At 42.2% G+C, this 72,089-nt stretch overlaps 1 protein-coding gene across 1 annotated transcript; it reads left to right on the forward strand.

Moving 5' to 3' along the window:
- The first annotated feature begins 21,548 nt into the window (after window positions 1-21,548).
- Window positions 21,549-25,557, forward strand: LOC135555103 (barH-like 2 homeobox protein). The gene is made up of 3 exons (XM_064987462.1): window positions 21,549-22,431; window positions 23,521-23,746; window positions 24,917-25,557. Exons 1-3 carry the CDS (start codon window positions 21,879-21,881, stop codon window positions 25,227-25,229), a joined length of 1,092 nt encoding a protein of 363 aa, XP_064843534.1. The 5' UTR covers window positions 21,549-21,878; the 3' UTR covers window positions 25,230-25,557.
- Window positions 25,558-72,089: the final 46,532 nt, after the last annotated feature.

Consider the following 72,089-nt stretch of genomic DNA (forward strand, 5'->3'; position numbering starts at 1 on the left):
GCATCCATTCGCACGCACGCACACACACACACACACACACACACACACACACACACACACACACACACACACACACACACACACACACACACACACACACACACACTCACTCGCACGCACGCACGCACACACACACACACACACACACACACACACACACACACACACACACACACACACACACACACACACACACACACACACACACACACAGGGAAGGAGTTAACAAGTCATCTGGAACAGCAACCATGTGCTATTGACTTGGGTTCCAGCATGTGGTCCTCATGCCTCCTTTTATTGACTGACTCCTGTTTCTAAGCTTGATCAAATAGCTCCCTAACATGATATTTCAAATGTCTTGCTCTGTGTAACAAGTGGTGTGTGCTGCCCAGTTTACATCTAACTCGATATTGTTATTTATTCCTACTGATCCCACAGAGCTGTCCATTCTGAGTCAACCTAGAACCATGACCCCACTTGGCCTGTTCTACCACTGACCAGCTGCTTCTGGACCCTACTGCAACTCCCCATTAGTCAAGCTCTCGTTTCTTTCAGGCCTTTCCTGAGTTTTTTTTTATTTATCTGACTGTTGTCTCGGCCAAGGACCTATAGCAGCGTTTCCAAAACTCTGTCCTGGGGAGCCAAAGGGGTGGACATTTGGGGGTTTTGCACAAAATAAAATATAATCAAAGTTTATTGGTCGCTGATGTCGAAAGCACACACTCGGCATAGCACGCCCCAATAGTTGAATTTAACATTCCTTTGTAAGTAAAATGTTGAACATTTGAACATCATTTTGTCGCTTAAATAAACGTTATAGTCACATTTCATGAAGTTGTTCTTTATTTTTTGAGCTGGAAAGCGTTATCCCAATGAATGGAGAAAGCCGACTCTCATCTGAAGCCACATGTTTGTTTTATTTGTGAGCTATGTTGAATATATTTACAGATCATCAATTTATTTGTGGCATATGGTGAATATTTGTGAAATATGTACCGTATGTATATTTGTGAAGTACAAATTCATGGATTATGGTGTAATTTATGAAATATTGGTATATATTTACTGATTAATGTGTGAAATATTTGTTACATATCTATGGATTATGGTTTTATTTCTGAGTTATGATGAATATACGCACCGATTGTGGTAGACACATTTACAGAATAAAGAAACAAATCTCACTCCATTCAGATCTTCTCCCATGGAGCAGAACAGAACCTGGGCCTGTGAGCCCAGTGTTTCTTACCCAGATACTCCACTGGAACACACACACATACACACACACCCTCTAGGCCATGGTGGGTTCAGTGTGAGGATCCTCAGGGGTGTTTTGTTTTACAGAGGTCATCAATAGTCGTCAAATCCAGGTGGAGTCTGGGACAAATGTACCAAGGGAATGAGATCATGTAGACTTTTAAGTGTCGTCAACAAGAGCAAACCCAGGCAGGCCAGCTGGTGCTTTGTAGCAGAGACAACACTCACCTGCCAATAAAGAATAAAGATGCTCTTCTCTCACTATGCACTAGGGCAGGGATGGGAAACTTTGATGGGAGTAGGGGCCACAAAATATATGAACTCATTACGAGGGGCCACAGTGGCTTGCAGGTTTGCCTACCCACATCCAAAGGCAACCCTAGCCTTTAGCCCCCCACCCACCTTCCCTCACCTTGGGGTAGGGGAAATGTTGAGGTTTTAATGCAAGTTTGCTGCATCTCTACTCATTTTGCCACGGGGCGAAGAGGAGATTTTTCAGTTTTACTGCAAATTTCCTGCAATTCTACACATTTTGCCATAGGGTGGAGAGAAATGTTTGCGGTTTTTAATATGATATCTGGGTAAGAGTGACTAACAAAATCAATGGGGGCACCCAGTCAATAATTCGACCATGATTACTACAAGTTTAGATAGCTGACCGCTAGAATAACTTGCCCAATTAAAATAAAATAGTTGACATGGGCTATATGAGTGACTGTCAGTGACTGTATATGCACTGGCTAAGATAATTGTTTATTTTCAGACACATAGACCCACACATATGCACAAATACTTTATATAGCAGCGTATCCATTCATAATTGTCATTACATTTACATTACCAGAATTTTGCAATATTAATTTCCCTTAAAGCCACTGCAGTGTCTTGTAGGGAAAACATCTAAAAAATTGTACATTTTGCATTATGTGTGTAAACATAAGTATACTGATACTATTTGCAAAGAATTCTAAGATAAAATGCATCGAAGAGGAATAAATTATAAATGAAGAACTGAACAAATTAGGATGGTTTCAGATCCAGCCTCACCCCTCCTAAATTGTTACACAGAGTAAATATTCCAAATGAAAGCCTATTCCCTATATAGAGCCCATAGGGCCCTGGTCAAAAATACTGCACTATAAAGGGGGCAGGGTACCATTTGGGACACAGACACATGCAATGCCACAAAAGATCTTGTTATTAAGGATGAAAAATTGGGCTAGTAAGCAGTCCTGGCAGAGCGGATCAGTCTCATGGTAAACAATTTAGCTAGTGAGGGGGCGTAATTACTATCTACTGTCTCATTTAGAACGCCTGTTGGCGTCTGGCAAAGATGTCACTGGTGCCTGGTGGTCTCCCCATTGATGCTGTATGTGATTTGAAGCGTGATTGCAGTGACAGGACATTTTAGCTGCCACCCTGCCATCCCTCTGAAAGCCTTCCTTTTCGTTTCTGCTCCCTCGCTACTGTGGCAAAATGTCACACCTTTTTTTTTTTGTCTAATGGCGTATTGCTCAGCTTTAGAGTGCTGCCTTGTGGTGGTGGTGGTGGTGGGCCTTGTTATGTGTGCTGAACTGATGCAAGGGGTCACTGGGCAATCAAATGTACAAATAAATTATGAACATAAATAGGGTTAGTTTTCTTCTTCCTGCATGTGTGTGTGTGTGCGTGTGTCTCATACATGCATATGTGTGTGCATCGTGTGTGTGTGTGTGTGTGTGTGTGTGTGTGTGTGTGTGTGTGTGTGTGTGTGTGTGTGTGTGTGTGTGTGTGTGTGTGTGTGTGTGTGTGTGTGTGTGTGTGTGTGTGTGTGTGTGTGTGTGTGTGTGTGTGTGTGTGTGTGTGTGTGTGTGTGTGTGTGTGTGTGTGTGTGTGTGTGTGTGTGTGTGTGTGTGAGGCTGATGGGTAAAATAACGCATCAAGCAAATTATGTGGCCTGTAAACACAACATGCACACAGGCTTATTATTTTGGTAGGGTTGCATATGTTCCCTGTGCTGGTTAGTAGTGTGATTACCATCCCAATCAGCAGGGAGAGGCGGAGAGAGTCACATTAATTTGTAGTAATTAATAGCAGCGATGCATCTGACAGCATACACTAACGAGGATCAGCCTTTGATTGTTTGGATCTCTAAGTACGCCTCTCCTTGTTTGCATCACCTCAGAGGAATTCATTATATCAAAGCTTAGCAGCTATCTGATACTTGTCAAAATGCAATTTATAAAAGTGTAATTATTTTATTGATTTAGTTTGGGTTTGATGCCTGCAGTGTGAGCTCCCCTGGTAGGACTTAGTGGATTCAAATGCTTGTCAGCAGCTCGGCCTCCTTTTTACTCAGAACAATCGCCATAGGCCAGCCCAACAGGCATGCTTTAATTGCCTTAAATTATAAGCATAAATCTTTTTTTCTTCACTTGCTCTGCTCTTAATAAATAGGGGCTTTACGTATCTGCTTTTTTCCTTCTCTTGTCAGAATCCCTCCTGGCTAGTGAGGGTTCACCCGCTCCCCCTTCTCTTCCCATCCTCCCTCTCTCTCTTCCTCTCTCTCCCTCTCGCTCTCTCGCCCTCTTTTTCTCTCCTCACCAGACATTTCTGGAATCATCTTTTTAGCACACTCCTCTGCATGATCTGAAACGGCGTGCGGCTGTTCGAGCGGCGTGGTGATATTTAGTAAACCGGGTTCCTTTTTTATTGCAGTATAATGAGGTCAAATGAATCGCCTAATACGCATGCTTAGATGGCTCCTTGCTTCAAATCCGCGCTGACACCCAGTAAAACAGCCGGCAAACACAGTACAGGCTCCCACAGACATGGCCGTAAAAAAATCATGCAGCAAGTGCAGAAGAAAAAAAAAAAGCTTTTATACCCTGACAACTTCCCTCCTCTCTCTTTCTTTAATTAGGTATTTTATTAGCCTTGTTTTCACTCTCTCCCCCTCCGAGACTGCGATGCTGGAGATAGCTAAATACCCTCTGTATAATACAATACTGCTGCATACTGGCTGTAGAGCTGGGTTGGACATCACAGTAACTAGGCAGTTGAGTCTATATCCTCAGACAACTCCATATTTTTATACAAAATGATCTTCGGCTTGGCCATATTTATTTGTAATGGGCTCTTTTGTTGTTGTTCAGTGTTTTGTGTGGGATAAATAATACATTATTTTGATTTTGTAGCAAGCTGATCACAATCACAAATCCTTCTCTTTGGGGCAGACGAGGGATGGTAGGATAGATGGATCGGGCGATGCTCACATCTGTGTAAAGCGAGGGAGGGTTCCACTATTCCAAAAAAAGGGATCCGTGTGTGGTGACATGGGTTCATCAGTCGCTGCCAAGTCTCGCCCCCTAGCCCCTCAGCCCCAGTCATTCCCTGGGCTCTGGGTAGCCATTTCACCGTCAGCGGCTCATCCGAGCTGCACGGCCGTTTACGCATATTAGCTTTCGCCGCATCTGCCAGCATTCGCAGCCCCCCCCTCCCCTCCCCGCGCAATCGCACAACATGCCATGTTGAAGGCTGAGGCCGCCAAACACACACACACACACACACACACACAACCTCCCACCCAGGCCTTACAGACTTATTAAAAGCAGTTAGTGATTCGAGTTCAGGGTCGCCGAGAGAGTACAGAGCATAATAAATATGTGACGGCAGCAGCAGCACTATCAGCAGATCAGTTTACGGAGTGTGATCTATGATCGCCCCGGCCTGCACACTCCCTACAAGCGGATGTGGTTCTGCCTAATTGAGAGCTTTGCAGCACAGATCAGATTCAGCCTCATTTGATGCTGATCATGAAGTCCCAGGAAACAGCCTGGGCGATTTCTGTAAACTAAATGTGTTTTTATGCTCGCCGTCTTCATTTGTAGGCTGGTCACAGCTCTAACCTGCCAATTTGACCTACATATTATTATACAGTACCTGAAAGATAATTTTCTCCATCCAGGGGTTGTGAACATACACACACACTCACACATACACACACACACACTCACTCTCACCGAGGGGCTGAGCTCTTATTTTAATCCTGGCGGCTCACTGTGAAGGGAGGAGGAAGTTCCAATTAAAATTAAAATAAGCTCTTTTAACGGTCTCTTAAATTGACAACTGAACAATGATTTTCGTATTGGTATCTGTCAAAGGTCTTGGAAAATCCTCGGTTGATAAGGCCCTACGCATCCAATTAGGAGCAGAGCAGGGCCTCAGCCAGTAATGATTTCCTCCAGGTCCCTGAAGATGTGGCGCGGACACTTATTGCAAATTACTGACAAAGAGGCCTGCTGTATTGATGAGGGGGAGAACAGACCGCTCGCCATGTTCCCATCAGGTAGAGGAGGTCCTAGTCTAGAGAAGTCTCTCGCCTGTCTCACTTTCTGACTATCTCTCACTCTCCCTTTTGCTCTCTCTCTCTCACTCTCTGTCCTACTATCTCTTGGTCTCGCTCTCTCTATCTCTCACTTTCTCTCTCTCCCTTTTGCTCTCTCTCTCTCTCTCTCTCTCTCTCACTCTCTCTCTCTCTCTCTCTCTCACTCACTCTGTCCTACTATCTCTTGGTCTCGCTCTCTCTATCTCTCACTTTCTCTCTCTCTCATTGTTCTCTCTCTATAACTGTAACATAACCGTGGCCTTAATATTCTCTTTCTCTCTCCCTCTCCCTCTCTTGTTCTCTGGTTCTTTCTTGCTCTCTCTCTCTCTCTCGCTCTCTCTCTCTCACCCCATCTATCTCCAACCATAATACTGTAACTGTGGCTTTGCTCTGCAGCTCATATATGAGCCCCCTGCTGGCTCTGACCCTGCCAAACTAGACTCAGTTGATGTGTGGCTCATCCCTGGGAAATGTGCATGCTAATAGCAGGGATATGTCCTGAGTGGCTCATCAATAATGCCTGTATGTTAGCTGGGCTGCTACCTGAGTCTGGCAGGGCCATGGAAGGTAGTAGTGAAGCTACATTATTAGGGTTTGAGACCTTTATGATATGTGAAATACCATTGTTTACTGTCCTTGGAAAGGAATGAACATGAACATATTGATGCTAATGAAAATCAAACTGAATGTGTCAGCGTGTGTGAGGAATCAACCAAAGGTTTGATTGGAGTTGGTCAAATCAAGGCCAGTGTGCTCGAGCTAGCTAGAGGTCATATCATTTATTCCTGGAAACCAATACTGTTGTGTTGTACTATGCTTTGCATAACAACAAAAAACAGTCTATACTGAAGTCTTCCAGCAAGGTGTTTGCATGCTTACGTTTAGCTACAAATGCTTCTGGAAACTCACCTCAGTTCACTAAACCACCAACCACCTGCTAAAAACCTTTCTCGCTTACAGTACTTGATAGCGAGATTTTTTTAAAAGCACACTATACACAAGATCTATAGAAATAACATTGGTGTCATTGTGCATTTCCTCAATACTAATCCAGCGTCTGTAGGGAGTGCAGCTGCAGGGCCGGTACAACAGAGCTCTCTGGCCATGTCAAGTCCCTGGGTGGCTGGAGGAAAGGGTTTGCGTCCCAATTGGCACCCTATTCCCTGAATAGTGCACTACTTTTGACCAGGGTGCACTATGCAGGGAACAGGGTGCCATTTGGGATGAAGCCGAGAGCTCCCTCCCTCCCATCGCACTGTAGCATCTAGCACGCTGTAGGCTGGTTAAGGAAGGTGTTGACCCCTGGTGACCTGTAGCTTGGCTTCCGTTGGTGGAGAGAACACTGCTCCATCCTCGATGCTTCAGGGTCAAATGATTGGTAGTTTGTAGTTTCCTTCAGCTTCGATCAGATGTCTGCTGGTGTAGTGGCAGTGATGGGACTAGAATGGGGAGAATTCCATTTAAAATATATATATATATTTTGTTATGGATGTGTTTTTTGACGGTTAGCAAAATTAGTTGATTATGTTTTTGTTTTCCTAATGGTTACAATGTTGTTTTGTTGCAAGAAATCATTTCAGTTGTATGTTGCATGTAATGATATACCTAGGTTATTTTACATGTTTTGTTGTTGTTGGATATTACAATAAACCTCTAATTGATTTAGTAAATATATGACTAATCTCAGTGAAGAATCTGTTACTACAATATGCCTTACTTCTTTCCACATTTGTCATGCCTCAGTCTTCCTCTGTCTTCTGTAAGAAGAGAAATCATCCTGTGTCCTCCGTCCTTTGATTCCTACCATCTTTGTGTCACTCTGACTGACAGGCTCTCTGACAGGTGGGCTTAAAATTGTGAAAATTGTGGATGAGAATCCAGTCAATCTCAATCTCTAGCCCAAGGCAGTAGAACGCCAGAGACAGAAACACGGCGCTTTGTGTCAAATGTTTATCAAAGGGCCTGATTAAATGCTGCTTTCAAAGTATGTCTGAGTCCCAAATGGCACCCATAGGACTCTGGTCAAAAGTAGGGCACTAAATGGTGAATATGGTGTCATTTTGGATGCAGATAATATCAGCCCCAATTGAAGAAGAAAAACATAAAACCCTGATACAAAACAATGGCCGCTGATGGTGAAGACTGAGACAGGACAAATACAACATACAAAAACCTCTACCCTTTCAATACAGTGCCTTCAAAAAGTATTCACAATTCTTGACTTTTTCCACATTTAGTTGTGTTACAAATTGGGATTCAAATGTATTTAATTGTTGTTGTTTTTCCAAAATCTACACAAAATACTATTTTATGAAAAATAAAAAACAAAAATATATTGATTAGATTAGTATTCAACACCCTGAGTCAATACATGTTAGAATCACCTTTGGCAGTGATTACAGTAGTGAATCTTTCTAAGAGCTTCGTACAAAATATTTACCCATTGTTAACGTTTCAACACTTCAAGCTCTGTCAAGTTGGTTGTTGATCATTGCTAGACAGCCATTTCCAAGTATTGACATAGATCGTCATGCCGATTTAAGTTAAAACTGTAACTAGGCCACTCAGGAACATTCAATGTCATCTTGGTAAGCAAATCTTGGCCTTGAGTTTTAGGTTATTGTCCCGCTGAAAGGTGATTTTGTCTCCCAGTGATTGTTTGAAAACAGAATGAAGCAGGTTTCCCTCTAGGATTTTGCCTGTGCTTAACTCTATTCCATGTATTTTTTCCTAACAATGACAATTGCCGATGACGCATATCCATGACATGATGCAACCACCACCATGCTTGAAAAATATGAAGAGTTGTAATCAGTAATGTGTTGTGTATTTGCAGTATTACCTTAGTACCTTATTGCAAGCAGGATGCATGCTTTGGAATATATATTTTTTATTCTGTACATATTTCCTTCACTTCACTCTGTCTTTTAGGTTAGTATTGTGGAGTATCTACAATGTTGTTGATCCATCCTCAGTTTTCTCATATCTCAGCCATTAAACTCTGTAACTGTTTTAAATTCACCATTAGCCTCATGGTGAAATCCCCTGAGCGATTTCCTTCCTCTCTGGCAACTGAGGATGCCTGAATCTCTGTCGTGACTGGGTGTATTGATACACCACCCAAAGCGTACTTAATAACTTCTCCAGGCTCAAAGGGATATTCAATGTCTGCTATTTTATTTTTTACCCATCTACCAATAGGTGCCCTTCTTTGCGATGCATTGGAAAACCTTCCTGGTCTTTGTGGTTGAAATTCACTACTTGACCTTAAAGATAATTGTATGTTGAGGACAGAAATTGGGTAATCATTCAAAAATCATGTTAAAGACAATTATTGCACACAGAGTGAGTCCATCCAACTTATTGTGTGACTTGTTAAGCAGATTTTAAATCCTGAATGTATTTAGGCTTGCCATAATAAAGTGGTTGAGTACTTTATAGCTTTAAATGTTTTATTAATTTGAAAAAAATTCTACAAACAAAAATCCACTTTGACATTGTGGGGTATTGTGTTTTGATCAGTGGCACAATATCTCCATTTAATCAATTTTAAATTCAGGCTGTATTAACAAAATGTGGAAAAAGTAAATGTGTGTGAATACTTTCTGAACACACTGTATTCAAAAATAAGGTACAAAAATGAGAAAATAAGGTAAAGGCCTCTTTGTGAAAGGGGTTATAGGCCACTGCTCTAATGTGCCAGGCAGGCAGCAGTAAGAAACCTCTGACCAACCAACAAACCAGTATCTTGAGAGAGCATAGAGAGAGAGAGGGAATATCATGTGCCCTTTGTTGTCACACTAAAGAGACACAGACAGGGTTTGAGATCTGTTGTTATTCTCACTTTCCTCTGTCAACTATTCACGCTTTCGTTTTTCTTTCTCCCTCTCTTTTAGCCAGAGGTGATAAACCTGGCCTCCTTTACTGAGCTAAAGCTGACCGGCTAGCTCATTCCCATCTTCCTTTGTGTGCCTCCCAAATGGTCATCTATTCCCTATGTAGTGCATTACTATAGGGTGACGTAGTGGTCAAAAGTAGTTCACTATAAAGAGAATAGCTCGCCATTTGGAACATACACTTCCCTCTGTTGTGTTTGTAAAGGGCAAAGCGGCTGAGCAGTCTCCAAGTTGGCTGAGCAGTTTGCCCTGCAGTGCCACGCCGTGCCAGGGGCCATGACTGCTTCAGCTGCTCCATCACCAGGGGAGTGGGCTAACACTGTCTGACTGCACTTAGCTGTGTTTCTCTGAGACAGTCATATCACATCAACCTGGACACTGGGACATCCCAGATCACATCCCCCTCACTACTTTCCGCAGTTTTGGACGCAGACTAAATTGCACCCTATTCCTTACACCCTATTCCTTATTTCCCTATGGGCCCTGGTCAAAAGCACTGAACTACATAGGGAGTAGGGTGCCATATGGGACGTACCTTTGTTGCCATCTTGCAACGTTTTTTTCTTTTATCTTTTCTGTTTTTGTGTGATCTTGTGATTTGCTGCCACATGTTTGTGTCAGGCAACGGGGTCCTATTACTACTTATATCCTACCTTGATCTGGACAGTTTTTTTTTATCCTACAGGAAAGAAGAACTAGACCTGCCTCCTGTTCCCCCTACTCTCCTAGGTTTTTTCCCTCCTCTTCTTCATCCTTATCCCTGCATTTGAATCTTTCAGATAATAAGCTTTGACTTCTGGCTGCACGTTTATGGGTCTTTTCATGTTATCAGCTTAGCTCATAGCGTAGAGTGGCTGAACACAGAGTCCTAGTGACAGGCCAGCCAGTCAGCAAGGCCGGCCTGTCAGGCAGGAGCTCTCATACACTAATGATTTCCCTTTAGTCTATTTTCTGTCTCATTGGCCGTTTCCTTCAAAAACAAAATTGCTCATTTAAATTCTCATGCCTGGGGCATTTTGGTCTTCAAATATTGTTGGAAAGTGAAAGGATTAGGCAAAATATGCTTTTTTAAAATGTTAATATATTTTCTGGTTCACTTTCTCCTCTGAGGCCAATTAGGGCGTTTCTGCTGGCTGTATTAATGTCAAATTGACATCCCCCTGCTATAATTACACAGCGCTTGAAACCTAACTTTTACTGGCGGGGAGATGAGGAGCGCGCCTCACAGTGACACACACATTCTCTCTGCCAGCTTTTGATCATTTAATCATTGCTTGCTTTCTTTCCCTATTTCCTCTTTTCTTCCCCCTCTTCCTTCTGCTCATTGCATGATTTCACCTTTTATTCTCTCTCTCTCTCTCTCTCTCTCTCTCTCTCTCTCTGTTGCAAAATGCAGTGTTGTTTCATTATTCACAGTTGCGTTTTGCCCAGGTTCATTAGTAACATCGTTTCTCCACTTTGCTTCTGCCTGGTAAGAAAGATCCGTTGGTCCCTTCAGGTGCAGGTACCATATGTACATTGTTTACTCACAATTTACATTGTGTTGTTTGTGTTTTTCCCTTGTTTTCACCACGGCAGCCAGCACGGAGTGAACATGCTGTCAGTGAGTTGAGGGATGGGTAACGTGTGGCGCCATGCCGATCCTCCCTCCTTCTGACAGTGTTGTGTGTCAGGAGAAGGGAGACAGGTAATGATGGTTAACGCTTCTTCACCATGAATATTAATGCTCCCACAATGCACCCCTGAACAGCTACAGGATGGCAACCCCATTAGTGATGTAATGGTGACCTATCCTCTCCTCTCCATCCCTGCCAGTTGCCATGGAACCACAGACAAGCAAATATGCATTGAATCCAATATAAATATATCCAGATTGAGTTCATTAATTAAGGCGTTAGGTCTGTTTTAGTCAAACATGGTGTTAATGCTAACTACCACTGAGAATGATGGGAATCTGCTATTCGACACTAATTGGACAAATGGACAAAGTTAATAAAGAATAAGTCATTTTTAGTCAGTTTACCTATATTTTTATTGTGTGGATACATTTTGACAGTTTTTGAGCGGACATGTCAGATTGTCCAGTATTTTTCTTGATTTTCTCATTTATATCGCATATGTAAATACATAAAGACTAAGGCTGCAATTCATTCAAACTCACCATAGCAATGTTTATGCAGTGTTTTTAATTTCTGCATGCAATTTTCATTTGAACAGCTTAAACAGAATTTTAAAATATACAGTTCTACAGTAATTATTTAATTCATAAGTAAGTATAATTTACTGTAATTTATAAGTAAATATAAATGAATGACATAGAGAATATTTCTAAGCCTGCATTTTGTCCCCCTTATGGATAATAGCAACCTCTCCATTCTTATTTATGTTTCCCAGAGAGTGGTACTGGATGTGGCTTGAGGTGATAGAGATGGTGATCTGAAACACAACACTGAGAGCAGCTTGAAACCATGAACATCCCAACAGCAAGGCTTGTGTGGTATTACGATCAGCATACATTTTACTGTGTGAAGCCTAATGGTTCGAGCGTGGTGCCTTTAACCGATTGGTCACTGGTTTGAATACCCGAGCTGAAAAGGTGAAAAATCTGTCAATGTGCCAAGGCGCTTAACCCTAGTTCGTACTACAATGTCTGACCCTGTAAAACAACCCATTTCACAGCACCTATCTGGTATATGTGACAATAGAAATACAAAACAATACAAAATACAAAACCAACAGGTTCGCTTTCTATTAGAGTCAAGTATGGTCAGAATAGAATTGGTTTAAGTAACATGTAGCCTATCCTGTGTTGTCGTTAGAGGACATTTATACAGTACGATTGCCTATAGGCCCACTTGGTAAAAAGTACAGCCATGTGTAAGCATCTAAGTACTAGCAGCCAGGTTGAATGTCTCAACTGGTTTTGAGAAAGCAGATATTTGCTATTGGTGTCTGTCTATATTTAGTCCAGATGACAGCAGTAGAGGGCATATCTCTGGTAAACAAAACATATCCCCCATTTAGCCTCCAACAGTCTGTCTGTCAAGCTATGATGCCAATCTAGAAAATAACCCATATGGATTGACTAAACCTGTGTCAGACAAAATCAAGCTGCCATTTGTTGGCTTGGGTGAAAAAAATCACTTGCATAGTTTTGACGAAGTGCGCGTGTTCCCCTCCAGCAATTCTTAATGTCCACTTCCCAAACTTCCCCTCCTCCTCCTCCTCCTCTTCATCCAAAGCTCCTCCTCCATCTTTCCTACCTCCTTGCCTCTCTCTTCTCGTTTGGACTTTAAGTAACAGGAAATGGTACTGAGTCCTTCTGAGCCCCCGATTACCTTCGTGATGCGTCAACATGCTATGGAATCAGGAGGCGTGCTGTAATTCTTTTGTGATGCCATCAGCGAGGATCAATCACATTTGGAGGTCGGTAGTGGGAGGGTGCTGCCTTTCCCTCTCTGAATGGACATGATGGTTGTGGACATGATGTAGGACAGAATGGAAGGATGGAAGCTCACTCAAATCAATGTGCACTCCACTGCTTAAGCATCTCTGACCATTAAGCATCTTGTACCTAAAGACTAGATGAATGTGGAAAACTAACAAAGAGGAAAAGGGAAAGAACAGGCCCCACATGTCTTTTGATGACAGGGACAGTGACGGTGTCTGAACAGAAAGTGTCATTGCTAAACTGTATGGGGAGCCCGCGCACGCACACACACAATAAATCCACAAACACACACACTAAAGAGGCACACAAATGTTTATTTGCGAATCAGATTTAAAATGTGCATGACGTCTGTCTCATACATGACCCTAGGCGTCAGTACAGTACAGTATCTCTTCTCTTCCCTGTCTTATTATCTTTGTTCCATGTGTACTTTATATTAATACTTGGTCGCTCTTCAAATTAAACTTGAATGTCACATGTTTTTATTACAGAGTAGATTCAGGCACAGAAAAGACTGGTAAAGAATGAAGAAACATATAATATTGGGATCTGGAAAGAACGCATTGCAAATGTCACATTGCACGGAAAGCTCAATACCTTTAATACCACAGCTCCTAAGAGATTATTTCAAGTAGAATTTTGATGCATAACAACTTCATGTTAGTCTTTTCCAGCCTGCTCACATGGAGGATGTTCTACATATTTTATTAAAAAAATTCTATAGACAGGTTGGCTAACAACGTCACAAAAATGGCGAATCAAAGGGGCAGGAAGCCGTACATTGTTATGATTCTGAATGGCCAGATAGCTAGCAACAATGACAAGAAGCCACCATGTGAGGAATCGTGGGTGGCTAGTTTCAGCTAGTTTTATAATGTTCTTAATATCAAGTATTGTTTTGAAGTGTTTTGACTGATTTCATGCCAATGCTAATATGGCTAAAATTTGCTAGATAGCTAAATAACAACCCTAACGATATTTCAGAGACAACAAGTGCTCATTGTGCAAATGTATTTATGTTTTCAATAAACATTTAGATAGGAAATTTAGTTAACTTGTTGTCAACAATCTAAGCCAAATTTGTTGCTAAACAACAAACCGTCTACAGTGTGATTACTGTAATAATCTCACTGATAATACTTGTATAAATTAGTTATTGGTGTGTGGATGTCTGCCAAGCATCCGCTAGCTGACAGTCACACAATATCCATAGATCCACATTAGACATTGTTCCTTCCTTCAGACTTGAAAGCGGCTAAACAAGATTGTGTTTTAATGAGCATCAGCAGTTAACAACATGTTAGTGAGGAAATAGAAAGGTTGTAAAAGTCTTTAGAGATTTTTTGACCGACCCTTGACCTTTCCCCTCCGGTTGGAAAGTGGTCCATCTGAAAGTAACGTCTCTGACATCTAGTCAATGTCACAACAACCCTAACCACACAACTGTCATGTTATCCCCTGCTTCATGTCAACATGTGCTCATTGAGACAGCACTGAGAGCTTGTTTTAAAAAGTAAACACATTAAATAATCACATTGTTGCTGGAAATGTAATCTAATTGAACTGTCATGAAGTATTAGAGTACAGTGACAATTAATTTATGCCACATAACTATTACAAGCATTATTAGTCATTTGTAACACTAATTAAGCCTCCACTAATTCTAACTACTTCTAATTACTGTAAGAATACAGTAGGTCTCACTGGTGGTAGCAATTCAGGGTGATATTTTCCATAATACTATCACATCCACACCCAAACATGTATCTACTACAGTAGCTATCAGGTCTACTGTAAATCTAATCTACAAACTATTCTTTGAGGTCTGAATCTGTCCACTGTCAGTTGCTTTATGATTATATCAGTATATACGTGGTATTTTGTCCAAGGGAGAAGAGGCACGCTTGTGTTATATATTATCCTGTTAAAAAAATCTGTTGTGGCTACTCCGGTATACTATTGGCTACTTCTTCAAGTTTGTAGATCAATTTGAAGATCATGATAGTAGCTTTTTTCTGTATTTTTTCTGTATCTTCTAAAACACACACATATATATATATATATATATATATATATATATATATATATATATATATAGTATACAGTTGAAGTCGGAGGTTTACATACACCTTAGCCAAATACATTTAATATCAGTTTTTAACAATTCCTGACATTTAATCCTAGTAAAAATTCCCTGTTAAATGACAGTTAGGATCACCACTTTCTTTTAAGAATGTGAAATGTCGAATAATAGTAGAGAGAATGATTTATTTACGCATTTATTTATTTTCTTCACATTTCCAGTGGGTCAGAAGTTTACATACACTCAATTAGTATTAGGAATCAAAGCCTTTAAATTGTTAAACTTTCGTCAAACGTTTCAGGGAGCCTTCCACAAGCTTCCCACAATAAGTTGGGGCAATTTTGGCCCATTCCTCCTGACCGAGCTGGTGTAAGTGAGTCAGGTTTGTAGACCTCCTCGCTCGCACATGTTTTTTCAGTTCTGCCCACAAATTTTCTATAGGCTTGAGGTCAGGGCTTTGTGATGGCCACTCCAATACCTTGACTTTGTTGTCCTTAATCCATTTTGCCACAACTTTGGAAGTATGATTGGGGTCATTGTCCATTTGGACCTTTTGCGACCAAGCTTTAACTTCCTGACTGATGTATTGAGATGTTGCTTCAATATATCCACATAATTTTGCTTCCTGATGATGCCATCTATTTTTTGAAGTGCACCAGTCCCTCCTGCAGCAAAGCACCCCCACAACATGATGCTGCCACCCCCGGGCTTCATTGTTTGGATGGTGTTCTTCGGCTTGCAAGCCTCCCCCTTTTTCCTCCAAACATAACGATGATCATTATGGCCAAACAGTTCTATTTTTGTTTCATCAAACCAGAGGACATCTCTCCAAAAAGTACGATCTTTGTCCCCATGTGCAGCTGCAACCGTAGTCTGGCTTTTTAATGGCAGTTTTGAAGCAGAGGTTTCTTCCTTGCTGAGCAGTCTTTCAGGTTATGTCGATATAGGACTTGTTTTACCTTGGATATAGATACTTTTGTACCTGTTTCCTCCAGCATCTTCACACGGTCCTTTGCTGTTGTTCTGGAATTGATTTGCACTTTTCCCACCAAAGTACATTTATCTCTAGGAGACAGAATGCGTCTCCTTCCTGAGCGGTATGACGGCTGCGTGGTCCCATGGTGTTTATACTTGCGTACTATTGTTTGTACAGATGACCGTGGTACCTTCAGGTATTTGAAAATTGCTCCCAATTATGAACCAGACTTGTGGAGGTCTAAAACAAAATTCTGAGGTCTTGGCTGATTTCTTTTGATTTTCCCAGGATGTCAAGCAAAGATGCACTGAGTTTGAAGGTAGGCCTTGAAATACATCCACAGGTACACCTCCAATTGACTCAAATTATGTCAATTAGCCTATCAGAAGCTTCTAAGGCTATGACATCATTTTCTGGAATTTTCCAAGCTGTTTAAAGGCACAGTCAACTTAGTGTATGTAAACTTTTGACCCACTGGAATTGTGATACAGTGAATTATAAGTGAAACAATCTGTCTGTAAACAATTGTTGGACAAATTACTTGTGTCGTACACAAAGTAGTTGTCTTACTTGCCAAAACTATAGTTTGTTAACAAGAAATTTGTGGAGTGGTTGAAAAACGAGTTTAAATGACTCCAACCTAAGTGTATGTAAACTTCCGAACTTCAACTCTATATATGTTTATTTCAAAACCTTATTTTCAGTGTCTTTACACCCCACATAAAATGGTAAGACTATTTGTAAGTTAACGTACCATATGTGTGTGCTGCTGAGAGAAAAATCCAAATATTATATAAGTAACTTAACCTGCCAACTTTTTTTTTTAAATAACATAAATTTTACCAAAATAAATGTACAACTTTTGTCAGTATAGGCCTATAAAATGTCACCCTGGTCATAGACTCTTTGAGTGATTGTAAAAAATAAAAAAAGAGGCTGATCCATTTCACTCATTTTGGGAGACGACAATTTAATTTATATTAATTTGCCTAATTAATTGATAATGTCCCATACATATACATGTTATAATTAGCTAGTGGAGTTTCTTTTTAAATAAAATGTGTGGGAAAAATGTGAGTCTTTTGATGAGTAGGCCTATTTGTCATCTGAAGCTGAGCCAATTTATACCGGATTGAAGCAGAAATATTTTTTTTTGAATGGAGTGCTGATTTATGAAAAATGATCTTACTTTTCTACCTCAGTAGAACAATACTCTACTGTAATGCAAATGATTAAATGCATAATTTGTCATTTGTCCCTGCTGAACAGATGTTGATCAACTGGAAGTGAGTCAATTGAATAGATACATAATATATACATCATTTTCTATTCTTCGTCGGCCTACACTCTTCTGTCAAATAAATGGTTAAAGGCAACATTTGTCATTTCAACCGTCTGACCCTGCCACTTTGCTTGGTATAGGCTACTGAGGGGGCTGGGGATGTAAACCTTCTCAACAATAATAACGAAACACTGTGGATTATGATATGGTGAAACAGTTAAAAGGTTGTACTCAAACGATACATATTAAGGCTAGTGTGTCTATCGACCATTGAACAGGATATTTGACAGATTGTGCAGTCAAAACGTCAACCAACATTTGAAGCAATATTCACAACATACTGTTATAAACAAATAAAAAATATATGATAATCTTTAGACTTATATCATGCATTTAAACGGTTTGTTTTAGATAGTTGGCCTGGCTTTGGTAGGCCTTGCTGGCCTGGAGTGATTGACCCCTAATGTGGCTTGCCTCCATATAAATGCTGCAACTGGCCCATGCAAAAGACTTCAGATCGGCAGTGGACTGGAGTGACAGCTTCGATGCAGAGCAGCGAGATAATCAATGCGGTGCAAGCTATTATTTCACTGTCCCATCATCGACAATCCGCTGAGGCTAATAAGATGATACCCTAACTGGTAGCATTCAATGTATTTGTTCCTGCAGCGCCCTTAACCCTAATAATGCGATTGATTGTTGCCGTTTCAATTAGTTGGCTGTTAATGATGCAATGTTCCCTTCAACGGATTGACTGACATGTTTTACCATCGCTTTGGTCGTCTGTAGTGATTTGTACTTTAGAGAAAGAAAGGTAAATAGAATAACACATTGCTTATGGATTGTTCTTCTCCCACATGGTGGTTGATTTAAATAGGCTACGCGAAAAACCCGTGAACTAGACCTATGTGTTCTAGATCGTTCGTATTCTAATAATGTTGCCTAAATCAATACACACCACAACACAACCTTGTGTTTGACATACAGTTATCCATTTTGGACTTACTTATATACTCAAATCAAGTTCAACTTGAACAAGTAAAAATGTATTTTGGCTAATGATAATGTTCTTGTTTGTTTTTTCACTTGTATCCTGTATACACCGAGTTTACAAAACATTAAGAACATCTTCTTTTTCCATGACACAGACAGACCAGGGGAATACAGGTGAAAGATATGATCCCTTATTGATGTCACTTGTTAAATCCACTTTAATCAGTGTAGATGAGGGTGATGAGACAGGTTAGAGAAGGATTGTTAAGCCTTGAGACAACTGAGTCATGGATTGTGAATGTGTGACATTCAGAGGGTGAATGGGCAAAACACAACAGTTAAGTGCCTTTGAATGGGGCATGGTAGTAGGTGCAGGCACACCGTGTCAAGAGCTGCAACGCTGCTGGGTTTTTCAGGCTGAACAGTTTCCCGTGTGTATCAAGAATGGTCCATCACCCAAAGGAGATCCAGCCAATTTGACACAACTGTTGGAAGCATTGGAGTCAACATGGGCCAGCATTTCTGTGGACATCAACAAATCCTAGCATAAAAGTTTCGTTAATGATCACATTTGATTTATTATTTTAGAAATTAGAAATCCTCCTGACATATAGCAAATCTTTATTCGGCAAGAAACGGTGCATTATTAGCCTATTGTGCATAATATGGTATATTTGTCGCCGCCTTGTGACGAAATTCGTTTAATCAAGCCTGAGCTGTCTGCGGCGCATGAGAGGAGCACATTCCAAAAGAGCCCCTCTCAAGGAATCACTTTTGATATTCTATCTAATCAAAATCGGTGTACATATGACATTTTACTTTCTACATCTTGCCATTTTATTTGATAAATATCGTAGTCCTGCCATGGTAAATAATTGTGAATTCCACCATTGCTAAATGTAAATAGTTCCAAAATATATGCTGTGGCCAGCAACAAAATAGCATATAGGCCTACTGAGAAACTGAATACAACAATACAGAATACGTAGCCTGTATGGCGCTTGGATTGTATATAAATGGCTACAAATATTGAACATGTTAACGAGAGCTTATTTTCCAACGATGTCCATTTTGTCGATATCTTGTTTGTGTCAGTGAACAACATTAGCTGAGTTCCATCGAGCCCCGTCTTTGCCGTTGTCGATAATATTCATAAACCGAGCAATTCATCAACCCCCCCAAAGTTTAAGCCGTTTCAGGGATGAAATGAATAAATGTATTATATTAATAATTCATTAATAAATACATTAATATATATTTTTGCTTTTCATTAATATTTGTAACAGTGTAATTTATATGTGTTAAAAAGTTTTTAAATTAGGCCTATGAACTCTCCATATCGTCGTTAACCCAAACACACAACATATCACATTTTAGCTTCGAATTATATTCAATGTTCTCGTTATCAATGCATTTAATTTGAAGTCGGACAACAAATATAAAAGTACTACAAACCTAAGGATGAGTCCCACGCTGGTCTGTCAGTGGAACCCTGCCCGAGCACCAAATCACAGCGTGATCAGTTGCAGAATAGTGTTTAACCGGTCTGGTACTGCCGCGGCCAGCTCGGGAAAACACAACCACCATCACCACACTACAAACATGCTGCAAAGTGAGAGAGAGAGAGAGAGAGAGAGAGAGAGAGAGAGAGAGAGAGAGAGAGAGAGAGAGAGAGAGAGAGAGAGAGAGAGAGAGAGAGAGAGAGAGAGAGAGAGAGAGAGAGAGAGAGAGAGAGAGAGAATCTGCAGGCGAAAAAACGCCAGTGTTGACGTCTCGTCGTCAGACCCAGGTGTAACATGTGTCGCTCTAGCTAGCAGGATAACTACCAGAATAAGAATTTCAGGAATCTTTTAGAGCACAAACAGAGCACAACAGAACCGACTAGAAAGTATATAGAGCATGTACGCACAGCATGCAGTTCCGCTCCGTCCTTCAATTCCACATCAGAAAGTAGTGTAATTATAATACCTTTGATCGTTCATTAGCATTTCATAATTACTGTACTAATTAGAGTGGAGAACTGTGTGCTGTCATGACAGTTACCACTCCTCCCATTTACAAGCACATGTATCGCGCTAGGTCTTATCACTATTTCTCTGTCTCTATTCACATCCCTGCAATATATTGCCACTGGTATAATACACATACTTTGCTTAGGTGTAAGGTTTGGGATTATAGAAAACCTAGCAATACAATACTCAATTGATGAAATAAGATTAAACTTAATCTGGAAAATAGTCTACACCAAAATATTCACCCCACAATTTCCCTCAAGTTATGAGCGATACTGTTAGAAAAGCCTGACACAAAAATACAACCATGCGTTCGTTCTACACTCTTAGAAAAGTGTTCGAGTTATATGAGTTATATGAAAAATAGTTAAATGCTTGCTTCATATATGGCACCCCTTAAGGTTCAATATATAACCGAAATTGCTTCCATATAGAACCCTATATGGAACCCAATGGTTCGAAATGGAACCAATGCTGGTTCAGTGAACAAGAACCCCTGGGGTTCTGATTAAAGAACCCTAAAAATGGGTTCTACAGTATACTGAGCCTCTATCAGGATCCTGTTTTTCTTAGAGTGTGAGATTGTATGAGCCTGTCTAGATTCTATGAGCCTGTCTCATGCATTCCATGTCACGGAAATAAACCATTGACATATTAGACAGGTCATGAATGTTATTTCGCAGACAGATGTAGCAATAGCTATTTCGATAGGGTTGTAGACATGGATGCATTTTGCAATTGTGTAGCTGGAAAAAAATATAGTGAATCGCTTTTAGTTAGATTTTTTTGGGTTGTTGTAAATAAAAACAAATCAACTCGTGCAAATACTGTGTAAAAACACATACTAACGCAAATTAATTTCCAGTGCTGCGTTTATTTCCTTTCTATTCAACACTCCATTTTAAACACAGCAATTTCGGTTTTTATTTTTCTGCTTACATGAAGAAGGCTTATGCCAAGGCATAGTCGAATAAGCATGGCTCAAAAGATCATCCAGAATTCAATGGCTGGCTCGAGATTGTCAAGATAAAGAAACAACTCCCTGATTGGTGAGGTGCGGGGGCCGTCAACGCTGTAACCAATGACAGGAGAGGAAGAGGAAAACGCGGAGAGTGTTATGATAAAGTAGAAAATATTAGTTCCCTCACCGTGGCCGTGACGTCTGTATAGGAAGTAATTGCAGAGCAACACTAGAACGATTACAAGCAAAAGGGGAGCGTGATGTTGAGGAGTTAGCCGTACGAATCGCCACACCACAACTTTGAGAGAAAGTTCATTACCCATAACAAAGGACGTGGACTACACAGACAGACCCACTGGTCTCCAGATTTACTATTGAATGTAGCAACATATTCTTGGACCGTATTTTTATATAAAACGTGGATTTCGCTTTTGTTTATTTTCCTGACCATTTCAACTCTTAAATTCGTTTGACTTTTAGGAGTACATGTGCCTCTGTTAATGTTATCTTATAGTTTTCGTTTAGTTTTTAATTGTATGGAGGATACAATTTAATGTTGTTATGAAGACTTAAATCCCCGTATTTATTTCATTTTCTTACTATGGAATCCTCCAGCGGATCGAACTTTGGAATAGACACTATTTTATCCAACGCTACTAATTCTGTTAACACTGCGCTAATGAACGGAGATTTCCGCCTCGGCGACAGCAGGACAGCGGATTTCAGCCGGAGCCAGGCCACCCCGTCCCCGTCATGTTCGGACATAGACACAGTGGGAACGGCCCCCTCTTCCCCCATATCGGTCACCATGGAGCACGCCGAGCCGCATCTGCTCCAAGACAGCCTACCACATCACCACCACCACCACAACCAACCAGGGAGTTTGCAACTATCGCCCCAGCCGCAGCAGCTAGGGGCCGGGGCCGCCTGTGCCCCCAGGACTGCCACCTCTTCGTTTTTAATCAAAGACATTTTAGGCGACAGCAAACCCCTGGCAGCGTGCGCACCTTACAGCACCAGCGTACAGTCACCCCATCACACCCCCAAACCTGAGAATGCCAGGGACAGTGGGGACGGCTTCAGGCCGAAGTTGGAACAAGATGAAAATAGGAGCAAGTTGGACAAAAGAGACGATATGGAAATGAAATGCAACGGTAAGTGAATATTTAGGTTACACTTAGACCTATATGGAAATGTTTTGTATGCTTTTTTATGGTTTAGTTATTGGCTGGCGTAAGTACCTTTATTTATTTTAAGTGAGCTTTTCAGTGTACTTATAAACGTGTATTTTATTGGGTAGGCTGTCATAGTCGGCTAATGGTGTGCAGAATACATACAAAGCTCACATACAAAGCCTATTTGTGTTGAATTTTCTGTGCCTGAAAAAAGTTGAAAGTATCCTAGCCTATAGAATTTTTTTATTGGAAAATAACCACCAAATTGAATAGGTCAATTGCGTCAATAGGCATAATAATTCAACAATAATAGTAACAAGAAGAACACCTTTGTTTGTCATATATTTTACGCACATGGAAATTCAAATTCACATGATAATGCTATTTAGTAGGCTTCTTTGGTCAGTATAGTTTTTTTAAAGCTCAAACACAGTGTACAGTACAGGCTAACAGCCTTGAATGTAGACCACCTTGTGTATATGTTTCAAAGGCTGTCTTATTAGACAATGATATTAAAGGGTTGATTTTCAGTTGCCCTTTTTTATTAGCATAACAGAATCGAAAACAGATGTAAGGCTGGCGCGAGATGTTCCCGGTGCGCGAGCCTCCCTTGTGTGTCAATTAGAGAGATTATTGTTCTTCCTAGAGGGCGGATCACGAGCGCTGCAGAAACTGCTACAAATAGAGATGGATTGACATATCGATTTCCCAGTTTTACTGCTAAAAACTTAAGTTGACAAATACAGTCCGGATTTCTTATTGGCCGTAGATTTTTTTTTTTTTTTTGCTGGCTGGCTGGCTGGCTGTCTGACAAATGCAGTACTTCAGTTTCAACTCGGTTGCTCAGCTTTATAAAATACTATTGTAACAGGTTCAAAGTTTAAAAGCAACTGTTTATATCAATTTATTTTTATTTTTCATTTTTAAAATACATATTTTGACCTTGTTTTAGCTCAGAACTGATAGGACACGTATTTGTTGCTAATTTATTTTCATTGGACCATAGGCTTGAATGAGGCCTAAATAAAAACTAAAATTATTATCCACTTATATTTTTTTCCCATTCAGGAACAAAAGAAGAGAATGAACGGGAAATTTCAAGTAGCAGAGATAGTCCTCAATCACGGTCAAAAAAACCTCGTAAAGCACGGACGGCCTTTTCAGACCATCAACTCAACCAACTCGAGCGAAGCTTCGAGCGCCAAAAATACCTCAGCGTGCAGGATCGCATGGACCTCGCGGCAGCACTCAACCTGACCGACACACAGGTGAAAACCTGGTACCAAAACCGACGGTATGTCACACCTATTATAAAACATCATTCATTATCTTCACAATGTTTTTGTTTTAAAATAATCTCTGTTATTATTAGGCTATTATTATGACCTTATTTTTGTTTATTATTAGGCTAGTTTTTATTGGTGGTGATGTTATTTACATGAATATAGCCTACTAATAATAATGTTATATCATTTTAATAACTGTAGTAATGTAAGCCGATAATAACACGATGTAAGTGCTGTGCAGCATGTGCTGTTTTTTAGTTAACTTCGTTAGACTGGAATATAATTAAGAGGAGTTGGCCTGTGGATGAAGTGCAGTTAAGTGTATTTTTTTTTGTATTAGGCTTTTGTTGCCTTTAAATGCAGGCCCATAACCTGCATGGATTTTAGACAATTAGAACTACTGAACAGATAGAATCGAATAGAATGCAATACAGTACAACAGAATAACTTTAGAACAGATCAAGAGGAATAGTTAAACAGGTCTAATCAAAATGGTTGCCATGGACCTAGACACATAAGGATATTTATTTGCAAGATTAACCCACACAGTTTTATTACGTGGTATTGGTTATTGAAATACACATCCCCCTGGGGTTATAAAAGTATGTCTGAACAGTCGCTACATGATGTTGACAATGTACAATTTGCCTCTCCGGCATCAGTGTTAAGATTTCCCCAAATGTCAGCCAAGATTAGTGTTAACAGCGCCGGCGCCCATATAGTAGCCAAAATAAATACAGACACAGCACAATATAATGACGAAATATGGTATGACTGCAATAATTTTATAATCCTGCGGTTTTCTTTCTCGTTCAATATAGTAACACAACGCCTACGTTTTTATACATTATTGTATAGGCCTAATTAGGCTATAGCCTACCATCTTAAAGTTAGCCTGCCAATGTTTACAGTGCACTTGGTGAGGCCTAGCGAGAAGGATCAAGTGAGGGAATAATGATCTGAAATTAATCTATGATTTTATAGACTAAATATAGGCACTGCGCACTTGAAAAAGCCTAACTTTTTTTGGATGTGTCGTTTGCCTAGGCTAATTAAAGGCATAATCACCGATTCATGCTGCAAATAATTAGATCTTACCAATTAAGGGTCCGTTTGGGGAATTCTCAGAGTCTGAACCAGTTAAATAATTGATTTGTTGTATTTTGATCTGATTTCAGGACGAAGTGGAAAAGACAGACAGCGGTCGGATTAGAGCTACTGGCTGAAGCCGGAAATTATTCCGCTTTACAAAGAATGTTCCCGTCGCCCTATTTCTACCACCCGAGCTTGTTGGGCACCATGGACAGCACAACAGCAGCCGCAGCAGCCGCAGCAATGTACAGCAGTATGTACCGGACTCCGCAGCAACCACATCCCGGTCTCCAGAGGCCTCTTGTCCCGAGAGTACTCATCCATGGCCTTGGGCCTGGGGGCCAACCGGCATTGAACCCGCTGGGTAACGGCATGCCCGGCACGCAGCATCAGCGGTAGATACAACAACAAGACGATTCCATAAAAACTGTTTTAACCTGGTCTACATGTGATGTGACTAACTGCGCTGAACAAACGATGAAAAATACATTTGAAAAAAACAACAATATATAAAATACAACTTTACAGAAGAAGTAAAAGGATGTAATATTGAATATGACTGAGAGCCAGCATCGAGTCGAGGCCATGACAGAAAAAGGACTGTTCATATGTCTGATTGATTGTTTGTTTAGTTTTTTTTGTACAAATACACTTATACTAGCAAATAAACTTATAAAGTTTATTAGATGGAGAGAAAGGGTTGAATAAAGACGGAATGATACTAAAATGATTCTTCTCGGATACTTCTATGTGAAAGACGTCGGGGCAGTCAGTCTGACCTTCATTGTCATCCAAACATTCAAAACGCCATGTGACATTAATATTTCTGCAGGCTGAAAGCGTAGGCCTATGGGGTTAATACGAGATACCGAGACAAACATTTGTTTACATTCTGATAATGTGCAGTCAATTAGTTTAAAAGAGGCCTAGCATACCCATGCAACACGATAGCTCTTAAAATAACCTATGTAGCGCGATTTATAAAGATAATAGGTCTATATGTATTGTTTAAGTAGCCTACATAACCAAATATCAGACGTCACATTTTTTGGGGGGTTTAATCTGAAATCTCGAATGCCCGGATTTCAAGTTTTACAATGTATATATTTCCAAAATAAATGTATTTCCTATAAATTTAAAATCTCCTATAGATTCAACGTTAGGACTAGGCCTACATGTTTATTTATTCGGACATGATTTAATCGGTAATGCAAATAGGAATTTCTTTAGATTACTTTTCACTTATCATGTGACCGCATTCATTTGGCGAGAACTGTAGTCTCCCCTCGGTCGCCTATATGCATATGCAGCAGGCAGCTCTCTCTATGTGATGGTGAGAATGAATGGTTTGATTAGATGCTGGGTTGGTACCCTGGGAATCGGGAAGGTGGTCTTCGCGCAGCAGCTGTTCTATGCGAGCACAACGCTCGAGACTAGCACACCCGACAGACAGCAAGCGCGAGGCATCTCAGCGTGAGAGATTAAAAAGTGCACTGACATTAAAACGAAAGAAAAAATTGTAAACAAACAACACATCACTGGAAATGTTATATTGTTCGTTGTCCATATTTTGGCATCCGTTGATTTATAAGTGAAAACGGAACATTTATTAAAATTTATTGAAGAAAAAAAGGACAATATTAGGCTAGGCCTAGTTAAATCAGACTCAGATAGGCCTTTATGCTTATGGTAGCCTAATAAGCGAAACCTTTTGACAGGGATTTACAACAATATATAAACAGGTAGGCCTATCAGGGCTATTGCCCAAAACATAAAAGCCATTTAAACAAAAAAAAAAACATTTATCAGCTGGCCTACAGGACATTTGCGCCTATTTCGGGTCTTGTGTACTCTTATTATTTTATATTTGGGACAACGTGTATGTTTGCTATCGGTGACAGAGATTTTTAAATATAGCACGTGGGACAATAATTAAATGAACATTAGAATAGTATTTAAAAAAAAAAGTATAATCACATCCCCCAGAGAATAGTGGCGAGGGGCCGCTTTCAAGTGAATTGACTCTCGGATGGAAGCGCCTTGGGGCACGTTTGTTTGGGCTTCCCTAATTGGTGAATCGTTTGCTGATTACCGTGTTATTAAATTCCTGTTCTAGCCAAGTTGACCTTTGCTGGTCTCGACAGTGACAATGGAACGCTAGGCTGCTTTATGTAGGCTATAGCCCAATTGTAGTTTCCTCACAGTTTAGCAACTTAATAAGAAAATAATCTGGACTATTTTCTTTATTAAACTATACGTGACTGTCCCAATGAAATTTAAACTGTAAAACAAAAGGTAGATCTTGAGAACGAAAATAAATATAAAACGACGATGGCTCAAATATAGGGATTATGTGTCCCTTAAACAAATAATTTGTTCTCATATTTCCTGCAGCGTTATTTGCATATGCATTAATTGGTATTCACAACAGAGACTGCAGAGCCGGTCATTGGTGAATTTCAACACAAGAAGCGTCAGACATTCTTCCCATTTGAAGGATAGAAAAGCGGATAGTTCAGTGGTCCACCATTATATTGCCTAATTAAAAGCTAGCAAACAGATAAAACAATGTATGCTCACACAGGCGAGGGACCAAGGAGGTATTCACACGAACACTGTATGGCAAATCAGATTGTATTGATGCACACGATCATTATTTATATTGCAACATTTTGATGAGTAAGGCTAGTATTAGGGTATACATTTTCTTTTTCGTATAATTAAAAAATAAAATAAAATAAGAAAACTTAGGCTATTAGGAAGAAATAGCCTAAATGCCATCGAATTGCTCGATGCACAAAATATATATATATATTTTTTGCCTTTAGGACTGATTGGTAATTAGAAAACAAATGAACTTGACTAAATGTGATCTGCTTTTACATTAGCTGTCTGCTCATCAGCAGTATTGCACACATGTCCAATTTAGCAACAATAAGGAGGCATTTTATCGTATGCATGGCTTCTAAACATAATTTATTTATTGCTCTGGGCAAAGGATGGGTGCGCCATTCCAATTCATTAATAATAAGCCATTCAACCGCTATGTGAATTACTAGGCAGTGGCCCCTCATGTTCAAACGACTATAGCCGTGGCCCCCTTTCTTATGCCGGATCGTTTCAGATGACCCCAACAATGGCAAAAATATTCACAATTTACAACAAATAGAAAGAAATCATAAAGTCAACCACTTATGCTGGCCCAACTAAAATATAAATCAAGATGATTAAAATTCACATTTTTGAATTTTTTTTTTAAATAGAGAAAACAGGCCTACCAATTTGCACCACGATTGAGATTAAAATCACTGTCCGTGAGTGTGTCATGCAGACAAAATATTTAAAGCTAGAATCCTTAATTGAAAGAATAACGCAGCGGATACCCCATCTGTGTTTTGATAAAAAGCTGAGGCATGGGCCTGGAGAAATGTAACCACTCTCAAATTCAAACAGAAAGCAATGGATGCAAGGACTGACCATCCATGATATCTCAGTTTCAACCATGTTTTGAGGCTATACAGTGTTTGTCTTCATTTACATTGTTTACAAACATTGAAGTAAAAAAAAACTTGTATTTTGGGTTCTGATGGGGTACGACAGTTAAACTAAGCATTTACAAGTTCTATTTTTTCAAGAATCAATGGCTAGTTCTATATATCATCCATGTATATGTAGTAACTAGGATTCTAGCTTTAAAGCTTGCAGAATAAAATTATCCAGCCGAAGTTCCCTGTGTTGTAAAAAAAAAAAGCTTCAAAGATCAAACTGTAAATTCAACTTTTGCATGGCTCAAGCAGATATGCGTTTGGCGGTTTTGTGTTATTATTTAGCTAAATACATTGCACTCTATAGTCAGAACACGCATGTGAAATAAGGCTGCACGGGTCATTGTAGGACAAACAGCACGTCCTTGCATAATGATACCAATTATGATATCCCCAGAAATATTCTGAGTATTACCTGATTTATAACCTTGGCAATTCTGTCCATGCAGCTTTTGATAAAGGTATGGTAGCCTATACTATTTTCTTGAGCACTTATTATTGACAATACCAAGCGGTTGGTTGGTTGGTAGGAGAAGGCGACGGGAAAGGGTATTAACAATAAAACGAAGATGTTCAGGCCTTTCATTGCCATGACACACATTAGCCAGAACAGAACAGAAGGGCTTCAGAGGGCTGGTTTGTTCTCGTTGCCTCGAGGAACCAACTGTGTTGGCCCTCTTTAATCGCTGCTGCATTTTCCAACTGATGTAATGGCTGCGATATCTTAGTCATTATCTTAATGAGGTAACACTTACACTCTCCTCGGCCCTCTCATTACTACGCCACTTGCGTCTCTCTCTTAACACGAATATCACCAGATCGTTTTTATCCCAAACAATAAAAACACTCCTACAGTAATTATGCGCCCGAGACGTGCGAGGGGACTTGGTTGGCTCTTGGATGGTGGCTTGGTTGGCTTTGGCTATGACGCGCACGCTTTTACGAGCACAGTTGCACAAACAGAGAGGAGGGATGGGTGATGCATTTTACGCATTTGGGTATCCTCCCTTAATTATCATTGGTTGGATCCTTAAACTTGTACGGTGATGATGGCTGGGTGTCAAAGTGATAATTTGCAAGATGGTGGGTTGTCAAGATGTGCGTTTTCAAAGCTTGTGAATTTGAGAAAACAGTAATAAGGTTAAAATCATGCAAAATGCGAATTGGGATTGTGCAGAAGCTGTGATTGTGGGCAGGCGTTGTGGTGTAGGACCTGTCGCATACACTCAAACCATACAATTACTGCTAGAGGCGTGAAATGAACCAATATTATCCCTATTAATAATTCAAAAAATGCACTATTGTGTATACGTAGCATAGCCTATATAACCACGTGAGCCAATAATCTGCACTTTGTAGGATATATCATTTTAAATAGTATTTAGGCCGGGGAGGGCATTTTAAAACTTGTTCAACAAGTGCAGTTGACATTGGCCAACACCAGACTTACCATAGTTTAGCCTTGTGTTTGCTTTTCCATTGCTCATCTATGATATTAACAATATGTATATTTTCATAAACTCCGACATTGTCAAATTGTGCCAGACCGAAACGCGCTTTTTTTGTAAAAGAAATAGTCAAAAACAATTATTTGAACAACTTTACAATTCAACCCAAGAGTCAGATATGAATATAGGATTCACTAGGAACAGCGGAATATCTACTGTATACCTGTGCCTCGTTTCCCATGGCCTTCGTAACGTGAAGGTCATCTTGGAATTATTACTCAAATGTAAACCATCGCACATCTACGAGTGATCCAGACCATTCATAAAGCAGCCAAAGTGCATCATTAAATTATTATTTTTCCATTCCACGGCACTTTATTCACAGAATATCTACGCAAAAATCAAGACGTTTAGGCTATCTGTCTGACTCTGACTGCCGATAACTCCAGAACACGTTGACTACAAATACAAAGTTGCCAAAGTAGGCTAACATCAATTGTTACAAACAGATGAACGATAAAATTATGCTTAAAATTAAAACCGAGATGACTGCGTTGAAAGGTATCCTACATAGGCTACATGGGCCTACAGTGCCTTCAGAAAGTATTCATACCCCTTGACCTATTCCACATTTTGTTGTGTTACCTAAATTCAAAATAAATTAAATAGATTTTCTTTCTCAACCATCTACACACAATAACACATAATGAGAATGTGATAACATGGTTGAAGAACATGCAGCAAATGTATTGAAAAGTAAATATATAAATATCTAATTTACATAAGTATGTACACCTCTGAGTCAAAACTTTGTAGAAGCACCTTTGGCAGTGATTATAGCTGTGAGTCTTTTTGCATAAGTCTTTATGAGCTTTCCACACCTGGATTGTGCAATATTTCCCCACTATTCTTTTCAACATTCTTCAAGCTCTGTCAAATTTGTTTGTTGATCATTGCTAGACAACCATTTTCAGGTCTTGCCATAGGTTTTCAAGTAGAACATTCAGTCTTCTTGGTAAGCAACTCCAGTGTAGATATGGCCTTGTGTTTTAGGTGTATTGTCCTGCTGAAAGGGGAATTCATTTCCCAGTGTCTGGTGGAAAGCAGACTGAACCAGGTTTTACTATAGGATTTTGCCTGTGCTTAGCTCCATTTAGTTTTTTTTTTTTTATCCTGAAAAACTCCCCAGTTCTCAGTGATTACAAGCATACCCATAACATGATGCAGCCACCACCATGCTTGAAAATATGGAGTGTGGTAGTCAGTAATGTGTTGTATTGGATTTGCCCCAAACATAACACTTTGTGTAAATACTTTCCGAAGGCTGTTTCAATCATATCAAAGTCAATTTCATGTTCAATCAATTGAGTTCTATTTTGTGACAATGGCGAATGTCTGTAATTTTTGGCTCAATGTGTTTCATGATGTGTGGCAACATGCAAGGATGTGCCCAATCTGTGATTAAGTGCATTATTATTGGATAAGCATAATAAGCTGCCATCAGCTTTGTTCAATTAGGCCGATGTGAGATAAACGACCTGACTTTGATTAAGCTGCAGCTAATACGAATTGACAAGCAAGTATGGTAAGTGTATAACTTAAAGTGTTTCAGTCTATTAATGTGCGCTTAGATTTACACCTCCATCAAGCAGACCTTCCATCAGAAACTGATTGGTTGGAAATAAAATCAGCCCAGACGGAGTTGAAGCCCGCTTGTATGACCTTCTGCTGAGAATCTACATTTTGTCACCTTGAGTCAAGGAGACGTCTAAGTAGTCTACAATATAGGCCCAGGACTCTATTCAAACCATATCGCTGTAAATCCAGCATTACAGAATGATGAAAATGTAAAGACAATCCGAATTGGCGGAGACTGCATTCACAATTAACGCTGCATATGTCAGCTCAATCGGAAATTATTTTACATTTCAATCAGCAACCTATAACGATTCAGCGATACGAATTGAATAGAGCCCCTGGATTCAATCAGCTCAAGCGTTAACTGGTGATAGCAGACACCTGCATAGCGGATGTTTTGGCTGTGTCAGACGTGGAACTGCATTGGAGCCATCAAAACCGTGAGCAGCTGCTCTTGCGATCATTGGGGTGGCAGGTAGCCTAGTCGTTAGATCGTTGGACTTGTATCCGAAAGGTTGCAAGATCGAATCCCCAAGGTTAAAAGCTGTCCTTTGGCCCCTGAACAACGCACATAAACCACTGTTCCTAAACCGTCATCAAAAGTACAATTGTTTTTCTTAAGTGACTTGCCTGGTTAAATAAAGGTAAAATAAATTGCCACACCTGCCCAACTTGCATTAGAAGTTCAAAACAAGAAAGTGTAGGCTATATAGTAATAATTACGATCTAATAGAAAAATCATTACATGAAGTAGTGAGGATTTCTATCATCCTCTTCCAGATGTAGATTTACATCTCACATTCCATTTCAAATCTGAGGCTAATACGTTGTGACGTATGGATGTTTTAGACGAGACTGACTATATGACCAAAAATAATCCTATTTACACGTTGTAGTCAATTTTGACACTAGAATAACTGTTTCTGACTCATATCGATTCCACAAAGGCTGTTTTCCGTTGCTTTTTATTAGAGGCAGTCACAGTCACATGGGTCAACTGTTAATTAATTATTTAAATGAAACTGGAAACAATAAGATATCACCGTACATCCCTGTCACTTGGAGGAGGTGTTATGTTTAGGAGGAGTTCTCCCAATTTTGGTTAATCATAATAGTTAGATCTTTGTGCTTTGGTTGATCATGTCATGACCAGTATTTGAACATTTATTTCATGCATTTTCATCACAATTTCCTATTTTTCATTCATGTCAAATGGTCCAGCACCATCCTCAGACAATTGCTTACATTTTTGGTGTAATTCTAAATTCGTGAAAAGGCTTTAAATAAAGGTTAAAATCCAGGTCATGTGACATGATCAACCAAAACACAGGGTATTAGCGAATAACCCTCGAATAGACAACAGTCTCATTTCTGGTCCAAACATTAGCCATACAGTGCATTTGGAAAGCATTCAGACCCCTTGACCTGTTCCACATTTTGTTACGTTACAGCCTTAATCTGAAATAAAAAAACCCAATCCTCATCAATCTACACACAATAGCCCCATAATGACAAAGCAAAAACAGGTTTCTAGAAATGTTTGCAAATTTCATTGCAAAAATGGAAATATCACATTCACATAAGTATTCAGACACTTTACTAAGTACTTACTTGAAGCACATTTGGCAGTGATTACAGCCTTGATTCTTCTTGGGTATGATGCTACAAGCTTGCCACACCTGTATTTGGAGAGTTTCTCCCATTCTTCTATGTAGATCCTCTCAAGCTCTGTCAGGTTGGATGGGAAGCGTCGCTGCACAGCTATTTTCAGGTCTCTCCAGAGATGTTAGATTGGTTACAAGTCTAGGTTCTGGCTGGACCACTCAGAGGCATTTCCCGAAGCCACTCCTGCGTTGTCTTGGCTGTGTGTTTAGGGTCGTTCTCCTGTTGGAAGGTGAACCTTCACCCCGGTCTGAGGTCCTGAGATCTCTGGAGCAGGTTTTCATCAAGGATCTCTGTACTTTGTTCCATTAATCTTTCCCTAAATCCTGACTGCTCTCCCAGTCCCTCCTGCTGAAAAACATACCTATAGCATGATGCTGTTACCACCATGCTTCACCGTAGGGATGGTGCTAGGTTTCCTCCAGACGTGATGCTTGGCATTCAGGCCAAAGAGTTCAATCTTGGTTTCATGAGAAAAGAGAATCTTGTTTCTCATTGTCTGAGAGTCTTTAGTTTCCTTTTGGCAAACTCCAAGTGGACTGTCATGTTCCTTTTTACTGAGGAGTGGCTTCCGTCGGGCTACTCTACCATAAAGGCCTTATTGGTGGAGTGCTGCAGAGACGGTTGTCCTTCTGGAAGGTTCTCCCATCTCCACAGAGGAACTCTGAAGCTCTGTCAGAGTGACCATTGGGTTCTTGGTCACCTCCTCTCTTCACCTCTTTGGTCACCTCTTCTCTCCCTATTGCGCAGATTGGCTGATCAGCCAGCTCTAGGAAGAGTCTTGGTGGTTCCAAACTTCTTCCATTTAAGAAGGATGGAGACCACTGTGTTCTTGGGGACATTCAATGCTACAGAATTATTTCGGTCTGTGCCTCGACACAATCATGTCTCGGAGCTCCACGGACAATTCCTTCGACCTCATGGCTTGATTTTTTGCCTTGACATGCACTGCCAACTGTGGGACCTTATATAGACAGGTGTGTGCCTATCCAAATCATATCCAATCAATTGAATTTACTACAGGTGGACTCCAATCAGGTTGTAGAAACATCTGAAGGATGATCAATGGAAACAACATGCACCTGAGCTCAATTTCGAGTCTCATAGCAAAGGGTCTGAATACTTATCCAAATAAAGTATTTAAACATTTTTTTATATACATTTGCAAAAAAACACCCCAAAAACAGTTTTTGCTTTGTTATTAACGGGTATTGTGTAAATTCACGAGGAAGACTTTTTATTAAATCAATTTTATAATAAGGCGGTAACATCAAATGTGGAAAAAGTCAAGGGGTCTGAATACTTTCCGAATGCGCTGTATAGTATTCTTCCCTGAGCCTAGGACTGCATCACAAATTGCACCTTATTCCCTATATAGGGCTCTGGTCAAAAGTAGTGCTATATAGTAGTACTATATAGTGAATAGGGTGCCATTTGGGATGCATACAGCCATTCATCCCCCATCTTAAAACCACACCATAGTCTCCTTGTATCGTGTGCGCTGGGAGTCAGAAGCAAGTTCAGGGAGTGAATCATTTAATCAATAAACAAAACATAATACAAAACAAGAAGCACAAACAATGCACAGACATGAAACAGAAACGATAACGCCTGGGGAAGGAACCAAAGGGAGTGACATAAATAGGGCAGGTAATCAAGGAGGTGATGGAGTCCAGGTGAGTGTCATTAGGCGCTGGTGCTTGTAACGAAGGTGACATGTGTGAGCAATAATCAGCAGCCTGGTGACCTAGAGGCTGGAGAGGGAGCACACATGACAGTACCCCCTCCCCGACATGCGGCTCCAGCCGCAAGACGCCGACCAAAATGACGATCCCGGGGATCAGGAGCGGACCAGTCACCTCTGCAGAGGCGCAGGAACCTGTCGATCTAGCTGAGGCGTGGGAGCATTACAACCTAGAGCGCCGGAGAGAGCATACGTGACAGTACCCCCTCCCTGGCGCGCGGCTCCAGTCAAAGGACGCCAACCAATGGGACGATCCCGGGGGACAGGAGCAGACTGGTCACCAACGCTGAGGCGCAGAAACCTGACGAACTGGCTAAGGCGTGAGAGCCTGACGAGCCGGCTGAAAACTCCTGGAAGCTTCGGTCAAGTCATGGGAACCAGCTGAGGCCTAGGAACCTATCGAGCCCACTGAGGCACGGGAGCCTATTGATTCTGCTGAGGCATGGGAGCCTATTGATTCTGCTGAGGCATGGGAGCCTATCGAGCCAGCTGAGGCATGGGAGCCTATCGAGCCTGCTGAGGCATGGGGGCCTATTGAGCCTGCTGAGGCATGGGAGCCTGTCGAGCCCGCTGAGGCATGGAGCCTATCGATCCCACTGAGGCATGGGAGCCTATTGAGCCTGCTGAGGCATGGGAGCCTATCGAGCCAGCTGAGGCATGGGAGCCTATCGAGCCTGCTGAGGCATGGGAGCCTATTGAGCCTGCTGAGGCATGGGAGCCTGTCGAGCCCGCTGAGGCATGGGAGCCTATCGATCCCACTGAGGCATGGGAGCCTATTGAGCCTGCTGAGGCATGGGAGCCTATCGAGCCAGCTGAGGCATGGGAGCCTATTGAGCCTGCTGAGGCATGGGAGCCTGTCGAGCCCGCTGAGGCATGGGAGCCTATCGATCCCACTGAGGCATGGGAGCCTATTGAGCCTGCTGAGGCATGGGAGCCTATCGAGCCAGCTGAGGCATGGTAGCCTATTGAGCCTGCTGAGGCATGGGAGCCTATTGAGCCAGCTGAGGCATGGGAGCCTATCGAGCCCGCTGAGGCATGGGAGCCTATTGAGCCTGCTGAGGCATGGGAGCCTGTCGAGCCCGCTGAGGCATGGGAGCCTATCGAGCCCGCTGAGGCATGGGAGCCTATTGAGCCTGCTGAGGCATGGGAGCCTATCGAGCCCGCTGAGGCATGGGAGCCTATTGAGCCTGCTGAGGCATGGGAGCCTGTCGAGCCCGCTGAGGCATGGGAGCCTATCGATCCCACTGAGGCATGGGAGCCTATTGAGCCTGCTGAGGCATGGGAGCCTATCGAGCCAGCTGAAGCATGGGAGCCTGTCGAGCCAGCTGAGTCATGGGAGCCTATCGATTCCGCTAAGGTATGGAAACCTGTCGAGTCAGCTGAGGCAGGGAAACCCGTCGAACATGTCGAGGCATGTGAACCTGTCAAGCCAGCTGAGGTATGAGAGTCCAACGAACTGGCTGAGGCCTCCCTGGTAGATCCGGTACTGACATCCGGACCCGACATCACCTCCAACACCTCCTCCCTTTGGTGAGGCGTTATTCTGTAACGTGTGCCCTGGGAGTTGGAAGTAAGTTCAGGGAGTGAATCATTTAATCAATAAACAAAACATAATACAAAACAAGAACCACGAACAATGCACAGACATGAAACAGAAACAATAACGCCTGGGGAAGGAACCAAAGGGAGTGACATATATAGGGCAGGGAATCCAGGTGTGTCATTAGGCGCTGATGCGCGCAACGAAGGTGACGCGTGTGCGCAATAATCAGCAGCCTGGTGACCTAGAGGACGGAGAGGGAGAACACGTGACACTTCTGATCTATACACTTTAGCTCAATGTTTATCAGCATCCATCGTTGTTCCTCAAACCAGCGTGGATGTCACTAACATCCCTGCTGAATGACGCTCTAGCCAGGGCCTATCATGAGGCTTAAATGGCCTCATAATTTCAGAACATCCAGCCATCTCTCTCTCTCTCTCTCTCTCTCTCTCTCTCTCTCTCTCTCTCTCTCTCTCTCTCTCTCTCTCTCTCTCTCCTGACGGGACAGCTGATGGCGGTGAAGCTCCTCTACCTTTCAAGTCACATGCGACCGCACGAAGGGAGAGATGGGGGGGGAAGAGGCAAAAAGAAAAAAGTCTGTCAGCAGTGATGTCAAAAGCTTCAATTTTCTCCCGAGCAATTAAGGGTTTCATCACAACGGAGTGATGTCAGGACTCATTACAGCTCAACAACAGCTAATTGGTTCAAGGTTAAAGAAACAGATCTGACAGCATTATATTTTAAGTGACAGACTTGGTTTCTGGTACTTGCGTTTTCACTGAGCGATGCACTGACATTAAGGGTGGGAGGGTGGGATGGCGGGAGGAGGATGAGAAGGATGTGGGCTGAGAAGCAATTTAAATTACTGCACATTAGGAGTGTGATCAGTCAGAACTAACATCTGCATAGATCTCAAAGGGAAACTGCATGGGGACTGGCGGCTGGGTATGTAAGTGGAGAAATAAGACCGTGGCAAGGAAGTATGCACCTTGTCAAGGCTTAGTAGCCTAGCACAGCTACAAGGTAGATTTACATTGGATGGGACACAGGACGACTAAGTACTGTCGGTTATATGGGAATTAGAGTTGGGAGCAGTCTCATCGCGCAAACCGCTATCACTTTACATTTGTCTGCGAATGACCATTCATCGCACTGGTATAAATTGCTTGTTGACCATGTGGAGAAAATCTCTGGGAGCTGGTTGGCCTAACATAGTTCAGACTTGGGTTTATTCAAATTCAGATGAACTGTGTTCATTTCTATGCTGCTGCATAGTCTCAGGGTACCAATGGTGTTAAACAGCCAAGTCCTATAGTCCCACTGTGATGCCAGACTTCTAACCTGCTGGGTTGTTGCATTGGATTTGTCCATTTCTTCTGCATCCGCAGATACCAACCATTCCTCTGTGTGATTAACGGGGGCTGAGCTAGAGTTGTGTTTGTGAAACAAGAGTGGATCCTGGAGACGGTTTTTCTTACAAAAACTTCTGTAAAGTCCTAACTCTCAGGAACATACACATGATGCCTGTTTTGTTCTATGATGCTCACAAGCCGCGAATCGTTAGAAGTTGCTGTCACAAACTCTAAAGTCCATACAGTTGTCCCTGACTAGTTGGATATTAACCTCTGACTGAGCAAACCATTTCTGTACTTACAGCGTTCTTATAAATTATTTTTTATTAGGTTTTTGCTTGGCATACCTCATTTTATTTATTGACATTTGTCAGTGAGATTTCCTGGCACTGATCTATTGTGAATTAGTAGACTCAGAATTGTGAATTAATTACTGGGAGCCTTAGCTAATTGTGGAAAAGACTTTGGCCCCAAAGGGCACCGAAAACAGAGCCTGGCAGTAGCTGGACAGCACCTTGGCCTGTTGGCCATATCACTACTGCCAGACTCTACGCTATGGGAGATACATTGTATGCATTGCAAATGGGACCCTTATCCCTGTATAGTGAGCCACCTTTGACCAAAGCCCTATGGGCTTTTGGGATGCGTACATCATTACAATGGTCAGTACCCTCTTTCCCTCTTTAATCAGTTTTATTATTAGCTCAGAGCTCAGCCAGACAACATAATTTAGAATTTTCTTGAAATTACGAGGCACCAATTTGAGAAGATAAGAGAATTTTTGGACTGAAATGAATAATGGATCGGAGCGTCCGTGCTGTGAAGCTGCAGGAACTGTTTCTTTCAAGTGAACAGTTGTTTACCCTTTGCTTTTATATTTTTCCAGTTTGTCTCTCTCTCCTCTTAAAGTGGAATACCTGATCCTTTGAACTGTTGGTTTGTTTAACCGCTATAGGGAGCACAGGATCCCTGAGGTCTGACTAAGTGTTAATCTAAGATTGGATTTGAAATCGCCTAATGACAAACTCTTTGGATAATTAGTGATAGCTGGAATGGTTGTGGATCATTTGTGGACTAATTTGAGTACTAATTTGAGTACGGCGGTATGAAGAGGAGGGAGGGAGGGAGAGAGAGGGGTGATGATGTAATAAGAGAGAGATCAGGGTTAATGAACATTATCACGTCGACTTCGTCTCTACCTTTCTGTTTTTATCCTTTGTTCTTCCCAGGGCTGTGTCATTATTGGTGTAACGAAACAATTAGTTGTGTAGTTCACATCGGGGAGGGAGAGTGCTGTTGGGGAGGGAGAAGGGGAGAAGGGGAGGAGGGGAGGGGGGAGGTGGGGGAGAAGGGAGGGCTGCTGTTGGGACTGTGGTAATTAGACTATATGAAGGTGTCTGCTGGGGAGGTCCAGCAGGGATTGAGGAGACAACAGTGGCCTGTGGGGAGATGATGGCTCTCCCTCCACTCCCCCTCCCGCTCTCCCTCTGCCATCTATCTCCCTTTCTCCTCCATCTCCTATCTCCCCTTCTCTCTCTCCTCTCTCCCTCTCTCCCCCTATCTCCCTCTCTCGCCTCCTTCTCCTCTCTCCCCCTGTTCCCCCCCCTCTCTTCCCCATCTTCCCCCTCTGTGCCCACTGAACAGTCGGCAAGAGACCATAAACAAGAGCTGTGCCCGGTTTAGACAATCATACAAGTCCTGACTAGTCCCTTCACGCCCCTGTAAACCGCTGGTAATAAACTGAAAACAGTTGCTATTTTCCTGCTATTTTCCTTCCATGATTGATCCATCAGGACTGTGTGAAGATGGGTGAAGACTACTACCCTTGACTAGTGTGACTAAATGGGATTTTTTAAATTAAGTTTATAACACAAGGGATCTGCATTGAGAGTTTCGTTTGTTTCTCCATGTTATGATACGACATTATTAGCCATCAGAGGGCAACGGCATCGCTTGACAAGTGATTGCTATCTGTTTTATAAAATGTTTGATTGTAAAATCCACGTTGCATGAGTGTGTGATGCCACAAGATTGTATTGCTGCATTGTTCAATGTGAAAAATGAAAACCCCATGTCGTTTATCTAATTTTCATCCCTCCATTGCTTGTTTTCAGGCTGGAACAAGAGTAGTGAGAAAGTTATTTTACTGGAGCTAGCCTGTGTTGTGTTAGAGTTCATTACGGTTAAAAATTGCAGTTGACTCCAGTCTCCAATCCAGATCGACTTCTGGCGAGGAGAGAGTGACACATCCAGGCTACTAAATGCAATGATGGTGTGAAGAGATGGGCAATAAGACGTTAGCAGATACCTGTGAGGTGTACAAGCCTGGACCTGCCTCCTGGTGAAGTGTTATTAGTAGCTAGCCGGGGCTAAAGCAATATTGTCACGGCCCTCTTCCCACTCCTACCGCTGTTGTGGGCATCAGGCCAGAAAACAAGTTGTTGATTACTGCTGTGTCACAAGCTAACAGCTATTTCATGACATGCAACAATCAAGGCTTGTAAAGACTAGCAGGGAGACTTGTTCTTTTAATAAACTCACTCACTCACTCACTCACTCACTCACTCACTCACTCACTCACTCACTCACTCACTCACTCACTCACTCACTCACTCACTCACTCACTCACTCACTCACTCACTCACTCACTCACACAAGCATTGTATGTTGAAGACAAAGGCACGGGTGGATGTCGCATGTAGGCATGCACACACTCACCTACTAAGATATGGACAGAAAGAATGGTACATCCAATGGAGGACCAGGGTTTGCAGACTGCAGAGTTTTGGAGCCTTAGCTCTGCCCCTTGAGAGGCTCCTGCCTGCTAATACAAGGCACGGTAGTCAACTTAATCCTCATTATGGTTCAATGTACTAGTAAACACCACAGCATTTGTTCCCATTTCTTCCAGGCAGTGGGAAAGAGGACTTACCTCCAATGGACTAGCCTGGAAACAAAACTGGTCCGTCTCTCTTTAAACTATGGGGATGCTCTTTTTATTACAAGGTTTATTATCTTCTGCGTAGCCACACACACAAAGCAACCCCCTCAGTTGAAGCGATTTGCTGTTCACAATGCATCAGCTTAACCAGCCAGGTCAGGTCAAGTTGACTCAGACAATAGAGACTTTAGTGTCCCACCCACCCAAGACTGCGCAACTAGGTGGTGTCCCAAATGCAACCCTATTCCCTATATAGTGCACCACTTTACTCTAGTCAAAAGTAATGCACTATATAGGGAATAGGGTCACATTTGGGATGCACTCCTACAGCTCTACAGCTCTCTGTGGTGGCTACCAAGCCAAGGCACAAAGTGGCGTAGAGACAAAGCGCCTCTCGCTCAGTGTGGAGTAGACATCTTATCAAGTGGCTGGTTGCTCATTATGTGCTACAGCTTACGTTCCTCCTCTTTGTGTTGAATGTAAATGTTACTTTTCAATAGTCTAAATCATTTTTAAAAGACTTTTCCCTATTATTTACCGTCCTAGTGTTGCTGTTGTTTTTGCACCGTCCAAACGGGGACCCAACTCTGTCACTGACTATACAACATTGGGGAAGCACTTACCAACACAAGGAAACTCCGCCAGAGATATTGTAAGTCAGAACACGCATATACCATCATTTGTACCCAGACACATACTTTATGGATGTGCACACATGCTCGCGCAAACCTACTCACACGGATCCTAGGGGAGCCAACCACAATGGTGTCGGTTGAGCGGGATGCAGAGAAGGAAGATGAACATCTGATTTGTCACATTTGAAACTCTAATGTTTAAACCAAAAGGAAGAGCACACAGTAATGTGTTCATTCATCTGCATAAACACCACCTGTCCCGGCGCAGACAGATCCTCAAGCACTAGAAAGTTTACTGGCAGCATGTGCAGAGAGCCAATCAGTGTGGGCCCAGCTGTGGTTTCACGAAACCACATCGTTTTCAAGTGTCAGAAAGCGGTGTGAGTACTTCTGGTGGTGCTGGAGAGAGAATACTTTCATTTTATGTTATCCGCCAATGTGCAGCGAGACGAAGAGGCGACACGATTACAAAAAGAAAACAGGATGCGCTATGTTTCACGATTGACATCCACCAGGTAATTTATGCTGCCCCTTTATTTTATATACTCACTCCAGCGGCTTCAGTAAAGACGCTGAGGAGTTATTTTTGAAGGGTAATTTGGTGCATATTTGGCATATTGCAGCCCCTCTTTGCTTAAGAAAATCTATCATTTGTCTCAGACACAAGCATGCAATGACTTAGTTATCAAAATCCACAACAGCATTGATCTGCGTGCCTTTCTTTTATAATGTTATCATCTCTGGAACAGCTCTTTAATGCCAAAGACATTTTTTAAAATTTGTTGTTGTTGTTTTTTTTCTTACACTGAGGCTCGAATAACACATTGTCAGTTTTCTTTCTTAACTTCATTTCCAGGAGTTAAATATGTAAATATGCTGTGTTTGGAATGAAAAGGAGAGCTTGCCGCGTAGGACAAACACACGCCAAGACAGGATGAGGAGCCGATGCATTTGCACAGGGAACGTTCAGGATGGGTGAACTCTAAATTTTTGTAAATCTGATAAAGAGCTGGGTCGCAGCTTGAATGCAAGACCCAAGGTGGTTAGGAGATCTCCTTTACATGAACAAAATAAGAACACATATGCTGAAATGATATCTCTTAACACTCATCCTCTTTTCTAAGGGCAGTTGTATATTGTCCACAGTTTCCTGTTTTGTTCTCAAGTGATCATATATTTCAAAAATAAACATCCAAACATCCTTTTGTCGACCCCAAATCAGGCGTTTTGGGGGCACTGTATCCATTACCTTGGGGCTATGCTTCCACAATACACTTTGTTTCTCTGTCCTTCAAAGACATCACATCAATTACCCACTGCCTTTGATAATAATACAAGTGTTGTTAAGGTAATAGGGCTCTTCATTCAAGCTGCCTTCTTTCAAGGGTAGTGGCTTTTAAAGGTAGAAATTGCGGCGGGCTAAGTAAGTCATCCTCCTGTCGCTGCAGAAATCATACTAGTGATCCAACAAGGAAGAAAGAGAAAAATTAGAGATCATTTGGCAAAGAAGCTTTCCATTGCTTTCACTCTAGTGCCTTTTGTCTTTTGTGGACCCTCCTTTAAAAGCAAAGGGAGAGGAGGGGGAATCTCTGAGAACCAGGATAGGGGCCTCATTGCCTAGTCTTTCATCTAGCATCACAGTGAGAGCAACACAAGTGCCAGTGTCCGCCAGGCCAGCCACTTTAATCAACTTAATGCAACCGATGCTGGCGGTGGTGAAGTCTTGCCAGGCCCCAGGTCAGATTAAAAAAGGACCACAGATGGATGGCGATGATGAACACTGAGTGGTGCTTTTACTTATAACTGGATGGGTTTTCTCTATTGCCAGAAAGGAGTATGAGTTAGGGAATGGAGGGATAGAGGGATGAAGGGATGGTGGGATGGGGAAAACAAGGGTTGGGTCGTTGGACATGGAGTCAGACAACACTCAGACAACCTGTCAGCCAGGCCATGCTGGTCCCCCATCCCCTCTACCCCTATCCTCATCCGTACAAGGGGCTACACAGTTCTTCTGATATGAAGTGTGGGTGATGGACCTTTGTTTAGTTCAAAGGTTTTTACCTCTATTCCACAGTCCCTTTGTGGAGCCTTGGGCCTGAAATATGTATCACTGTCCCTTTCATTCCAGCCTTCTGAGGGAAAAATCAAAGCTTGACGTTTCTCCCAGAGAGTCGGTTTGAAACGGAGATTCCATCCACACAGTGTCATCTTCCTGCTAACCTGATTCCCAGTGCTAGGAGGAGGTGGGAAGGCCAGTAATGATGTCTGACCTTCGGACATGGAGACAGACCAGACCTTAACACTAACAGGTTTTGTCCCACTATGGCTACTACCCTTATCGGACATAAAGTACCAGTCAAAAGTTTGGACACACTTCATTCAAGGGTATTTCTTTATTTTCACTATTTTCTACATTGTAGAATAATAGGGAAGACATCAACACTATGAAATAACACATGGAATCATGTAGTAAAAAACTATTAAACAAATCAAAATATATTTTATATTTGAGATTCTTCAAAGTAGCCACCCTTTGCCATAATGACAGCTTTGCACACTCTTGGCTTTCTCTCAACCAGCTTCACCTGGAATGCTTTTACAATGGTCTTGAAGGAGTTCCCACATATGCTGAGCACTTGTTGGCTGCTTTTCCGTCACTCTGCTGTCCAACTCATCCCAAACCATCTCAATTGGGTTGAGGTCGGGTGATTATGGAGGTCAGGTCATCTGATGCAGCACTCCATCACTCTCAATCTTGGTCAAATAGCCCTTACACAGCCTGGAGGTGTGTTGGGTCATTATCCTGTTGAAAAACAAATGATAGTCCCACGAAGGGCAAACCAGTTGGGATGGCGTATCGCTGCAGAAGGATGTGGTAGTCATGTTGGTTAAGTGTGCCTTGAATTCTAAATTCCACAACCACATAAAGCCCTGGCCTGGTTACACATCCACCGTACCTTCTCCAATAACATAGTTTAGTCATCGAGAGAGGGACAAATACCATGATTTTGGTTCTCCTTCATTGTATATCAGTACTGTCCTCTAATAATATAAACTAATACATAAATGTGTTTATTTTCAACACCAAATATTCAGCTTTTGCTTAGTTAAGAGAGAGAGAGAGAGAGAGAGAGAGAGAGAGAGAGAGAAAGAGAGTGAGAGAGAGAGAAAGAGGGAGAAAGAGAGAGAGAGATTTTTTTCTATTCACTTGAACTGGCGTTTTGTTTTGTTGTTCCTGGAACAACACAATTGTTTTCATCTTTAGGTAGGTCTTCTTTGGGGAGTTTATCTCACAGGGGTCAAACCACAGATTAATAGGGCTGGGTAATGAGTTCCCCGGAGTGTCCGTTCTCCACCTCCACCCCCCTTTTCCCCATCCTCCTCTTCATCTCCTCCTATTCTCCTGTGATGGATGGGTGGTGGCAAGTATCATTCACACTCACACATCTCAAAGAAAATTGACTAGGATGCCAGTTCTGTGAAGGAGACACATCAGTTATACAACTGCTGTATTTGCTCAGATGCTGTGTTATTCTTCTTTCCGTCTGTGTTTCTTGTCATCCATGTTGAACTGTCACAGCGGTCTCTCTCTTGTTGTGCGGTGTTTCAAATCCCTGCGTCGCAAATGGTACCCTATTCCGTATATAGTGCACTACCTTTGATGGGCCCTAGTCAAAAGTAGCGCACTGAATAGGTTGCCATTTATGACGTAACCTATGAAGTAAGGGCAACAAAGAAGGAACGTTAAGTTGCTCCTTTGTTTTTTTTAGGTACTTAAAACAGCAGCTTAGCGTAGTTCCATATCTGGTGGATTCCTTGCCTTTGATGTAATCAAAGCCCTTGATGCTCAGACCAGAACGTTGAGATGAAGATGAAACCAGTCAAGAGCAATATGAATGGCAAAGTATGACGCTTGCAGATTGATAAGGCCTAATGGAAGTACAGCATTACGCAATAATACAAGTCAGTATTCCTGGAAGTGCAAAAGTCTTCCAGGAATCTTTTATGTTGGAACACTGACTATTGTGTGTTGAAACATGTTAGGCCATGCTGCAGACTGTACTGAGGTTGTACTGTGAAATCTTCAACAGAGTATTAACAATGATGGAGTATTTAGTCCTATATTCCTTGCCCTCAATGACGACATGAAGATTGGGACTCTACCGACTCGTTTGATGCATGTGCAGTTTCTTTTGGTTGTGTTTCGAGATTAGATTTAGCTCAATAGGAACTGAATGCCAGCCTCCCCTGTTATTGGTAATGGTGAGAGGTTAGCATGTTTTGTTGTAGCCTCTGTAAACTTATCACTAACCATTATTAATGATTCATTTAAGATTTGTCTAAATCATGGCATTAGCAGAATCTACTCACTTAGAAAGAACATTTCTCCAGTCATCATTCACCACTCAGTTCCTATTGTGCAAAACATTACCCCCAAAAAACTACCAAAACAAGATGCAAATGCATCCAATGAGTTTGTGGAGTCACAAGCTGGAACATATACCAAACGAACACTTACTAAACTTTTCAATACCTTAATACTTTTGAAACCAAATACATATGACTTGTTCATATGGGGGAACAAGATACATAAAGTGCATTCATTCAATATGTATGAAAATACCGACAAATAAAAGATGACACTTTAGGAACATGAAATGGGACTGCGGTTGAAAATTAGCCGGCTGGCTAAAACCGGCACTTTTACCGAAACGTTGATTAATGTGCACTGTCCCTGTAAAAATAAAATAAACTCAAACTCAAACTAACATGAAATACTTTGAAAGGCTGGTCATGGCTCACATTAACACCACTATCCCAGAAACACGAGACCCACTCCAATTTGCATACCACACCAACAGATCCACAGATGAAGCAATCTCTATTGCACTCCACACTGTCCTTTCCCACCTGGACAGAAGGAACACCTATGTGATAATGCTATTCATTGACTACAGATCAGCGTTCAACACCATAGTGCCCTCAAAGCTCATCACTAAGCTAAGGACGCTGGGACTAAATGCCTCCCTCTGCAACTGGATCCTGGACTTCCTGACCGGCCGCCCCCAGGTGGTAAGAGTAGGTAACAACACATCCGCCACTCTGATCCTCAACACAGGGGCCCCTCAGGGGTGTGTTCTCAGTCGCACCCTGTACTCCCTGTTCACTCATTACTGCACGGCCAGGCATGACTCCGACACAATCATTAAGTTTGCTGATGACACAACAGTTGTATGCTTGATAACCGACAACAATGAGACAGCCTATAGGGAGGAGATCCGAGACCTGACCGCGTGGTGCGAGGACAACAACCTCTCACTCACCGAGATCAAGACAAAGAAGACAATTGTGGACTACAGGAAAAGGAGGACCGAGCACGGTCCCATTCACATCGACAGGGCTGTGGTGGAGCAGGTTGAGCGCTTCAAGTTCCTTGGTGTCCACATCTCCAACAAACTAAAATGGTCCAAACATACCAAGACAGTTGCGAAGAGGGCTCGACAAAACCTATTCCCCATCAGGAACTGAAAAGATTTGACATGGGTCCTCAGATCGTCAAAAGGTTCTACAGCTGCACATCCGCTCGGTCTCCGTCAGCAAGGCACTACATAGGGTAGTGCGTACGGCCCAATACATCACACCAGCCATAGACTTTGCTCTCTGCTACCACGCGGCAAGCGGTACCAGAGCGCCAGGTCAAGGTCCAAGAGGCTTCTAAACAGCTTCTATCCCCAAGCCATAAACTAATGAACAACTCATCAAATGGCTAACCAGACTATTTGCCCCCCCCCCCCTACGCTGCTGCTACTCTCTGTTATTTTCTATGCATAGCCACTTTAATAACTCTACCTACATGTACATAATTACCTCAATTCCCTCGACTCCAGTGCCCCTGCACATTGACACATTGACTCTGGACCAGTACCCCCTGTATATAGCCACACTATTGTTATTTTCTGCTGCTCTTTAATTATTTATTATTCTTATCTCTTACTTTTTTTGTAGGTGTTTTCTTAAAAGTTCATTGTTTTTTAAGGGCTTGTAAGTAAGCTTTTCGCTGTAAGGTCTACACCTGTTGTATTTGGAGCATGCGACAAATATATTTTTATTTGATTTTGAAATCCGTCTTGAAACATTTAAGCTTCGCCGTCTAAATGAATATGGAGGTGAGTGCTGTGGTGTAGTGGAGGGTTAAATTAAGTAAATGCAGTTTACCCACTTTTTTTTGCTCTACAGTTTACCCACCTTTTGCGGAAATGTTTTTTTTCTCTCCCAGTGACAGGCAATCAGAGTTTACTACATCACTGGGTGGGTGTAAGTGATAATTAAAACGTAAAAAGCACGCACACAGTAATGGTAACTTACAATGTAGAAATGTCTCTGATGAGCAGTGCCGACCCCAGAGATATGTCTAAAATCCATAACAGTGTATTGTCTCTGATTAAGAGGTGTGGGGAGCGAGGTTATAATCAGGGAGTTGGAGTAGACTCCCGTGGTCAGACGTCTTTGTCCGGCGTCATTAGCTGACCTCCACGTGCAGGGAATAACCACAGGGAGCAGGACAGATAGGCCAGCCATCACAGGAGACACAGGATACAGATCCTTGCAGGTGATTGGTTTATGCTACACCATGGAGAGATGCTAATGACCTCTGTGCTTTTGCATTAATGGACACTGGGCAGATAGGCCTCAGACTACGCCACCTGTCCGTCATAATGTCAGGTTCCCAAATGGAACCCTATTCCCTATGTATTGCACCACTTTTGACCAGAGCCCTATGGGCCGTAGTAAAAAAATTGTGCACTGTAAAGGGAATGAGGTGCCATTGGGGACACAGCCATTATTGTGCAGTAGAGCTGGATCATCGGTTCATCATCATATTAGAACTGAAATAACTCTTTATCATGTCATTGTGGCTGCCTTTTCCTTCGGCCCCTCCCTATATGAAACATTTATGTGAACCGTGTTACTTTTTCTAGTAGCAATGGCTACTAGAACCTTCAGTAGATAGATCTGTAAAGAAAACACCACCGCTCACCCAAAACACTATTCTTAATTCTGCCAAGTCCACCTCATTTAAAGAGCCAATATACTGTGTCTCCTGCAGAGATGCAAAGCCATCTGTATAATAGCTTTTGACCATTTGTTTTCTGTGTTTGAAGTGAGCTTAATGTCTTTGGATCATTGGTGCCCATCCCCTTTCTCTCCAGGTGAACCCCTGCTAGAGAGAATGCAAATCAACGTAGATATATTAATGGACATCTCCCTCGCACTATGAATCTGGGACTTATCGTCCCACTAAATTGTTTGTCTTGTGCTCTGAGCTGATCTCTTTATTATGCGGCTCTTGGAGGATTACAATAGGATTGGTGAAGATAGATCTCTCTGACTCATAATTTAAATGATGAAGTCTAATCTTGGCGCACTACTTTCAAGTGTCATACGTGCAACGAGAATGGCAGAATGGGCTTGAAGGCATTCTGGTTCCAATAACTCCACTTGTCCAATTTATGGTCCACTTTTTCTCATGGTCATCTAGTCCAAATTTTTCTGAGATATTCATCTGCAAAATCTGCTAAATATTACTTGTAGATTTGTGAAAATAAAATAAAATAAAATTAAGTGTCACACCCTGACCATAGTTTGCTTTGTATGTTTCTATGTTTTGTTTGGTCAGGGTGTGATCTGAGTGGGCATTCTATGTTGGATGTCTTGTTTGTCTATTTCTATGTCTGGCCTGATATGGTTCTCAATCAGAGGCAGGTGTTAGTCATTGTCTCTGATTGGGAACCATATTTAGGTAGCCTGTTTGGTGTTGGGTTTTGTGGGTGATTGTTCCTGTCTCTGTGTTAGTTTGCACCAGAATAGGCTGTTTCGGTTTTCCACGTTTGTTGTTTTGTATTATGTTCATGTTTAGTTGTCTTATTAAAAACATGAATAGTAACCACGCTGCATTTTGGTCCTCCTCTCCATCAACTCCAAAAAAACGTTACAGAATCACCCACCACAACAGGACAAAGCGGTGTGGTGACAGGCAGCGGCAGCAGGAGCAGCGCAAGATGGACTATACTACTTGGGAGGAAATAGACAGGTGGGCAGTCGACCTAGGGAGAGTTCCAGAGCCTGCCTGGGATTTGCTGGAGCAGTGCGAAGAGGGGTATAGGAGAATGGAGTTGGAGAGATAAGCACGGCGGCGCGGTAGGAAGCCCGAGAGTCAGCCCCAAAAATGTATTGGGGGAGGCACACAGGAAGTGTGGCGAAGCCAGGTAGGAGACCTGCGCCAACTTCCTGCGCTTACCGGGGGTGAGAGAGACCGGGCAGGCACCGTGTGGTGGAGTGGAGCGGTGGAACACATGGTGTCCCCAGTGCGGGTGCATAGCCCGGTGCGGTACATACCAGCTCCGCGTATCGGCAGGGCTAGAGTGGGCATCGAGCCAAGTGCCATGAAGCCGGCTCTACGCATCTGGTCTCCAGTGCGTCTCCTTGGGCCGGCTTACATGGCACCAGCCTTGCGCACGGTGTCCCCGGTTCGCCTGCATTGCCAAGTGCGGGCTATTCCACCTCGCCGCACTGGCAGGGCGACCGGGAGCATTCAACCGGGTAAGGTTGGGCAGGCTCGGTGCTCAAGAGCTCCAGTGCGCCTGCACGGTCCGGTCTACCCAGTACCACCTCCACACACCAGCCCTCCGGTGGCAGCTCCCCGCACCAGGCTTCCTGTGCGTGTCCTCGGCCCAGTACCACCAGTGCCAGCACCACGCATCAGGCCGACAGTGCGCCTCGCCTGTCCGGCGCTGCCGGAGTCTCCCGCCTGTCCGGCGCTGCCGGAGTCAGAGGCGCCAGAGCCCCTCAGCAGACAATGGGGCGGACTGAGACTATGGTGAAGTGGTGGCCACGTCCAGCACCAGAGCCACCACCGCGGCCAGATGCCCACAGATGCCCACCCAGACCCTCCCCAATAGGTTCAGGTTTTGCAGGGGTGGGGGTGGGGGTGGGGGGGGGTACTGTCACACCCTGACCATAGTTTGCTTTGTATGTTTCTATGTTTTGTTTGGTCAGGGTGTGATCTGAGTGGGCATTCTATGTTGGATGTCTTGTTTGTCTATTTCTATGTCTGGCCTGATATGGTTCTCAATCAGAGGCAGGTGTTAGTCATTGTCTCTGATTGGGAACCATATTTAGGTAGCCTGTTTGGTGTTGGGTTTTGTGGGTGATTGTTCCTGTCTCTGTGTTAGTTTGCACCAGAATAGACTGTTTCGGTTTTCCACATTTGTTGTTTTGTATTATGTTCATTTTTAGTTGTCTTATTAAAAAACATGAATAGTAACCACACTACATTTTGGTCCTCCTCTCCTTCAACTCAAGAAAACCGTTACATGAAGGTCTATTTGTCACGTGCTCCAAATACAGTGAAATGCTTACTTAAATGTATTAGGTGAACAATAGATAAAATAACAGTAGCGAGGCTATATACAGGCACCGGTTAGTCGGGCTGATTGAGGTAGTATGTACCTGTAGGTATGGTTAAAGTGGCTGCATATGTAATAAACAGAGAGTAGCAGCAGCGCAAAAGCAGGGTTGGGAGGAGGCACACAATGCAAATAGTCCGGGTAGCCATTTTGATTACCTGTTCAGGAATCTTATGGCTTGGGGGTAAAAACGGTTGAGAAGCCTTTTTGTCCTAGACTTGGAACTCCGGTACCGCTTGCCATGCGGTAGTAAAGAGAACAGTGTATGACTGGTGTGGCTGGAGTCTTTGACACCGCCTGGTGTAGAGATCCTGGATGGCAAGCAGCTTAGCCCCAGTGATGTACTGGGCCGTGCGCACTAGCCTCTTTAGTGCCTTGCGGTCGGAGGCCAAGCAGTTGCCATACCAGGCAGTGATGCAGCCAGGCAGTGATGCAGCCAAGCAGTGATGCAGCCAGGCAGTGATGCTCTCGATGGTGCAGCTGTAGAACCTTTTGAGGATCTGAGAACCCATGCCAAATCTTTATAGTTTCCTGAGGGGGAATAGGCTTTGTCGTGCACTCTTCACAACTGTCTTGGTGTGTTTGTTAGTGATGTGGACACCAAGGAACTTGAAGAAAATATACATTTTTGCATGCATTTAATTCAATTTTAATTATGCTGGTTCCAATAACATTAACTATCATATATTTGGGTATTTCTAAACTTTTAAAGTTAGCTCTGTTTAACTTGTATTTACATTGTATTTACATTTGTAACCATCAAGGCAGATAAGCAATATTTTCTCTGCATCATTTGGTTTCACACTTTCCAGTCAAGTGGGGCCACAACTTGTGTATGGGTTGACCAAGGACCAGCCCTACCAATGTTGATGCCAACACGGCTCTGTCCCTGTGCTTTCTTTGTGTGTGTGTTCCACAGTGGAACCACCATGCCCGAGGGCAGCTGTGCCCAATGTGCCCTCACATTCAGGGGGTTCAACGGCCAAGGCTCTCTGGGTGCATGGATCTGATGTACACACAATTCAAAGAAAAGTGGCAGTGGAGAAGGCATTTTAAGCACACTTCTTCAGCTAGGTTTTCCTCAGATGTGTTCAGTGTAGATCCCTTGTATTGCAATGGTGTGAAGTGTTTCAAACACACTACATGTGTGCTCGTTACTTCTTTTCAATAGATTTGTCTTATTGCAAGGATACCCACAAAGGATTTGTTTTGTCATAGATGGACCTCTCTCCATCCTTCCATCTTCCCTCCATCTTCCCTTCTGTCCATGTCTCAGTGGCAGACAGCAGCAGCAGTTAAAATGACCACTGTGTGATTCCTGCATCGTTAGCAGACCAGACCCCGGCCTGAAGGAAAGTGTCGCCTTTGAATTCCACTGCCGAGACTCTGAGACTCTGAGAGACTCAGGCCCCCTTTCTCCTCCTTCTCAACTCTCCTTCTCTCCTTCTCAACTCTCAACTTACCCCTTGAAGTTTTTTTCCCTCTTCTCCTACGATGAAAAGAGAGAGCAGGATCGTGTAAAAAAAAAAAGAAGAAAAAAAAGTGGTGTTTTTTTAATCTGGCGAATGAGTGCTTCACCATGGAGCGGGGCTCAACAGAGTGCCAAGCATGGCCGCGGAGTGTATTAATATTTAAATTCCCATCCAGATAATCAATGGAAAGGGGAACTTCTGTGCTCTGTTACCCTCGGACGGGAGGCGATAATAGGGAGAAAAGCTGCTGATTAGCCTCCTTAGAACCTCTACTCTATATAGTGCTCAATACTTTGGCAGTGATTATAACCTACTGAGGCAGAAAACTTGATCGAATATGACCTCTTTTGAATTCCTTGTTCCCTCAATGGTGTGTCAAAAAGAGCATTCAGTGGTTTGTGTAACAAAATCGCCGCCTGTCTAAATTATTCTCATTTCTTCCTTGCATATGGTGCGCAAGAAGAAAATGCAGTGCCCTTTATGTAGTAACATAATGCTTTGATATGGGTCTCATTGCCATAACAGGCGCCAATAGGGAACTTATATTTTATTCTTCTTTTCAGTGTACATAAAAAATATCCCAGCTTACTCCTTTTTGTCTTTTGAATGCTTTGAACTCTTTTCAGCCTTTAGGGGGACTTTTTGTGCTTTGGACTGTGGTGTGCATTCACTGTAAAAGCACTCAATGACGCAATAAGACCACAAGCAAAACTGTGAGTGTCTTAAGCGGGACCACACATCTAAAGCATTTGCATAATTTAAGGAGAAAAAAGAAAAAGCAAAAAAAAAACAACCCTCTTCATTTAAGATTTGAAGAATTGAAGCAACGCTGCATACCTCTCTCGACCTATAGCGTTAACCTCTTCTTCGACGGTCAAACTCAGTCAACGACTGGTCCAAAACTGCTTGGAGTTTTAAGATTTTTTAGAACTAGCTTTTCACTGAGTGAAAGATTTTTATTCAAAAGAAGCCATATGATTATATAAATGATCCAATATATAAAATATATTAAGATGAATGAACGTCTTAAGAAATCCTAAATGTTTGAGAGAGAAAGGGGTCAGGATTTTGGGGTTTTCGGTCTTTATCTTGGCTTAGTTAAGGCATCATAAAGAAAGAAAGAGGGAGGGGTCTGTGCGTGAGCCTGGAGATAATATCTTGTTTGAAGGGCCAGTGGAAAGAAAAGCAGAAGGAGCTGAAGTAGTGATGGTGAGGATCTTGAAAGAGAAGCAAGGCCGAAGCTGAACTGCTCAGTTCATTCTCCACCTGACTGGCTTGCGTAATCCATCGCAGCCAGCTGCTAACAAGATTGGGTCTGAAGTTTACCTCCACAATGACATAATCAGATTAAGAGCCACAAAGATCAAATAATGACCCGGCTTCAGGGCAAGTTCACCAGGCCCATGATTGCAATGTGTGGTCCTTGAGATTTATTAAAGAATGAAGTGTGGGTTCTCGCAGAAATTATATGGTGAAATCACCATAGTGGTGATATGCTATCTAAATTTGTTAAGGTTAGATCACTTTTCTGGACAATTGGATGGGGCATCCAAAATATCTAACTATGCTAACTCCTTGTTTCCAAATCAGTTATTGCTCTTGAGCTGGGCTTAGAACCAAGACGCCTTCTGAGAGAAAAAGTTATTTTAGATGGGAGAAGGGCTTTAAATAATTGCTGCACAACAATTTTGAGAGATTAAGCAGTTCAATTTGGAGAATTTTCTGGGGAAGGAGAAAAAAAACAACAGGCGATTTTCCTACAGATTATAGGTTTGCGAGCTTTCTCAGAATTGGATATGATGATTTGGAAGTCTCTCTCTCTCTTTTTCCCCTCCCTCTCTCTCTCGCTCTCTCTCTCTCTCTCTCTCTCTCTCTCTCTCTCTCTCTCCCTTCCTGCCTGCCTGCACAGCCCTGTGCTTAAATAGAGTAAGGGGATTATAGGGAGAGGCATAGTAATGTGATTGTCTCCCAGCAGATGGTGCGCACTGCTTCACCTTTGAGAGAAGTTAATTAAGCCCACCATATTGTGTCTATCCAGGGGAAAAATGTAGATGAATATTGAGCAATCGGACTCCGTGTCTCCTCTTCAAGCCTCCGTGCAAGGACAGAGAAGGCCATTGAGGCAGAATTACGTACAGAGTTAAATTAATTCACGTCCTGCCTTCCAACTCCCTTCCCACGTTTCAACGTTGCAGCGCAACAGGACACAGGAAGGTTCAGCCCCCACTAAATGGACCACACCACAGAGTCTGTCATATTAAACTCATCTAGACACTAAAATATCTTGTGGGATAGTAAATGGGTTGGTAGAAGGGGTATTTGCTTCAATCGGATGTTCTCTTACTCTCCCGCCACCGTCCACAAAGTACTTTGGAAGTACCCAACATTTAACTGAATGTTTAAGCTCATAGATATTTTTAGGGGGGGGGGTCATAAAAATTGGCTGATATGGAGGGGAACAGATTGTATGTAAAGAATGAAAATCTAAAATACAAATAAGCCTTTAAGGATAGACTTCTGTCGACTATAACAACCAAAACTACAACAACGAGCAACGAGAAAAGTAGCTATTTCATGTATTCTACAAAATATCGAAGAAAAGATGTGCTGTTGAGTTCTAGAAGGAAACCGGTTCAGGAGAGCTCCGGACGGATTATGAAGTTAGAATAACAAAATAGTGTTCAAAGTGCACAACATGGTGGGGAAAGCCTGCTGGGCGCAATATAAAAGTAGCAGTTAAGCTTATTGTAAACTCCCTCTGCTACGTTCCAAAGGTAGATGTTACATATGATTAGAGAGGCCTACTCTGTGGCGGTCTCAACGAGGTACTTCCGTTCCAGTTGAGCATGGCTAATTTCTTAAACCCCTGACCACAGCTACGGCTATGTGTGGCTCTACTTTTTCACTCTACCCTCTTTTTCTTCTTCTTAAAAAGAAAATCTGTTTGGGACTGGAGGATGGTGATTTATGGCCGAACTCCTACCTGAGTTGTTTCCTTTAATATTTAATCCTGCTTAGCCAAACACAAAACGTGTAATACAAATTCTGATTGGTTACGAATTCTCACGTTTAAGTGCTGCAGTACTTGAAAAGGAGTAAACGTTCTTTCTTTTTTTGCAGAAGTTGCTGTTTTTCATACTTGCAGACGTTTTCATCGATTCTCCATAGCTGAAGCGCCTAAGATTTTTTGTATTTTTTTTTTTACACCTGCACTTCGCTGCAAAGTCGTAGTTTTGGTGAGTTTAAGAAGATGTCTACTCTGTATGTTTTCATGGTTTTTGTCAATAACCTCAACAAAACAAAGGTCAATCCAAATGTGTTAGAGTGTGTGTGTGTGTGTGTGTGCGTCTAGGGGCTTGATGTTAACCAAGTCACTTGTTCTCTTCATTGAATGCTACTCATCCCTTTGAGTGTGTTTAGGGAAAGCTGCTTGGCTCTCTGTCCGTACGTCTGTTTGTGTGCATAGTCAGTACTCCACTCTATAAAAATGGCCTCCTCACAGAGATCTTGGAGAGTGTACCACTGCTTAATATAACTACTCCGGACTTGAACTTATCTTTGGAATCTTTTTTCCGACCGTGTCATTTTATTTGGATAGTCCCAAATGTATCATTTACAGATGTTCAGTAATGTTCAACTAACTGTCAACAACATTTCAACTAACCATCCACTAATCTCTCATGGACAGACTATGTAAACATAAATGGTACCATAGATCTGTCATGAAACAACACGATGCGTGAGATCGATCAGCATTCGTTCAAGTGCTTGAGTTTTTTGTCACTGGTTATATGGGCAAATCACGATTTCACAGGTGTTAGCATCTTTCAAATTCTGGAAGGGGAGGGGTCATTTTTGGCCCATAGACCTGCCCGTGACGTGCAAAGAGAAAGGGTGAAGCTCTTCTCGTAAAACGCATGGAGCCATAACTTTAATCGAGCATCTGACCAATTACGCAAGACTTTAGTTCAGGTTTAACTGAGATTGACTATCCACTCACCCTAACCCGAGATCTGTTCGGTTTGTTTTCTAACTTCTCTGAATCTTTTTTTATTTGAATACGTATTTATACATTAAAGCTGCCTGTTTCCAGTGTATTTACAGCTCGCTAAGTTCCTCCAGAAACATAAATCACAGATAAGGTGAATGTGACCTTTCCATGTGTGGAAATTACAACACGCTCTGTCTTACCTAAAACACATCATGCAGTTCAATTACAACATAGTATCACACAAGACGTGTTGTATTTTATTAACAGTACATAGTTTATACCTGAGCGCTTGACTAATTTTAAGGAAGACCAAAAAAGTAGAACAGACAGTAACAATTAAGGAGCTATCTAGCCAATTTGAGGTATTTGTGTGTAAATGCCTTCACATCTCATCTATGGGCATAAAATACACATGAAATGAAGGCCAAAGACTGGGGGAGCAAAGAGGATTAGGCTAGATTGTGAGATAGATAGGCGAGATCTCAGCAATGACCGTCCTATTTGAATCATTGAGTCACTCTCTCCTCAGTCGCAGCCCTCATTAAAACACGAAAGGTGAAGAGTTCTACAAGGTGGCCATCTGAGGTTAGACACTGTGCTGCTCTGTCAGAGGTACATTGACAACATGGCGTTATCCAAATGTCTAATTGAGTTTCTGTTATCTGCTGTTACGCTGTCTAATGATGGAGGAGAAACTTGAAGGCTTGCCTCTTGGTTATATTGTTTTAATGAGACCCCCTCTTCTTTTAAAGACCACAAAATGCCAACAAGTGAAGTTGAGCCAATTTCCTCCATTTCAACTTGAGAAGCACCCAGGGAGAGGATGACATCACTGCGGTGGCCGGTAGAATGCAGACTAAGGCGGCTGTGGACTCGGGCGGCTGCAGATACAGAGGACCACAGCATGGGGGATCTTCCTCCCACGGTGAAGGAAGAGAACGTTAGATTAAAATCATCCAGGAATAATGACTGTCTGTCATCAAGATGTTGCTCAAACTTTTAATTAAAAGCAGAAATAGTAACTCTTTATATGGCCAGTATAACACTTAGTTTGAGAGGAAAGAGAAAGGAAAGGGGAAGGGGGATACCTAGTCAGTTGTATAACTGAATGCATTCATTAGAAATGTCTTCCACATTTAACCAGACAGAGAATGCTTCCCAAATGTCACCCTTTTGCCTTTATAGTGCACTAGGGTATAGGGTGCCCTTTTGAATGCAATAGACTGTAGAGAAGACAGGAGAAGATAGGAGGACTGCCTTTAATGATCTTCAACAAATTTGTCACCATTTGCTAACTCTTCCAAACAAAATGCGTCTGCATTTCCTAAATATAATATATACCACTTAGCCAGCTCTTTTATCCTAACGTCACTTTTTTTGAGTGGAAACAGCGCTGTTGTAAACAAGGCCATATTTTATGTTGCACTACAATCTCCTTCTGGATCCTGTGTGGATCCTGTGTGTTCTCTCTCTCTCTCTCTCTCTCTCTCTCTCTCTCTCTCTCCCTCTCTGAGTTTAACAGCATGTGTTATGAGAATAAAAGTTTTCACATGTTCTGAAAATGAACATTTTGCCCGAAAAAGTAAGCAGCAATTTATTTACGAAAAGCATGACATTGAACAGCTGGACTGATTTTATTTGTTTGATTCAAAAGACCAATTAAAATGAATTCTGCACACATCACCAAGGTGGGGTTCACTTCATAAAAATGTGCATTTATAGTAAATGTACATAATGAACACATCTTCAACTCCCCTCCTCATATTTTGTGCGGTGGCCTAAAAATCGCTCATGTTCGGATATACTTGTAAATGAGGCGTTGCATTGTGGGAATTATCCTCGCCCCGTTAGCGTATTAAGGCTGCTTCGTTATTCAGCCATGACAGCTGTTCTTCCACCCAAGACTCTACTCTCTCTCTTCTGCTGAAACAATAGGACCAACAAGATATTTAGCTCCCCTGAACACTGACCAATTGGCTAGCCACATCGCCATGAGGGAGTGAGGTGAGGTGAGGGATGCATCCCAAATGGCACCCTGTTGCCTACTTGGGTCGCTACTTTTGATCAAAGGGATGGATACACTTAGTTCGTTCCCCTCACTTGATTCCTCCCAGGCAGACCCACCCATACAGCCCTGATGATTGGGTTGATCCATCCTCAGCCCAATTGGTTCTGTGCGGGGATGATCAGTGTATAAAAAAACTAGTGAGCAAAGTGTGTGTTGTTAACTATTTTATATTTGTATGCAACTTGCAGTATTCATATTGTAGAATTTATATTTGGACAACACACCTTATTTAGATGATATAGTGTGAGGTTAGCCCTAATGGCCTGAAACCAGCCACTAGGGGTAGCAGTGAGCACTGTTAACTTCAAGTAAGTTTCGTAAGAATCTGCCTCTGATTCGAAAGGTTGCAAGTTCGAATCCAGCAATAGAAAATTGTTTAAGATTTTTCATTTTAAGCCTATCCCAAACTTCAATAATTACCTTAACCATTCTGAGTTCATGACTCACCTTAAGATTTCAGCGTTAATGACTAAACTTAACCCTAACCTTAAAAAATCAGAGTTAATGCCTAAACTTAACCTTAAACACTTAGATATTAGACTTTAGGAAGAACTTTGAAATTTGATGTTTGCGAAACATGGAAGAACGTCTAATTCCTACTTGAGTATCAGGTTTGAAGGTATGACAATGTGAAGAAACAAAAGTTTATTAAAATCGAACACGGGCGGGCAAAGGTACTGGATGGCAGGCAGGCTCAGGGTCAGGTCAGGCAGAGGTCGGTAATTCAGAGTAGTGTGGCAAAGGTACAGGATGGTAGACAGGCTCAGGGTCAGGGCAGGCAGAGGTTGGTAATCCAGAGTACTGGGGCAAAGGTACAGGACGGTAGGCTGGCTCAGGGCCAGGGCAGACAGAAAGGTGAAAACTAGGAAACAGGCACTATAGACAGGACAGGAGCAAGGGGGAAACCGCTGGTAGGTCTGAATTAACAAAATTAACTGGCAACAGACAAACAGAGAACACAGGTATAAATACACAGGGGATAATGGGGAGGATGGGCGACACATGGAGGTGGGTGGAGACAATCACAACAACAGGTGAAACAGATCAGGGTGTGACAGTGAGACTGAGAAATATTTGGATATTACATCTGTTCTGTTGTTCAAAGTGCTCCTGGGTATTCAGAGGAGGAAATATGTTAATATGATGTTTTTAAATTCCAGAATGTAGTAATTTATTATACTTGTGTATTTTTCTAAGGTTGGGAAGTGGTAGATCAATAGACTAAATGCAGAGATATTTGGCTTGTACTTTTTACAACCTTCCTTCCCCTGTCTCCGCTTTTTGCAGAAATGGCAAGAGAAGTGCACATTTGTAGCTTGCAGGTAGTAGTGGACTGGGGCTACATGTTGAAGCTATGATATATGACATGTGTTGCAAGCAGTCTGTGTATGTTTCTCAGGGACCTGTCACAGCTACAACCTAGGATTCTAAAGGCTATGTTATGCTTTAATCCTCTATTTAGGACAGGGTGTATGGGCACACATGCAGTGCCAATATTATACTTGCAATAATTACAACGTTTCAATTCATGTTGAATCTCAGTATTTTATAAATGATCAGTTAAATGCCCAATGCAGCCGTTTGTATCTCAATATCAAATCATTTCTGGGTTACAATTAAGTACCTTACTATAATAGTTGTCCATTAAAATTGTCAAAAAGAAACAAAAACACTTGTAGCTATTTAAGTAAGAATTTTGGTGAGTGTGGTGGGGAGAGGAAAGGCACCAAATCGGTGGAGGGGCCTAATGGGAGGGATATGTAATCTGAAAATGAACTGTTATTGGCAGAGAGGTTTGTTATTGGTTTACTAACGCATACCAGGCAAGCCAAAATTTCACCCATACAAAACCTGCTGATTAGAAAATCCCGTGTGGATTTTATTTTCAACCAGCAACTATCAGGAAATAATAATCATAAAACAATGTCACACTATTATAGTGTTATTTTTATTAGCTGCTGTACAATAATAAAACAACTGGAAAGCAGGGCCTTGAAGCCGTTGTCGGTGTAATGTTAAAAAGGGATGTATATATTTTTTGTTATAGACTTCTATGCTTATGAACATGTACTGCTTATTTGTGTGCTTTTTAAGTTTTTCATGTGTATACATTTTCTGCTTTTAAATAATTCAGTTAACTGCAGGAAAACACAAGGGATATCTCCATATAACATTACTATACTCTCCAGTGCATTAGCCATGCACAATTATGTTGCCTAATTCATCTGTGTTACATTTTAAGCAGGTTGTGATTCTCCCCCAGGTTGCTAGCCCTTTAGTCCTGTCTGATGGCTGATGATTGGGGTTGTATTAGTCATCCAAGGTCGTGTTATTGCTAGGAGCCTCTCTGAGCTCAGACCTTGTCCAATACACTTTTACTCAACAGTTAAATGCACATGCACACACACTAAATAGCACATAGCACATAGAGAACACACACACACATGCACACGCACGCGCGCACACACACACACACACACACACACACACACACACACACACACACACACACACACACACACACACACACACACACACACACACACACACACACACACACACACACACACACACACACACACACACACACAAACACGCACACGCACAATCAAAATCAGATCTACACAACCCTATGTACTCTCAGAGGCTCAGATGAATCTTTGTACAAAGACATTACAGCACACTGTCCCTTCCTTTGGTGCTGCCAGCTTAGCCTAGCTTATATTTCCCAGCAACATCCAGGTCCCGGCTATTTATAAATGATGTGGAAAGCAAGTCTGGGGTCTTTCCCTCTTATGGCACGACAGGTCGAGAGGAGGGGAGAGGAGGGCACATCCTCTTGAATGCAGTCTGAAGGTGTCTAACGTTTCTCTGAGGGCACAATGGCCTGCGATCCAAATGATACCCTTTTGACCAGGGCCATGTGGGGCACTAAATAGGGAATAGGGTGACTTTTGGGATGCACAAAGCCTGTGTACATGACATTCCACCAGGCTATCCCTCCATGTTGGTGTGGCAACCTCTGGGCTGGGAGGGTTGGGCATTAGTGGTATGAGGGTATAAGGCTCTAGATCTCCTCCACACCACCATAGACTCAAGGCCATCTTGGAGAAGTAGCTACAGTAAGCAGAGCGTCTTCCTCTTTTCTCCTGAGCCCCGGGCCTGCTGATGCTGAGTAAGACCAAGCAGCAGTAGGATGCCCTGCCTCTAATACTCTCCGACAGTAAATGTCATCAGAATTTAAATTACACTAGGCCTGCTCTCTCTCATAACCATGAGAGGCTTTTTCCCTTAACCTATATCAGGACGCCAACATGGTCAGAGGAGCCTGTGGGGGGAAATGTTTTTGCACTTTAAGATGTCTCAGCCAGCCAGTGAGGGAAGGCTCTGGAGGAGTCCAAACTGGCACCCTATTCGCTACATAGTGCAGTACTTTTGACCAGTGCCCTATTAGCCCTGGTCAAAAGTAGTGCACTATATATGGAATAGGGTGCCATTTAGAATGCAGCCTCTGAAAGCGAACAGCTCCGTGTTTCTGGTGGCAGATCTGGAACCAGTGGAGGATCCATCAGGCAGATATACGTGGTGGCTAATTAGTGGGATTCAATTAGGCTGATCGTTAGTGTTGTGGACAGATTTGCTGTGCTCTCAAACAGCTAAAACACACACACACACACACACACACACACACACACACGCACACACGCACACACGCACACACGCACACACGCACACACGCACACACATATTCACCCCTCCCCTCCAATCCTCTCTCCTGGCAAGTGGAGCATCTCAGTATTCATTAGAGTAGGGCAGAGATGACAGAACAGACTCGCTGTGCTGTTATGCTTCATACCCACAGCAGCACAGCAGCAGTGTTAACATCACAATTAACTCTAATTTAGAAGAACATCAGTTACACTCATAACTACATGGGCTGGCTGCATGGGAGAAATTATGATTTTGTGTTCACATAGTTGGAGTTATGTAGACAACAAATTAAATAAAAAGGTATGTTATACATTTAGCTAGATGACAAGTAAAAAGGTATGTTACACAAATTTAATACATCTCATTAACACATTTATAGAAGAGCACCGGCCGTAGTAAAAAAATCTATATTTATGCATGCATGACGGTAAGTCGCTTTGGATACAAGTGTCTGCTGCTAAATGGCAAATATTATTATTATTATTATTATTATTATTACTACTACTGTTATTATTATTATTATTATTATATGTACAACAATACTACACGTATATTACAAATGTAATACATCTGATTCAGACATGCTGTAAAAGAGCACAGTCTAACGTCTAACAGTTTCAATGTGTTGACCTTTATTTCCCATATCCTGAGGTGTTTCTCCTTCTCTAGTGTTTTTACCCTCTCCTCCAATCTCCTCCATTCTTCACCTTGCCATGATTTATCCTTGGTATGTCACACAATGTTGAAGTAACACAGATAACATGGATTCCATGAACACCTAGAAAGCCAACAAGCCCACAACCCACTTCCCATTGTCTGCAAAATATAGGTAACTTTTGAGGCCTTACATCCATTTGGAAATCTCATACAATATGTTATGATTCATTGACAATATCAGCCCCTGTTATAAGGTAAGGCAATGGTTGTTATGTTTCAGTATCATAGAGCTGATTGGCTATCGTGTGCCGGCGTGTTTTATTGATCGTCACATATGTCATATGCACAAAGAACCAAATCAGCTACTTGATTTTTTGTGTTAAGGCACATGTGCAGCATGTAGACTTCAAAGAAAACGAGAGCAAAGTTTCAACGTGCAAATTGTTCTGGAGCAGTCAAAGATGGGAGAGGAAAGTATATTAGATGTCAGCGGCGTGAAATCACCTTTAGCCGAACGAGCAGTAATAAGCTGAATGACCTTTTCTCACTGACTGCTGACTAGTCCAAGGCTTTTACAGAGACTCAGAAGGAGTCTGGACTCGAAGTACAGTAGATGCATTTCTCAATGTTCAACTGGGTCATAGACAAATAATAGCTGACGTGGAGTGAAGGGCGGATGTTTCGTCAAGTGATTTAGACATCGGTGTTTTAAAGCTAAACGAGCACTCTTGTCTTACGGTTTAATCAGTTTTTAGGGACATTTTTCAAGTCTGAATTTCTTTTATCACAAGCCCTCCATATCAAATGCCATTCTGACATGACTAAACTCTCCTCCCTCCCTCTGTGCTCCTAGGAGACAGAGGGTAAATGACTCTTCTCGTAATGCTTCCGAGTAATAACATTTTAGAGTCGGGGAGAGTGGGATATTTATTAAACTATTTACAAACGGAGCTGGAATATCGATGTGTCAGATGGGATTCCATTCCAAATCCCGATCCCATGTGTTCCGGCAGTGTTTCACAATGTTCAAACAAGAAGGCTGCATTATAGCCTCTAAACATCAAAAGACGTTTAAAGAAGGCTTCCCGCCACGGCAGTGTTCAGGAAAATGCATACGTGACACCCTTTGGTTTTGTGTTCCAAAATGTATTTGTTTAATGCTCTTTAAAGCTTGTGTCCGGAGGTATTCACATCTGTCTCCGAGTTCCCCGTCCTACGACAATTGCGGCGCTAGAAATGTCAAGACGGATCTGAACTCCTCCTGCATCCCGACCCCCTCTAAAACCGCACAGTGCACTAAAGCATGGCTATGTCTGTAGCTAGATGTAAAGGCCCTTGTTTTTCCGCTGCTGTTTGGAAGAATAGAAGCCGCGATGTCCGAAGCATTGAGTGTAAAGCTCACTTCTCCTCGCATTTGTAATTTTCCGTGCAAATATTGTTTTGTTTACAGATGGAGAAAAGGTTCATTAGGAATCCAAGCATGAAGTGGAAAAAATATGATTCTGATGGAGCATGAGTGGTCAATTAGAGATGTGTATGTTTTCCTCTCCCCATTTAGACTTCTGTGTCCTCAGGTCATTTATTTTATTCTCTTAACTTCCCTTCCTCGCCTTCCTTCCCCCACCCCATTATTTCTGATCGCGTTAAGGTCTTCTTTGTGAGCATACACATAAGGTAACCTACATGAATGCAGTATTGGTTATCAACACAATAGTTGGCTCACTTCACCTTTGACATGGGGTCCTTATGCCTTCTTTTGTGACTGGAGAGCACAGGACAGATCCATACTTTAAAAATTACTTGCAAATTGACTGCCCAGGGGGGAAAGGACGATGCCAGCCCTTAATGGAGGCCTATAGTGTTGTCATCATACAGATGTAAGTAGTATGTGATTGGATGACTCCAATGTCACTGGATATGTTCCTATGTGTATGGTGTACATACAGTATGTAGAGACGTCTTCACTGCCAGGGTAGATGCAATGCAAACTCCCCCTCTCCATCCCTGAGGTGGTTAGGCGACAAGCTCCCTCCAAAAGGAAAACGAGCCAACACTCATAGTCTAGTGCATTTATCCAAGTTGTTCATTAGCAGTAGTAGTAGTAGCCTAACACCATTACAGCAGAGGCACATTAGGGTAGTCAAATATGTGTGGCTTGTAAAAAGAGTAGCCAAACTCCTAATGCAGAGATTCACGTAATGCTGTGGTTGCAACAGTGTAAATGTCAGGGTATTACAGCAGTAAACTATGTATCAGAGAGAGTAAAGTCGGAAAAGTACGGTAACAATAGCTTTTATCCTCTGTCCTCCTGATGCCACAGCCAGGCTACGTCCCAAATGGCACCCTGTTCTCTATATAGTGCACTACTTTTGACCCAAATTCAAGTCAAAATCTGGTCAAAAGTTGAACACTATACAGGGAACAGGGTGCCATTTGGAAGGCATTCCTGGTGTTGTCTCGTGGTCATCTCTGATTACCTGAGAGCCTGGTGGTAGGTGGATGGTACCAGGACTAAACAGCTCCTCTCCGGGCAGACCCCGGCCGCTGAGACAGAAGATGAAGAGAGAACAAACAAGCTGTGACAATCGCATCCTTCTTTTTTCCCCCCTTCTGGAACTCCCAGAGTTGGCGTAACATTGGTTCAGCAGGTTAATGCCCTCGTACAGCATGTTACACGCACGCACACACACACACACGCGCACACACACACACACACACACACACACACACACACACACACACACACACACACACACACACACACACACACACACACACACACACACACACACACACACACACACACACACACACACACACACACACACACACAGGTTAATGCCTATGTACAGCATGTCAGCAGCAGCATCTTCTCTTGTTGAAGGGCGCTCCGCTGTGACTGGCCGCTACGCGACGCCTGGCCTGTTTAGGCGGGAAAACGTTCTACTGGATCTGTGCCAGAGGAAGAGAATATGCCCTCCTTTCTAATTGTGTCACCATGCTCACAGAGATATGTTATATTGCTCAAAGGCGCAAAATGTCACTAAGGTTTTTTGTGTCCATAAGAAAAGCTGTAGGTCTGCATTACACTGGAACAGTTAGGAGCCATATCCTTTCTTATTCGCTTGTCTTTCCCCTGAATGAGCTGATGTCAAACAAGGCCATTGACATGGTGTAAGACCACATACGATAAGCATCACATGGTTGAGGAACTGCACTCCTTCACAGGTACTTAGTTAAATTCAGAGCAAACAGTGGAACGTTTAGAGAAATGTATTTCCAGTTTGATAAAGACTATCACACCATTCTGTCCATTCTCCAGAGTGCTATCTCTGTCTGGCAGAATATCAAACCCAAGTCTGCTTATTTGGAGTAATGACTGGCTTTTAGACTCAACACATTTAGGCCATTTTGGACGAATGGCTTTGTGAAGGTCAGTTGTTCTCAGGATTTGCCGCACAAATGCACCAATTTATGGATTTGTTCGTTCGGCAGACTGTAAGCTCGGCTCTTTTGAGGGGAAGCAAGCACAAATTTTGTCCTAAGTAGATTTGGCATGGTTGTGTGGCAAGGAGGCGAAGGCCATTTTGCCTCGACTACTCAACGCCATCGTCTGACTATGCGCCTGCCGTGAATGGAAACTTAGTCCACATATGGAACTGAATTGATGCAGAGAGAATCGTTGTGTATATGCTTTGCTGAATGTGAAATTGCATGTCATTTGTTAATGGTTGCTCTGTTGTTATGGCGAGAGTAGGAAACAGTGTAAAATGGAGAGGAAATGAAGCCTGTCATTGCGTGTTATCGATTACCCAGGGGCAGTATCTCTGCAGTGTTATAATCGTGTTCTGTTATCTGTTATCTGTTCTGTTAATAGTCTTGTGTGTTCTGCTATCAGTTTCTGATAGCTGCCTGCTTAGCTTCGGACAGTGAAGTGACTGCCTGTGTCAGACTCCCCCCAGCCCTTGGGCCTGAGTGTGTACGTACAGTATGCTAAATCACGCACGCACACACGCACCTACGCACACACACAACATAGGAGGTGGTTTGAGGTCATGATGGCTAAAGCATCCAACAAGCAGAAAAAAATGTTCAGACTTGCCGCTGCACACATTACCTCATACTTTCTGGACATTTATGCCACACTCAGTGGCTATGACGGTGCCACGTTGAAAGTCACTGAGCTCTTCAATAAAGGCTATTCTTCTCCATTTTAGACACCTGTCAGCAACCTGTGTGGCTGGTAAAGCCAAATACACAAATTTGAAGGGTTGTCCACATACTTTCATAAAAACAGCACATTCAGAGTATTTGTCAATTTACACACAATACCACATATTTCCAAAGTGAAAACTGTTTTTTGTAATGTTTTCAAATGTATTAAAAATGAAAACAAAAATACCTTATTTACATAAGTATTCAGACCCTTTGCTATGAGATTCGGAATTGCGCTCAGTTGCATCATGTTTCCGTTGATCATCCTTGAGATGTTTCTAGATCTTGATTGGAGTCCACCTGTGGTAAATTCAATTGATTGGACATGATTTGGAAAGGCACACACCAGTCTATATAAGGTCCCACACTTGACAGTGCATGTCAGAGCAAAAACCAAGCCATGATTGAAAGAATTGTCCTTAGAGCTCCGAGACAGGATTGTGTAGAGGTACAGATCTGGGGAAGAGTACCAACAAATGTCTGCAGCATTGAAGGTCCCCAAGAACACAATGGCCTACATCATTCTTAAATGGAAGGAATTTGGAACCACCAAGAGTCTTCCTAGAGATGGCCGCCAGTCAGCGCTCTAGAGTTCATCTGTGGAGATGGGAGAAGCTTCCAGAAGGACAACCATCTCTGCAGCACTCCACCAAACAGGCCTTAATGTTAGAGTGGCCAGACAGAAGCCACTCCTCAGTAAAAGGCACATGACAGCCTGCTTGGAGTTTGCCAAAAGGCACCTGAAGGACTCTCAGACCATGGGAAACAAGATTCTCTGGTCTGATGAAGCCAAGATTGAACTCTTTTGCCTGAATGCCAAGCGTCACGTGTGGGGGAAGCTAGGCACCGCTCATCACCTGGCCAATACCATCTCTACGGTGAAGAATCGTGGTGCCAGAATCAGGCTGCGGGGATGTTTTTCAGCGGCAGGGACAGGGAGATTAGTCAGGATTGAGGGAAAGATGAATGAAGCAAAGTATAGAGAGATCCTTGATGAAAATCGGAGCGCTCAGGACCTCAGACTGGGGCAAAGGTTCACCTTCCAACAGGACAATGACCCTAAGCACACAGCCAAGACAATGCAAGAGTGACTTTGGGACAAGTGTCTGTATAGTGCATCAATTTCCAGATATGTTGAAATATTCAACTTCTAAAATATATCAGACCCCTTGAATTTCTGAAGAAGTCATTGTGTTACAAAGTGGGACTAAAATGGATTTAATTGTACTTTTTTTGTCAACAATCTGCACAAAATACTCTGTAATGTCAAAGTGACATGTCAAAAATTGTTGATAATAATGTCAAACATTGTTGACAGAAAAATTACAATTAAATCAATTTTAATTCAACCTTGTAAGACAATAAAATGTGAAGAAATGCAAGGTTCCTGAATACTTTTGCAAGGCAGTCTTGGTGATAGTATTTAAGATATTTTAAATAGTATTTGAACCCAGGACTGTTCAGTAATCTGTTCAGTGTCATTTCATTTTTTATAAACTGTAAAGCATGCATCAGAAATGTTACAGTTTTGTATTTAGCAGTGGTATAAAGTAATTAAGTACAAATACTTGAAAGTACTACTTAATACGTTTTTTTTGGGGTATCTGTACTTTTCTTTACTATTTTTATTTTTGACAACTTTTACTTTTACTTCACTACATTCCTAAAACAAATATGTACTTTTTACTCCATACATTTTCCTTGAACCCCAAAAGTACTCGTTACATTTTGAATGCTTAGCAGGACAGGAAAATTGTCTAATTCAAACACTTATCAAGAGAACATCCCTACTGCCTCTAATCTGGCGGACTCACTAAACACACATGCTTAATTTGTAATGATGTCTGAGTGTTGAAGTGTACCCCTGGCTATCTGTAAATATTTTAAAAAATCAAGAAAATGGTGCCACTGGTTTGCTTAATATAAGGAATTTGAAATTACTATGCTTTTACTTTTGATACTCAAGTATATTTTAGCAATTACATTTACTTCTGATACTTAAGTATATTTAAAATCAAATACTTTTAGACCTTTTACTCAAGTAGTATTTTACTGGGTGACTTTCACTTTTACTTCTATTAAGGTATCTTTACTTTTACTCAAGTATGACAATTGGATATTTTGTCCACCACTGTTATTTAGATACAGAATGTACTTAGTCATATCTAAATAAAGTAATGGATTTATAACATCTCATTGCCTTTGCATCAAAATCAAAGTGTTTTAATCATTTTCTCTCATGGATGTGTTATTTCTCCCTAGTGAAAGCCTAAAAGGCAGCCGTGCTTTTTATTGTCTCCCTCTCTCAGAGCTGACGGCTTCTGAACATCTCACAACGCAAAAATAAATCTGCTGTTGCTGGTTCTGTTTGTAACTGATGTTTGTCAATGCAGAAGTTGTCGACATATTGACAAAAGCAAATTACGTTTTTGTGCTGCACTGTCTGAGGAATCCATCTGCTATACAAAAGGGAATGTATCTGAAACACAATTAACACAGAAGACAACATATTAGCCTTTAAATGGGACGAGTATACGGAGTCAAATTGCTCAAGGGATCAAGGCTGGTCGGTCTCGTCAGAGAGACGTCGTGTGTTGCTCATTCCCCATCTGAGGTCTTCGATGGCCGGTGGTCTCAGCAGTGTGTGAGGTGTAAATAGAGAAATATATGCCGGGGCACAGGCCTTCAGATCCAGCCATGATTAATAGTTTAGAGGATGCTTTGAAAGTGAGATTCCTCCTCCCTTTAACTCATTGTCACGTTGTTTTGCAGGTCTATAGATCCCTGCCTTAATCTGTTTAGCTCGACTCCAATTGGCGGCATTGGTCTACACTTCATTGCTTTAACGCTGGAGATTTCTATTTGCTCCTGCTCCGAGTCTCCCTTTCACGTAACTTAACATGCCATCTTGGTCTCTCTGGGACGATAATTGAGTTTAGGGAGAAGTTGGAACAGCTTTAAAGGACGAAGGCGACTACAGATGGGAAGGCATCTCTGTGATTAGCACACTGCCCCAGTCAGCCCCACAGCCCTCTGTGTCCTGCCCAGGATTAGGACATTACGGAGAGAATGACAGAGCTTTTTGGCACTTTATACCCTCTCAATAACATTCTTTGACATATTAAGTTAATTCCACCCCTAGGTAGCTACTTTATCATGCAGAAGACCTTAATCCAGTGTTGCTGAGTCCATCTCGCCCAGGCTTTGATGCGGCCCCCCCTGCGTTGTGTGTGGGTGCACTGGGCTGCACTGGGGCCTGTGTGTAAGACAAAGCACCCGTGACGGGGACAATGAGACGCAGCAGCTCAACCCACAACAAAACAAGAGAGGCTTCATATATTGGAGTGGAGAGGAGAAGACGAGAGGTGTCGCTCATTGAAAAAACACTATTAAGCTAAACCCCCCAAAAATGACTTCAAAGGAGAAAGGGGAAAAAGAACAAAAACACAGCCACAACGAGACTTAACACCTCTTCTGGAACGAGAAATGTATCGGTTTCAATTTCAAAAAATGTGTTTTCTGTATGTTGTCGTCCTGAAGAGCTCCACCCCTCTGATCTCCTTGTACACCACTAAATCTGAGATGCTCCTCTGACCTCCTGTTGAAAAGGCCCAGGAGATATGATGAGTGTAAGCCACCAGTGGTCTTTAGATGTGGGATTGCTGCTATCTATCCCCTATGCAGGGTTTAAAGAGGAGTGTTTGTGGTATCAGTAGCCACGCCTTAGCCATCCCATGGCTTCTGCTTCTCTCCATGGGAAAAGAGTTGAGGAGTCAGTTCTCCCCAACGAGTATACGACTATTTACAACCACTTTTGATTCTCCAGGAGTTTCATTTTTTTTGTAAGAAATTTGTCCCGATTTATTTTGGACCCCCCTCCCTGCCAAAAAAAGCATTGGGAGAAAGATGGTGGAGTGATGCGGTTTGACGGTGTGATTTTAGTAATTGAGTTGGAGATTTGCTTGCTTCTTAACTGTTCACTCAAGCATATGCATTTACAGTTTGTTTACTTCAATTAACAATAATGTAACAAATATAATTTCTACAGGCGAACGAGATAATTTATTGGAAAGGCAAACCTCAAAAGGATCTGACGTCGTAGGTTTTAACAACATCTACCCAACTAGACAAGAACACCAGCGATATGTGGACATGGCGCTAAGTCCAAGTCAGGCCTGGATCTGAACAGTAGTGGAATCTGTGGACAGATGAATTGGGTCCCATTTCGGTGTTGTGTTTCAGCCCTGAATGGTTTAATTAATGCAGTCACCTGTCTGAACTTAAGCTGTCCATTTGATTGTTGTCGCTGCTGAGAGCCTCAGAAGGTTTTGATCCTCCTATCGCTAACAGATGGCTGGTCATGGCTTGGCCAGTGAGCTATAGGGCCAGGGAGTGCCGGGGAGCTGGGGCCAGGGCTGGGAATCAGGACTCCCCAGCAGCAGCAGACAGAGAGAGGGGTCTGAGGGGGGAGAAATCCCTTAAGAAGACCATAAGCTTGAGCAGAGAAACAGAAAGGGTCTGCTACTGCTGCTAATTACCCAGAAACCACACAGAAAGTGCCCACTGTCACTGACTGAAGAGGTTCACATCCCTTCCTCCACACATAAAAGGCGTAGTATGAAAACATTTCGCGGGGGACAAAGGAAGTAAGATTAACATAATCTTTTGGTTTGTATCCCCTGTAAGCTGTCCATGTGTGAGTCTCTCCTCCCCTCTCTCTTTCTCCTCCTCCGCCCTCCATACTCCTCATTCTCTCTTTCTCTCCCTTCTCCTATGCTCACTCTGCTTCTTCTCCACTTCTCTAATGTTTGGTTTTAAGGAATAGGCACTGCGGGAATTGGCTTTGTCACCTAAGACTGACAGTTGTGTTTTTCCCGCCTTTCTGTGATCATCCCTGTCGATGGTGGGCTGCTGTTTGGGGTAATCAGACAATGGCAGGCGAAACGAGGTGTCACTGCGCTGACAGACCCCTCTTCATGTTATGTCATTGTTAATCCCCAGCCCCTCAGCGTCCTGTTCCTTCCTTCTCCCTCCTTGTCTCTTTCCGCTACTTTCATCCCTCCATTCCCAGCTGAGGGGTGGGGGGTAAATAAGACGCCTTCATATTTCTACATATCAAAGCTCGGCTCTCAAGCGGGCTGTTTTCTCCCTAAGTGGTGAGGGGGATTGT

Source organism: Oncorhynchus masou, chromosome 15 (assembly GCF_036934945.1).
Source record: "Oncorhynchus masou masou isolate Uvic2021 chromosome 15, UVic_Omas_1.1, whole genome shotgun sequence".
In the NCBI taxonomy this organism is placed as follows: Eukaryota; Metazoa; Chordata; class Actinopteri; order Salmoniformes; family Salmonidae; genus Oncorhynchus; species Oncorhynchus masou.

Coding starts and splice junctions, on each gene's coding strand:
- LOC135555103 (XM_064987462.1), top strand. CDS start 21,879: ATGGAATCCTCCAGCGGATCGAACTTTGGAATAGACACTATTTTATCC. Junction 22,432..23,520: donor TATGGAAATGAAATGCAACG/GTAAGTGAATAT, acceptor TTTCCCATTCAG/GAACAAAAGAAGAGAATGAA. Junction 23,747..24,916: donor ACCTGGTACCAAAACCGACG/GTATGTCACACC, acceptor ATCTGATTTCAG/GACGAAGTGGAAAAGACAGA.